The 58893-nt window shown below is 49.5% G+C and overlaps 3 protein-coding genes and 1 long non-coding RNA gene across 7 annotated transcripts; 2 read left to right on the top strand and 2 right to left on the bottom strand.

The window, feature by feature from the left end:
• The first annotated feature begins 26147 nt into the window (after positions 1-26147).
• On the top strand, positions 26148-27724 carry n6amt1 (N-6 adenine-specific DNA methyltransferase 1). Of its 2 annotated transcripts, none has more exons than XM_067260405.1 (7): positions 26148-26190; positions 26359-26486; positions 26571-26657; positions 26767-26857; positions 26938-27021; positions 27109-27250; positions 27346-27724. In XM_067260405.1, exons 1-7 carry the CDS (start codon positions 26149-26151, stop codon positions 27447-27449), a joined length of 678 nt encoding a protein of 225 aa, XP_067116506.1. In that variant the 5' UTR covers position 26148; the 3' UTR covers positions 27450-27724. The 2 variants fall into 2 exon arrangements, with proteins under 2 accessions (XP_067116506.1, XP_067116507.1); XM_067260406.1 differs by having other exon boundaries at positions 26165-26190; positions 26332-26486.
• gart (phosphoribosylglycinamide formyltransferase) lies at positions 27484-37074 on the bottom strand. 2 transcript variants are annotated; one of them, XM_067260404.1, is made up of 23 exons: positions 36998-37074; positions 35652-35801; positions 35459-35554; positions 35141-35315; positions 34768-34879; positions 34247-34315; positions 33804-33929; positions 33577-33664; positions 33335-33420; positions 33090-33258; positions 32543-32774; positions 31964-32058; positions 31473-31582; positions 30971-31169; positions 30621-30872; positions 30302-30454; positions 29992-30195; positions 29622-29780; positions 29333-29463; positions 29075-29216; positions 28854-28969; positions 28411-28461; positions 27484-27585 (listed from the first exon to the last, which is right to left on the bottom strand). In XM_067260404.1, the coding sequence occupies exons 2-23, from the start codon at positions 35794-35796 to the stop codon at positions 27541-27543; spliced, it is 2955 nt and encodes a 984-aa protein (XP_067116505.1). In that variant the 5' UTR covers positions 35797-35801; positions 36998-37074; the 3' UTR covers positions 27484-27540. The 2 variants fall into 2 exon arrangements, with proteins under 2 accessions (XP_067116505.1, XP_067116504.1); XM_067260403.1 differs by lacking the exon at positions 27484-27585 and having other exon boundaries at positions 27727-28461.
• A 270-nt stretch (positions 37075-37344) lies between these two features.
• On the bottom strand, positions 37345-39544 carry LOC136966292 (uncharacterized). 2 transcript variants are annotated; one of them, XM_067260763.1, is made up of 5 exons: positions 39395-39544; positions 38878-39205; positions 38433-38699; positions 38192-38344; positions 37345-38011 (listed from the first exon to the last, which is right to left on the bottom strand). In XM_067260763.1, exons 2-5 carry the CDS (start codon positions 39170-39172, stop codon positions 37845-37847), a joined length of 882 nt encoding a protein of 293 aa, XP_067116864.1. In that variant the 5' UTR covers positions 39173-39205; positions 39395-39544; the 3' UTR covers positions 37345-37844. The 2 variants fall into 2 exon arrangements, with proteins under 2 accessions (XP_067116864.1, XP_067116865.1); XM_067260764.1 differs by having other exon boundaries at positions 38878-39121.
• Positions 39545-39967: 423 nt separating this feature from the next.
• Positions 39968-41910, top strand: LOC136966296 (uncharacterized). The gene is made up of 4 exons (XR_010879371.1): positions 39968-40170; positions 40363-40677; positions 41072-41205; positions 41558-41910. It is a non-coding gene; the product is annotated as an uncharacterized lncRNA (long non-coding RNA).
• The last annotated feature ends 16983 nt before the right edge of the window (positions 41911-58893 follow it).

Raw genomic sequence — 58893 nt, 5'->3', positions numbered from 1 at the left:
ATGTTCCTCACATCAAAACGTGTTCATTGGCTTAGCCTGGTATCTGCTCAAGGGTCTTGGTCAATCAGTAAAGGTCGAGGTCGCTCTCCATCCCTTCCTCTCAGACGACCACTCGCATCCCGCGCGGCCGTTCCAGATGCAGAGGGTTAGGCCCCTCAAAAGGTCAGACGCTCACGCCTAAAGCGACCCCGAGCGACCACACCACTTCTGAGCCCCCACCTGAAGCCGAGTCGAGCAGCGCCCGGCCGAGCAACACCTGTTCCCCAGGAGAGGCCCTGCGACGACAACAACAACAAGCCCTCTCATCTGGGTCCCACCCCGCTTCCTCTGGGAGCGTGTTGCTCCACGCCGCCGCTGGAGAGAAGCCCGCTCCCGCTCTGTAATCAGGGGCTCTCCTCCCCGCAGACAGCTGTGCAACCAGGTGAGACGAGAGGCTTTCATCTTAATGACAAACCTGGCTGGCCCAGCCGCTGTCAGCAGGTCTAAAGGGCTTAGAAGCGACTGCAACGGGGATTAGGAATGGGATTGGGAAAGGCAATAGGTTTTCCATAAGTTCCCGCCGTATTATGTAACTGGAACAACTGTGACAAGGCTCAAGGTGAGGATGGTGCCCTCTAGGATCTTGTGCTGCCTTCCCGGTTTGTGTAACTTCCCAATTGAAAGGCTCCTTGGAATCTTGACTGCATCAGCACAGTTCGGTTGAGGTGTTTTTGCAGGGCTGAACCAGGTGCAGTTTTGGGGGGGGAAACACTGTGGTGTCCCCAATCTGACATGGAAAAACACACATTCTTGAATATCAATATACTGCCAAAAGCATCCTGGTATCTCCTAATTCATCTCTCCTAATTCAGCTGTCACCAAATCCACCTCACTCGAACAGATCGGCACATTTGGACCACCATTGACACAGGACAAATAAACAGCCGTATGTGTGTCAAACATTGGATAGCCAGCCAGATGGTCCAGCACAGCATGTTTGGAGACCAGTTAAGTTCCACGTCGGAGTAAGGGCTTTTGAGGTTTCCAATGGAAGCATTTCAGGAGTTTATGAAGCGCTTTGATTTGAAACAAACATTGATTATTGATGTAGAGTAGAGGGTATTCCATAGCTGGGTTTAAATCATTCTGACCTTTGGCCTTTGTCGGAAGGAGATTCACTTGAAAGGGTCTCGCAAAAGAGCGTCTGAGGTTCTGTGAAGCCGAGACTCAACCGTCAAACGGTAGCCGCTCTTGTTTCTGTTCTCTGTAGCACGCGTGTCTTTGCGTCTGAGACAGCTTGAATGGTGACCCCCCTCTGCAATCAGACCGAACCCCAGTCTTCCTATCTTGACATTCTCCATGTCTCAACCCAGTTCCCCTCGCTCTCCTTCCCCTCCTCCCCCCTCCCCCCTAGCCCCCCCCCTCTCTCCCTGACCATTTCTCGGAAGAGGCTCGGGGGGGGGGGTGGGGGGGGGGTATGTGGACAGAGCATAGGCCTCTCCTCTCCTCTTTTCCTTCCACTTCGTTCGCCCCTTTTCTCCCTCTCCTCTCTCCTTCTGCATTCTTCAAGCCCCATGCCTGGCCAGCAGAAAAGGCAAACATCACTGCTGGGCTCTGATGTAAGAACCCAACCTTTACCTCCGAACCTCTGACCTTCGGTCTGCTCTCATTAACTTCCCCCTACTTGAACCTCGACCCAACGTCAATCTCAAGAGCTTGGTGGACCGATCTGCAGTTTGGATTGAAATATTCCATCTAATCCGTGCCTCCATTTCTGAAGCATGCCCTAAATATTTCAACTAGGGGCATGTGTATTCTAATCTGCTGTACAATATTCTAAGTCAGGCCTCCATTGGATTGCAAAGGATCGTTAATATGTTACCATATTTCGATCAGAAAAACTTCCCTCATGTGTTTGTTGAAGTTTGGTGCGGGTGAGATTCTCCACATACTGCAAGATATATTACAGATCCAAATTTGGGACAAACCTTCCATGATTCAATATCACAAAGGTACACGAAGATAGCCCCTAGATTTCGCTCGACACACGGTCTTGTGTCTGGCGTGGAGGAGCGAGGAGACGCAGCTATGCACGTCAGCGGGGGCTGGCCCTGGCCGGCTCCTAGACAGGCTGCGAGGCGTCCAGGAGCCAGCGTTTTCCAGTGACCATGCCTCGGGCTGCCTTCTCCTACCTGCTGCCAAATGACTCTCCGTCGGAGTCCAAGAGGAAGAGCGCAGATAAACACTGAAACCATGTTCACCTGCTGACGGACACACTGGAAAAATTGTTGACGGACGTCCAACGAGACCGCCACGCGACGAGATGTATGGGCTGCTCACGGTCGAGTGCTCAGGGAACCTGGAAAGGAAAGTCACGCTTGGTATGCGATATCTGTTGGCTGTAGGAAAATGATGATCTGGCAACAACAACAAAAAACTCCCAATAAAGATTTCTATATTCATTTGAGGTTTACAGAATAAACATCAAAAACTGTAACAAACCATAAATGATGTGGAGTGCTTCAGCGGGAGACTAATCGGAGCATTTGAATGTTTACTTTGATGAGGATTATGCCTGATTTGATTCATTTGGATTCTCTGAATATTCCATCAAGCTGCTCGGATCTGGCTTTGACAGACTAGTCAGAGCCTGGTCTGGCCTGCTCTGCTCTGCTCTGCTAGCAGGAGAAGGCTGCATGTCTGCTCCTGTAACCTGAAACCTACAGGCCTTGTTAGGTGAGGCCGACATCCAACACCAGAGAGACTCACAGTCCCATGCTGCCCCCTAGAGGGGCGTTCACGACGTCCCCCCGACCTGCCACTGTCCTCAGAAGGTCCTCATGACCCTCCAATCGAGGAGAAAATCTCTCTAATGTCTGCATCTCATAAAGTCGAGGAAGCCCATCAAAGCACCGAACATCAAACCGTTTACAGCTCCCAAACTTTCGCACTGAACTTTATAGTTTGGGGTTCTGGGGACCAGCCATGCTGCACTAACAATGTGGGTGAGGAAATCACAGCTCTGTGTTGCATGTGGACCACTTTGGGGCTGGAAGAACCGCGACAAAGCGACCACCAGACGATGGTTAGCTACTGAGACGGACTAATTAAACAAGCTCGGCAACATATGCAACATCACGTCCCAGTCCCTGACATATGGACATGTGCTCAGAGTTGGGCTGAAACACTGAGAGCTCATTTCAACTTGGATAGCATGACACCGTCTGTGAAGTCTATCACTGTTAGGAAGACCGGGGACTTTTTTCGTCTTTGTCATGTGACCTATAACTTGATTGTGTATGGCTGCGTCCCTCACAGAAAGTGATTCACAGCTTGTTACGTTTTCTTTTTTTTTATTCTAAATTTTTGGACAGTAAATAAGATTATGGCCTACACCGTGATATTTTACAGATCCACTGGATAACCAGACACATACAAGCCATGTATGCAATTGATAGGTTTGCATAACTCTGAAAGGTGACAATACAATGCCATACTTATGCTACCAACTTCTGTCATTCACAATTCTGTGTATTACTACTTATGTCAATCTTTTTCAATGCATCCACTTTTTAGAAGACCAGGGGTGGACAATATTAAGGGATTTCGAGAGATAATAGGTAACATGTGGCTTTGAACTCTTCTCACTGGGCAAGGCCAGACATGCCCGCAGTAACCCAGGTCTGAGTGTGTGTGCATATTACCCCAGGCTGGCTGGATTGGGTAGGTTGGTGTGCACAGACTTCTGGGAAACTGCAACAGGTGGTGACTTGGGTCAACAGCGCCACAAAGAGATAGACTCAGTCTATAGGATGTGGGTCAGCAAACTTGAAAAGTCAAGCTTAATTTTGAGGTTGAGTTGAGGTTAATGGTGGGGTAAACATTAGCTAAAGGACGGTTTTGGGATTAAGCTGTTAGGGTTTTTCTAGACTGGGTCAATCATGCTGCAATTTAACAACAACTTGACCATAGCTCATGACAAATACCCGGTTAGTAAATAATTCAAGGTCACACAAGGGTCACTTTCACACAAATCAAGATCTATCCCGTTCTCTAATACAATTGCGTATCTTGAATATAGCATTGTGTTAGTAACCACGTGTTAGCATGAAAGACACAATGGAAATCCTTTCCCAAATCTTCTAAACAGTAGCTTCATGGTAAAGTACTTGCTGATACTAAGCCATGTGTGTCTCCTGGTCAAGCCGTGGGCGTCTGTGGGATGACAAACTCCACAAAAGCCCTCAAACCTTTCTGCGTGTCATTTTCACTGAAGGACTTTCTTTGTCAGGGTCAGGCCAGTCAATGAACACTTCAGCCACAGCTATAAATCTACCACTGGCTCTACCGGAACACTGGCTGATGTCTAAAGGAGAGTACAAGATCTTCTTTCTCAGTGTTTAATATTAGTTTGAATCCCTTTAGTTGGCACCAGGGTGACCACTAGTCCTCCTGGTGTTGACACAAAGGCAATTTTAACACTTTCTGGCAAAATTGTCCAAACAAAACAAAAGCTTACAGTGGTATGTATGTTCCCGACATGTGCATTAGTCATCAAGGTCATTTAATGTAATATAAAATGGATCAATTCAACCGGTGACTATAATCAGCCCAGTAACCTACATTCCTCCATGTAGGTTTGTGTTCTGTTAGAATCATAAGACAGTGGAAACAGGACGGAGATGAAGGTCTCTTCTGGACCCGATGCCGCCCACCTTCTGATGAATTTACAACTGCACAATCCCCCCTCCTCCTTGTTACAGTCCATCCCCCTCAGGACACACACACACACACTAACTAGCACACGTGCACACCCACACTAGCACGCAAGCATACGTACAGGGCTTGTGAACGTGTTGATCAGGTGGAACTGGGCACGAAAGAGTGGGATACGATATATGAGAGTGTGTGTGTGTGTGTGTGTGTGAGTCAGGCTCTCCAGAGAGCATGGACATCATGCTGAGTCAGGGGGCCCTACGTGGATCTGACTTCCTTCCTCCAGGAAACCCTGGCCGCCCCCTCTCCCCCTGACGAGCCCAGCAGACCTGAGCGACAAGAGACTGCAACGGGAGCCTCCTCGGCGAGCTCCGTGGTGGGGCTCACCCATACATGTCCACCACAGGGGTTGCGCTGTGGTCAGCTCTCCAACAGGAACCTGCCACCGGATCCTGAGGGCGACTGGGTTGAGGAATAAGTTCCTTTGGGGTCGATACAGCGTACACGGGGCAGAGTTGGCCCTACGACAACAGAGTTTTCCGAAATTAGCTCGACGCTAACGTCTTGTTAGCTTTTCTCTGACTGATCAAGGAGGCTCTGTTCCTCTTCCTTTCCACCCAGACAGGAGCTCGTCTGTGGGGCCACAGACACCTCAAACAGGCAGGTGGTTGATGGATGTCACTAATGGCGTCCATTGCTGTGGCAACATGCCAGCTGACCCACTTTTTTTGGGCTCAGCTGTGTTTTAGCTTGGCTGTGCATCACCCACCAATGTCAACAAAGCCGCAGGCGTGACGCAACCGTGTTTGGGTCTCGGTGGCCAAAGTACAGTCCAGGAATAACACACACTTCTCCGTGTGACTCGGGGGCTACGTTAATCACCTCGCTTTAGGGCCTGTGTGTGTACAGTACAGGACATGTGTGTGTGTTTGTGTGTGTGTGTGCGCGCGTGTGGCAATAAAGCTCGCATCTTGCAGAGAAAGAGATCTGGTCCCACAAAGAACGTTCTGCACTACTTGAATCTCAAAGCCCATGTGATGTGGAAGAAAAAAAAGGTGTCTTCTCGTCGGTGGTGTGAAGTTCACCTCACACAATCCTCGACTTAATTGTGTGTTGAGTTAAACAACCACTTACCATGCATCAGAGTCTGTACCGTTTGGCTTGAGTAAGCCACTAACGGAACGGACCAGATGAACTCCACGCTCCGACTTGGAAGAGAACGGAACATATTTTGTCGAGTCATTCGAGGCACGCCGAATCACGGCCCAGCCAATCTGCTCTGGCCTTGTGATTTTCTGTTCGTGTCAACTTCTACAGAACTGCTCACTGATGAAGATGGATTTATCTGCCTGCCAGGGCAGGGTTGAGACTGGATGATGAACTGGCTGAATCCCGTGTCGGACAAACTCTCCAAGAGCTGTGTGTTTGTGTGTGTGTGTGTGTGTTTGAAAAGCCAACTTGTCAATCTTACTTTGAATGATGAAGCCTATTTTGCTGTTGGAGGGAGCTCCCACTTTTACACACACATCTGTTTTTCAGGCCAGCTAGGAATGGTTAACCTCATCGTGCAGCGAGAGTGTGTGTGTGTGTATGTGTGCATGCAGCAGTTTAGTCTGCTGAGTGACCTGGAGACCCATGCAGGCTTTTCACCTACTGACCAGTGGCCCAGTCAATCTCTCCCTGACCCTGACCCAGACAGATCCAGGTCGCAGCCTGACCCCTTAGCGCACTGAGGCGAGAGATCTATAGACTCCTCAAACCCCCCCCCCCCCCCCCCCTCCACCACCACCACCACCACCTAAAAAAAACAAATAAACCTTGCCCACGCCTCCCCAGGGGTCGCCCTGACCTCTCTCTTTCCCTCTGTCTCAACCTCTATATTCACTCCTCCATCATGTCTCTATCTTAGAATCTCAGTAAGACTATCCCTCTACCCTCTTGTTTAAGGTCACAGCAGTTCGAAATGGAGATTGGAGACTCTGGCGATCCTCATAACCCAATCGGCTGTGTACATCTGTGTGTTTTCACCCGCTGGAAAGTGTTCGCTGCGTAACGAAGGGACACTTTATTACGCTGTCGAGATGACGCCGCAAAGAATGAAACCCATTTACTCAAGCGATCTGCATGACACTAAAATGACCGCATTGTTGTGCGTATGAAGCATGCTTCCAACAGGTCCAGGAAACACATGCGACACAAAGGTCAGGGGTGACCTTATCTTCGGCGCTGACACAGGACTCTCGTATTCCGCTGTACTTCGGGACAGGTCACAGAGAGAATGGGAGATCAAGGCAGTTCTTCAGCAGGTTAATTTCCTCAACTAACCAAATCTCCAGATCAAAAAGATCGTCTTTCAGCAAGAGCTCAGCTCAGCCCTCCAGACCAGCATGGACAACATACTGGCCCTTGGGGATTGCTTTGAAGCTCAAGAACCCTTGGTAGAAGTTGTCTCAGAAGCATTATATGGTCACTCTGAAGGGGGAAATGATTAGAGAGATTAGGAAATCTACTGTGCTCATGTTCTCGTTTTAATGAAAGACTGGCAACAGCAATATCCGACTGACCTGCGAGTTCAGGAAAGACTGTTGTTAGATCACCCAAACAGCCACCCTCACCAAGGTGATGTGCTGAATCACTCTGCGGTGCCGCACTATCCTGCCGACAAATCTGCCATTGTGATGCATTTCCTGTCTGTTCCTACCCAAGGTTTCACTTCCTGTATCCCTCCCTCCACACACCCTTTCCTCATCAAGGCTCACGGGCGTGCTGGGAATAGTCAGGCATCGACAACACCTGCCACATCACATCTGCAAGGCTTTTTACGGCCTTTACCCTCCCAGGTAGCTAAAATCATTTACGTTCTTACATGGAAAACAAATGATGAAAATATACGCCTTAGTCACCCAGCCCTGTGTAGGAAGTCTTCTTATGAGATATCATCAACATCATGCAATCAGAGAAGTAATAGTTGTTAAGTTGTTCTCACATGATTTTTTTATGACATCCTCACACACATCAGATTTCCTTCCTCGCCACGACGTCAATTGGGGGAAGTACCAAGGAACAGCTGATGTCATCACAGCTTCACCCCAACGACTGTGGGAAGCGTAGTCAGGAAGTGAGGCTCTGAAGAGACGGCAGTCCACACAAGCCCCGTGTCCCACGCGTTTGAACATGGATCAGAGCACTTCTCACCGGGGGTGTTGAAGGCCCGTCTAGCCTCTGAATCAGTTCTGGCTAGCAGCAGCAGGAGAACTGTGAGTTTACACAGAGGTCAGATCCCCTTAGGGCCAGACTTCACTCCAGCAGATCAAAGCTGTCAGTGTGCGTGTCAGAGGCTTGGAAACAGAAAGAGACCTCCTCCACAGCCAGCTATATTTACATTTACATTTAGTCATTTAGCAGACACTCTTATCCAGAGCGACTTACAGTAAGTACAGGGACATTCCCCTGAGGCAAGTAGGGTGAAGTGCCTTGCCCAAGGACACAACGTCATTTGGCACGGCTGGGAATCGAACTGGCAACCTTCTGATTACTAGCCCGACTCCCTCACCGCTCAGCCATCTGACTCCCTATAGCTATATTCTAGATATTGTATTCCAGCCTGGGATGAATACAACTTTTGGGAAGGGAGTGTGCATTAACTGGTTTGAATTTACTATCTAAATGTTGGATTGTCACTTTCAAAACGAAATGATCACACACTAAACTATCGTAAAAACATTTGTGGTTATGTTTAAACTGCTGTTTAATCTCAAAATAACCTGTAGCCAAGCTTTTATTCAGAGAGCTGTCAGGTTATTCACACTTGATAAGGAAAACAGCACTGAGCAGTTTCAAAGACTGAGAGCGTGGCCCCAGCTTGCTCCATGACCCACTCACAGACAGTTTCCCAATCCTGCTAAGTACAACTTCTGTGTTGGACTCTGCATGAACAAGAAGCATGTTACCTGATGTTGGTTCCTCTTGTAAATCGAGATAATGGACCACAGCTAGGGAGACGTGGAGATTACCCAAATAGTCTCCACATGTGGCTTAACAGCACCATAACTAAACAATGGGGCTATGAAAGCTAACCCCAGTTAGGCTCCATTGTGACAAGACCAAGTTTCATGATATGAGATATTGCTGCCCTCGGATTCAACCTGTGATCAGGAAAACACGGGTGACTTTAACGACAACGAAACTAAACACCCAGTCCACAACCATCGATTCAAGGAACTCTGAGAAGGGTAGACAGTCATGAAGCGTTAAATAGATGCTCTCTTTCTGGTCGGGTCCACCCCTCCTCTGCTGCCCTGACGCTGGGGCACAGAAGCAGGCCTCTTCAGCCTAGGCCCGGGTGTTGACAGACCCACACGTCAGCTGTGTGCGTCCTGGCAGGGTGCACAGCCAGAGTTACTGTACTCCCCCGGACCTGTTTGAGGACAGCCGGCAGCCAGCACCCTACTGGAAACGCTCGCGCCGTCCAGTAAGTGATGTCGAAGCAGCGCCCGGTGGGAGAAGGACCACAACAAGTTCATCTTTTCCGGAAGGAACGCTTTCATCGGGGAACACTGTCGCAGAGAGCCGAGAAGAAATGGAAAAGAAATTGTCCGCCTACATGGTACTGTTAGATTTGATATTGAACCTTGTACATGTCCCATCTGAGGGCTCTGGTAGCAGAATACAAACAGAGCGATGGTGGGGATGGGGTTTCGGGGTCTCAGGAGGGACGTAACTCAAGGCTCCCACAGCGACAGGGATTACAATCAGCCCGACCTTGACAGTTAATTCAACTGTGATCACGGTCAATGTGACGCTGCCTTCTCACAGAGTGAAATACATTCATGGCCCTGCCCCAGAGCCCCTCTCCAGAGGCCTGCTGCTGCTGAGGCCTGCTGGTCCAGAGCCTGCTGGTCCAGAGCCCTGCTGCTCCAGAGCCCTGCTGGTCCAGTGCCCTGCTGATCCAGAGCCCTGCTGGTCCACAGCCCTGCTGGTCCAGAGCCCTGCTGATCCAGAGCCCTGCTGGTCCAGAGCCCTGCTGGTCCTAAGCCCTGCTGGTCCAGAGTCATGCTCGCTGGTACACTGCGGTTCTGGCTGGGTTGAGGAGTTCTGGCACAGGAAGGGACCGTTGACAAGGAGGAGGAAGAGGTGGTATTCAGAGAAAGACAGAGAGAGAGAGAGAGAGAGAGAGAGAGAGAGAGAGAGAGAGAGAGAGAGAGAGAGAGAGGAGGAAAGGTCTCTTCCCTCAGGTTTCCGACGAGAGGAGCAGCTGTCGGAGGACTTCATCCACCCCCCACCCCATGACCCCCTCTGTCCACCCCCCCACCCCACCCTCTTCCCTTCCCGTCATTTCAGGATGACTTGATCAAAATGCGTCAGGTTGTTCCCTGGAAGCGCGCCGAGCCAAAAAACGCTGTCGTGCCCCCACCCCCCCCCGCCCCCACTGAAGAGCCCTCTTACCTTCCTGGCTCCCATCTCCCTGCAACCCACTCACCTGCCACAGGGGGCCCCACCTCCTAACTGCTTCCTGACCCGTTTGGACGAAAGGCGGCGCGTAAAGACACAGAGATGGAGGCTGTGTGTGTGTGTACTCATAGGGCTGGAGGAGGAAGTGGAGGAGAGGATAGGGAGGGGGGTTATATTTTGGCATCGGAGCCAAAGCCTTTTCCTTCCTGCGGCTTTATGGTCTACTTACCGGTAGCTGTCTTTCATCTGTCCGGGGTAGGGCCCTCCGACAGATCAGCGGCAGAGATTTGGGGTCGGGGGTTGGGGGTTGGGGGGTAGGATGGGTGTGTGCGTGCGTGTGTGTGTATGGGTGGGGGGGGGGGGGTCTCTGGTCTCTGAAAGAAGTCCCGAGCTAGACCGGATGGCCCTGGGTGCGTTCATGACTCTGGGCATTTTGAACACCCCTGAGTGGCCTATTAAGGCCCCAGAGCTGGGCGGATCCCTGCCCTACATGCCGGACTACTGTCCCAGTCCTCTGCAGAAGGTGTGTGACACACTTCCTCAATGGTAATTTTGTCCCAATTTCATTTCATGACATTGGGAGACAAACTGGACATACATTTGACAACAGAGCAAACATTATAAAAGGTCATGTGACATCAGACCTCTACATTACATCTAATAGTACATCCAAGATGAACGTTTCACTCTGAAGAACAGGGGATGGGTACAGGACAGGTCGGTTGTAGTGTTTAAACTACAGCAGCTTTAAACCCCTTCACTGTACGCCATTTTGGATGAAAGGGTCTGCTAAATAAAATGAACAAATTATTTGAGCAAAGAAATCATGAAATGTTCACTATAAAAAGAAAATACATTTAAACCCCGAAAAAAGACACGTTCATTAACACCCAACCCCTGAGCTAGGAACAAGACCCCCAAGCTACAGTTCAGCCCACAGACAGACACCTCAGAAGCAGCACAGTGAGACTGTGTGAGAGAGAGAAACAGCAGGAAGTCTCTCTCCAAGCACCAGCCTGTGTTGACACGTCGTAGACTAAGACACGGGTCAGTCCTAAGAGACGACCCAGCCATGGTCCATCATCTGCTTTGTATTTTCCATAGAGCGATCAAAACAGGGTGTGCATGTGTGTGTGTGTGTGTGGAGGGTTTGCACGTGCTCAGAGTAGCACCTTGCCTTGCAGTCAGGGAGGAAAGAGGCCCCCAGATAAACAGACCTGGCTGTTGAGGAGACAGAGGAGGAGGAGGAGGTGGACGGGATGGCAGGGGAGAGGGGGGTTAGGGTGATTTATTTGGATCTTTATGGAGCTATTGGACATACAGGCCGAATCCATGCTGGGTCTGGCTGGTTGTTGTGTTGGAGACAGAGGGTGTCAGCTCGGGTGGGGAGGTCCCAGAAGAGAGGGGTGGGGAATGGTGAATGGTGAGGGGAGGGAGGGTGGGAGGAAAGGGGAGGGAGGGGAGGGAGGGGGGGTAGGGTATCACACACATGATGGATGAAGCAGGAGTCCTACTTTCACCTAGAAAGGAGCACAGGTCCCAGCAGACAGAGGGAGGAGAAGGTGGAAAATAGTGGCTAAACTACAGCTAACGTTACGGGGAATATGTCCGTCAAATAATACACGGGCAAAATTCATACTTGGACCTTTGCGTCAGAGCAGGCCAGGGATCTCTCACAGAGATAGATAGGAATACCTCCAGTTGAGGAGAGAGCAAGGAACTGAACACATCCTCCTAACAGGGCTATGAGACAGAAAGAAAGAAAGAGAGAGACACATACAGAGAGAGAGAGAGAGAGAGAGACGGAAAGTGAAAGAAAGAGCAACAGAAAGAGAGAAATTCAGTGACGGAGAGACAAAGGTGAAAAAGGAGATGGAATGTAGAGAAGGAAAAGAGAGAGAGGCAAAAGTAGAAAGAGAGACAAAGGTCCCAGGGCTCTGCGCCGTGCTTTGAATATCACACTGAAAACGTGGTGAACAACACACTTGGTACCATGGCTCCATGTGCGGCTACGGAGCGTGTGTGAGCAGAGGCTGGATCAGCCACGACTCAAGATGTTTTTGACTTTCACGCACATTCATTGACCTGAAAGTAATCTGGCAGAGATAACAGTCCCGCTTGCTTATTAACTTCAGTGTCTGACCAGATTTGGAACCCTGTCAAGCGAGAGTTGGTTACTACAAGATTTGACCACTCTGGCATGAAGTTCACATACCTATAAAGGCTCTACTGCCCGGCTAAAAATATTTAACAACTTCATATGGCAGTTGCCCTGTCTGTGTGGAATTATGTGGTCATTTCACAAGCAATACCCAACCTGGTATTTCAAAGTATGTCATAAAAATTGATCTGTAAAGAAAGCCGATCTGTTATTTAGATGTGCAAATGTTTTCAGGGGATTGTGTTGCAGTCCTTAATCACCCCCTTTTAAAAACAATCATATTGGGTAAAAAATTCCCCTCCCTCAGCTCAGCCAGGAAAGTTTCTCCTGAGCTGAAACAGCCGCCTGGTTTTCACAGTGCAGCGAGGGGCTAATTGGCTTAGCAGAAGGCCCTTATCCACGGTGACTTACGATGCTAACGGCTTTAGCGCCCGTCTGGGGAGTGACAGGTTCATTTTCCTGACCACCCTGGGAAAATGACCGGGCAAAAACAACCTGTAAAATCCAAATGCGCGTGGCTGTATGTGTGTGGTTGGTGTGAGTGGGCTCTGTGATGTGTGTGCACGTGTTGCTACAGTGTGTTGTGTGCTGTGGATGGAGGAGTGTATAGGTGGGAGATGACAGGTAAGACGTCGGGCCTGATTCAGACTTGAAAATCCCCTCTCTCTGCCTGATTAACAGTTCCTCGAAATGTCCAGCAGAAAACAGAACCAGACAGTGACTCAAAGGCTGTAAAATAGACAGACTTCTACCTAACACAAGGGTGGGTGAGGCCTAATCCAAACCAAAAAAATCCCTAAATTCTCGCAAAGAGTAAAACACTGCCAATCAGGGATGATGTACTTCCCGAATAGGAACATATGAGTGTGTGTGTGTGTGTGTAGTTACATCAACATCTTCCAGGTGAGCTGACCGCACATTGGGCTCTCCAAGTGACACAGAAGAAGGGGAAGTGAGAGGGAGTCCCGAGGATCGCCCCCGCGGAAACACCGGCCAAGCGGTGAAACGAATACGGCCACGCCAACGTGCGGTGACCTGAGGGCCGACGAGCGCTGCGGTCTCGCGAGGATGGGGGGACGTGAGGAGACGAGGGCAGGGAACACGCGGGCTGCGCAGGGGCACTCTGGACTCTGGCCCCGCCATGTTCGCAGTTCGGGGACGGGGTGGCGGAGGTCTGTGGGTGAGGTGGGGGTGGGGGGAGGGGGAGGGTTGCAGCGGTTTTTAATCCTCAAAGAAGCCCCGTCTGAGGCGTGGCCCCTAGTCGGCCCTAGCACTCGCAGAGAGAGAGAGAGAGAGAGAGAGAGAGAGAGAGAGAGAGAGAGAGAGAGAGAGAGAGAGAGAGAGAGAGAGAGAGAGAGAGAGAGAGAGAGAGAGAGAGAGAGAGAGAGAGAGAGAGAGAGAGAGAGAGAGAGAGAGAGAGAGAGAGAGAGAGAAAAAAACTAGGTCAGGAATTCTATTATGTTTAATTATGTTTTGGGAAAGTGAGAGGGCTCTGGTTCCACTGGCCATGTGCTCCTGGTTAGCCAGTGTGGGGTCCCTGGTGCGCCCGTGCATCAGGATACAGCCCAGTCCAGCCTCCTCTCCACTCTCTGACCCCCCCCACGCTACACACTATGCACACAAACATGCACATTACAGCAGACTTGGAACATTTAGGTCTTTGCTTCAAATGTTTACCTACACATGTACTGTGGCAACAGGCAAGAATGCATATCTGAGATCACACAGCATGATAGCTATGCTTATTAATGCAAGTTTTTTTTTTTTATTATCAGATAATCTAATGAGTGCATGTAACAACGAGATATACTCAACATTTCACGGAAGAATGTCCGCTGTTTCAGTTCCAGCTCAAACCGATGACTGGTGTCGTGGGAGTGGATGTTGTAATGATACGGAGTATTGTGATTGATGTTTGGGTAGTTGGATGGTTGAAGTTCTCGCCTCCCAAGTGGAGCCAGACTAAATGACCCTTGTAACCTCGAGAACCTCTTCACTAGAACCCTCGAACCCCCCCTCCGTACCCACAGCCTTCCCCTCAGACAGACACCGAGCACTCCAACTAGTCCTGTGAGGGCGGTTCACAGGAGTGATGGTCAACGCTACGAAAGGGGGGAGGAAACAACTGTCAAACAACAGCTTGACATGGATGAAAGGGGACTGCACCATTTGACTCATAGCTGTTTTCAAATGGTCTTATTTTCGAAAAAGTCCATTTTTTTCTTCCTGTTACCCTTGAAAACGTTTCCATTTTTGCTTCACTGTGCGTTTCCTGGGGCAGGGGTGTTTACCGGACTTGGGGAAAATCCCTGTCACAGTTCAGTTCCCTCACACGCCGTCATGTTACCACCACATTTTATCTGTGGACGTCAGACGAGTCAAACATAGGGTCGAGTTTCAGCAACACATTGCGCCATCTTGCCCCGGGTGAGCCAAGTGCCTTGCTGAATTCAAAAGTAAACAATAAATCTTGTGAAAAGCACATAGAAAGGGGTCTGAACATCTGTAACTGCAAACCCTGCCTCATCCGCTGCAGGCAGGTCTGAACCGATACGTGTGTGTGTGGGGGTGTAGGTTTTTGCAGAGGGTCACTCGCGGCAGTTGCGGTGGCAGGCGTTGGCATGGCGCGTGCTGGCGGCGGCCCTGTGTTTATGGGCTGTCTCTGCGGCGTGTTCCCCAGTCATGCCAGTTCCAGACCACAGGCTGAGGCACCAGGCCCCATGGCGCGGTGAGATATCAGTGCCATCACTTCTGGAGCTCACTGGTGCTCCTGCTCAACCAGCCACAGAACCGCCCCTCTCCGCTGTTATGAAAAGGCAACACACGCACGCGCACACCATAGATAGACAAACACACACATGGTATTACACACACGCACGCAGACATACTTTCAGATGCCCGCACGCACGATATCAGACACCTAAACAGTTCACACGCACGCCCTATCAGACACACAAACACACACTATCAGCTATACTATCAGACGCCCACACGCACACTATCAGACACACAAACCGTTCACACATACACACACACACACGCACACACTCAGACAGTGATTGAAACTCCCAGCAGCTATTCCAGGAAGAGATGTGTGGGAATGACTGGCTCAGTATCGCTATGAGACGGGGGTTAGTGCTGTATTAATAAAACTAACCTGCATTCATATAACCTGGCCAAACCATCCACACTGTGTCCAAGGTCTGGCAAAGATCTGCCCAAATTCTCCAGGGCTGACTGGAATAACACTGTGGCATTGGGATTTAGACATCCTTTAGACATCCTCACAGGGAAAAAAGCAACTTGGTCACACAAGAGTAGACGTGACCACAGAAGGGGAAGACAGCATTTCTGTTCTCATCCAACAAGGATCCAGCTACTGTTCAAACGCAACAAAGAGTATTTTAAGAGACAGCTAAATCATTGAAACGTACAGTGTATACAGATTGTTTACAGTACTGTTTACAGATCGTTTTTTTATGTCGGTTGGATGTAAACATAGTTGGTATGTACACATACAGATAGTTGTTCCTCTTAGTTTAAGTTATTCTTAGTTGTTAGGTTATTTTATTATTCAGGATTATTCAATTCTTCATTTGGATATAGTTGATAAGAATGGTAGCTCCCAAAAGATTATTACTTATGTATCACAGGGAGTTGATCACTAGAGGAGCCACAGAGAAACTGTCCAGAGGACCAGGACCAAAGAACTGAAATGTGCCAGTCATGTCCCTACAAAGGGCAAAGAAACTTGAGACTTTAATAGCCTGAAACTTGCAACGACTGACTTCTTGACATGAAACGTCGTTTCTATGGAGACTTTGAGTTGAGTTTGGGGCCGCAAAAAAAGCGGCCTAGTTCCTCCACTTTCCCTGACTGACAGCTTCTAATGAATTAGGTCAGACTCATCTTAGAGCCGTGAGGCGCATAATATTTAAGGGAACTCTTTGACCCGGTCGCATCTACCTCGGTTCAGATCTCAGCTCCTTGGTGCGTGGGTGGACCTGTGTGGTGGAAGAATGCAACGCTAAGCCCGGAGATCAGCCCAGTAAGCTAACATGCTAAAATGATTTGGAGGGTAAATACAGCAGCCACCAGATTATCCAAGTCAAATCCGATCCCAGGGCTCTGAGGTGACCTCATCCAAGATATCCTGCAGCGAAACTCCAAAGTATTGATCCAACGTCGGGATTAGGAGTCTCAAGTGCCACGGGTGAGAAGGTTGGAATGAAAGCAAATATGAGAAGGAGGGCAGGGGGAGCCGGGGAGATCACCTGGACTTGGCCTGGGGCCATCTCTGGAGCGGAGACGTAGGTGTCCAGATGGTCCTCAGTGCAGTACATCTGGATCACGTCTGCTAGTGGTTATCACACACACGTGCACACACAGTATACCCCCTCCTATAACCGTACATAGCAGATATTTCCAGTTTCCGAAAAATGTCCGCCTCAGCGTTTTACAATTGTTTTCATACCGTGGCCTTGTTTTTTTTTTTTTCTTCTTTCTCTAAAACGTGACCAGATTTCCCTGACAAGCTGAGAGGCTTCCCCACGGGAAGGGGGAAAATAAACCCAGACGAGACCACCCCCCCCACCCTCCTCCGCCCCCCTTATCTTCCTCCTTTCACAGCCATCCATCCAGTGTGGAGGTGAGGCACATTAGCACAGCCCCAGTGACCTAACTCTCCTCGTCCTCCACTTCTCTCTCTCTCTCCCTCTCTCCCTCTCTCCCTCTCCCCCTACCTCTCCCTCCCTCCCTCCCTCCCTCCCTCCCTCTCCCTTCTCCACTTCTCTCCCTCTCCCTCTCCCTCCCTCCCTCTCTATCTCTCTCTCCCCCCCTCTCTCTCTTTCTCGCCCTCCCTCTCTCGATCTCCCCCTACCTCTCTCTCTCTCCCTCCCTCCCTCCCTCTCTTTTTCCTTTCTCCTCTTCTCTCCGTTTCCAGTCGTGGCAGTGTGTGGCTGCTGCCTCACACCTGACCCACCTGGCGGAGGATCAACAGTGTGGTTACAACAGGATAAGCACACATTACCCCAACCCTCCACAAGCCCTTTCCTCTGTGAAACCCCCTGTGCTATGCAGGGACCAGTGGCTCCCAGGCCCACCAAGTATGGGGTCTGGGGAGGGGGAGTCAGTCTTAGCTTGATCCTATGGAGGCTGGAAGTGTGTATTTGGAGCAGGATCCTTGTGCGGTCAACGTGTGGCCAGGAATGGTCAGTGGTCATGGGAGGACTAGTGTGTGGTCAGGGATGGTCAGTGGTCATGGGAGGGCCAGTGTGTGGTCAGGGATGGTCACTGGTCATGGGAGGGCCAGCGTGTGGTCAGGGATGGTCAGTGGTCATGGGAGGGCCAGCGTGTGGTCAGGGATGGTCAGTGGTCATGGGAGGGCCAGCGTGTGGTCAGGGATGGTCAGTGGTCATGGGAGGGCTAGTGTGTGATCACTGATCATGGGATGGTCTCTGTGTGGTCAGGCATGGCCAGTGGTCATGGGAGGGCCAGTGTGGTCAGGGATGGTTAGTGTGTGATCACTGATCATAAGGATCATCACTAGATCACAAGGCTGGGCATCATGTTTAGATGGTTCAGTATCTAAAGCCAACGTCATGACACATTTGCTCTGGGTCCATCAGAACAGAGGGCTGTCGATTCGAAACAACTGGGCATCGAAACTGTAAACTCGAATCACGCATCACCTACATTTTCAATCTCCGATAGATCTAGAACCGCTGTGCTGTGGGCCTATCTATTCAACAGATGTCCCTGGGTTGTAGATCCATCTCTGCATCAGACCATTTTTGAGGTCTGAGCATGTCTTGCGCAGCTTCAGAGTTTTGGGCGCAAACTATCATTCTAAGTTCTGTGACAAGCTTCTGGAGGCTCCAAGGCCTTTCGGATCCAGAGAACTCATGAGACAACGCTTCCTGTAAAACCCACAGCTAGACCAGCCAGACCGCCCCCCGACATGAGACAGACCTACAGACAGGACACCCCTTCCCACAAACACACACACACACGCACAAAGCGCTCTACCACTGACAGACGGACAGACAAAGCCACACTCCCCACCCGCTCAAGCAAAACACACTCCTGTCAGCATGTGAAATTGTGTGGAATGGAGCAAGCCCAGGAAGAGAAGAGGTGGTGGAGAGACTCAGTCTCCAAGCCCAGGAAATCACTCCCAACCCTACGCCGCCACATCGCACGATCCCAACCCTTCGGGAAGGCAAATAGGTACTCTTAAAAAAAAAGAAATCCTCTTACCCTTGCCGACAAAATGATCACTTTGGCCTCGTTTCAAAGCCCTCACACCGGCCCAGCCTCACAATTGGCTCATTGTGGTTTTTTTCGTCGGCTCTGGAAGGCCTGGCTCCAGCTCCCCAGAGTGGGACAGAGGCCTAATTGCAGTGGGATTGTGGAACCACGGCGTGCTTTCAGACTAGAGAGTCATTGATCATCGCGGGACATACACACACAAACACAAGCAGGGCACGTGCAACCAGGCAATACCATTATATGCACATTCATAAAGTGGGCGCACGCACGCACCCACACACACCACACACACACACACAAGCACGTGCACCCAGACACTCAAAGAAGCCTGAGGTTCGTCAGGTGACAATCTCATCAATCATGACATCCATCTGAGGTCTGGCACCGACCCTTTTCGAGAAAATCTTCAAAATGTCCCATATCCACCGACCTTGCAGTTGTATGCAAATAGTGGAAAAAGACCTGCCTACTGTGTGTGTGTGTGTGTGTATGTGTGTGTGTGTGTACAGTAGAAGGTGATGGAGAGGAGTGTGTGACAGTGTGTGAATGGGCTCTTTATACTGGGAGAGCCAGTGCTATTCTGGGCACTGGGGTGGTCACACTGGAGTCACAGAGCAGCACCAAAGGCCTCCCTCTCTCTCCCGCAGTTCCCGCCCGACGGCTCGCCCGTGTTTGCTTTGGTCGGGCGACGTTGTCACACAGCGGGGGGGGGGGGGGGAGCTGCTGACCCGGCTCGTTCGGGGGTGGAAAGTCACCGGCGTGTTCCTCCCCCTGAGAGGCCAGCCAGAAATAGACGATCCCCGCTGCCAATGGCCTGATGCGGTACGTCAGAGGAACAGGACAGGTAGCCAGGGCTCTGAGGCGGCCAGTGTGCATTCACGCTCCAGAGAAAAAGGCAGGCCGGCCCATCGGACATTTTTATCCGGTGAAAGAAATGGCTGTGGAGGAGGGCGCATGTTCATTAAGCGGACTAAGTTTGGCGGCGCAAATGTACCCACGCGTTTTGTGTGGGGGAATCAGATTAGCGAGCTGTGAGAACTGGCAAGTCTTTGCGCAAGACGACACAGGCAACCTTCTGCATCCCTGCTAGCTTTTTGCCCACTGGAGCTCACTGGAGCTGGGGTCGGTGGCTGTGCTGGGGGAAGTTGGGGGGGGAGGCAGGGGAGGGCGGGGGGGAGGGAGGAGGAGTCCTCACTCCTTTTCCTCAGGATTTTTTTTACGAGATGTAGCTAAGCTGTGGTAGAGTGCAGCTTTCTGCTTTAGCGCCCTGCTCCTCGTTCATTGGGGCCACATTTGGCCTGCACATGTTGTGCCCCGGGAGTCTCGCTATAGGTCCCGGACCAGGCTGGAACCCAAATCAACACGACCACAGACCACAACAACACGCCACAGAGGAAAAGCCTTACTCGGCAAAACACGCCGTAAAACCTGCCTCAAGTTGCTTCATCCAATAAAATGCATCTCCTGTGTGTACGTGTGTGTGTGTGTTTCGACATGCAGTATTTGGTGATTTAAACCTTTGGCCACCTCAGCTAATTCTCTATATTTGAGCTCTGTCCTGGCTCATCGCCGTTGTAGGTAGACTTGATTATGGTTGATCTTTAAGAGTACACAGTGCTTTTTATTGGACCATCCCATGACAATAACATTTTATGTCCCATTGGCAATACCACGCTGTATTCAGCCTATATACCATTAGAGCCTTTTTGGATGTGTGCATGTGTTTTAGGCACCATTTCCCCTCCGTTTCCTTTCCTTAGCCCTAAATTACCCTTGTGAGTCAGTTTTTTAATTGAGCTTTTGCCATAATGACTTCCACAAAACAAAAAAAACCCTGTCTAACACGTGTGTGAAACCTTCACTGTATGGCGTGATTACAGTGACTCATGGAGACTACTCGTGCACATGTACTCCATTTGCGACATCCCCTCCACAACTTCTAAATCGTTTATGGGGCAAGACATTTCTTAACACGAAACATCACTTGAACATGTCTTTCCTTGAGCTTATCACATCTTTAATTGCGCACCAAAGCAATCGCAATTTAGGTATTGACCTAAAAAGTCAGAAAAGGAATGTAAAATTCACTCATCTACAGCATAAAGAGAGAAACCAGCATATTTAATGCTGTGGAGAAAAATCCTGGTAAAGATCACAATAATATGAATATTATCATCAATTTCCCTATGGGATTGATAGTCTTATCTTATTAATCACAATAATAGGAAGTATTTGAGTCTTCATTGTGGTCATTGGCAGACATGTGTCGAGTGTCCAACCTGTTGTCTGCTTCCTGTCTAAGGAGGATCCTGTTCTTGGAGACTAATGCTGGGAGTCAGTTGGCTGAGCGGTGAGGGAGTCGGGCTAGTAATCCGAAGGTTGCCAGTTCGATTCCCGGTCATGCCAACTGACGTTGTGTCCTTGGGCAAGGCACTTCACCCTGCTTGCCTCGGGGGAATGTCCCTGTACTTACTGTAAGTCGCTCTGGATAAGAGTGTCTGCTAAATGACTAAATGTAAATGTAAATGTTACCAGCGGTCATTAAAGCTGAGCGAAGTCTACACACAAACCATGTCAGGAACTCCTAACCAGACTTACAATAGACTGACTTCACAAAGGAGGAAAGAGAGAAAGACAGAGAGAGAGAGATAGAGAGAGAGAGAAAGGGAGAGAGAAAGGTAGAGAGCAAGATAGAAAGAGTCTTGAAGAGGGTAAGGGTTCGAATAATTGAAATAGCATTCATAAATGTGCTTCGTCAGAGTCTAAAAGCCAATTAGTTTTTTTGGTAGGGTCCTGGAGCGGGCTCTGGCAGCAGGGGAAGGAGGAGAGGGTGCAGGGAACAGAACGATCCGACCTGATTCAGCAGTGCATCAGGGCACAGCACATTCTCAACCCCAGCGGAACCACTTCTGACCTCTATGGGAACATTGGAGTGTGGCTCCACCCTCCCTCTTGATCATGTGTGGTCACGGTAGCCTTTACTGAGGATACAGGCTACAGTACATCTGTCAGACACACTGGGGAACTGGGAATCTAAGCTCCTTGGGCCTGGGCCTGCCTGTTGTGGCCCCTGGGCCAGAACCTGGACTGGATTAAGGAAGACCTGAGGGAGGAGTGGGGGTGTGAGGTGATAATGGAGAAAAGACCTGCTGTGGGTGACCTACTACCTCTGGGCTACCTTGTAGACACACACACTCTCTCTCTCTCACACACACACACACACCACACACATATTTCGCTGTCTGGGGAGGGTCAGAGTTCTAAATGCCATTTTGGTTGCTTGGATTTGGTTAAGCTGCTGCATTATGGGGTTGGGAAAAGGCCAGGGCCTTGGGAGAGACCCCCCCCCCCATCCCCCCCCCCCCCCCCCCCCACACAGACACACTCTCACCCCACCACCCCAACCCTGTCTCCCTGACCCAGCACACTTCCCCAGGGAGAGTCTCTCCCCAACCACTAATGCAAAAAACACTGTCTAAAACACATAGAACAAATCCCACTCCGTGACAGGAACTGTGTTTACGTTGTGTGACACTGCAAGACCATTGCTGGGCCTGTCACTGACACCCTATCTATAAAAAAAACAGCTTGTGAAAAAACAGCTTGTGAAAAAAACTGCGACACATAATGGGTTCATAAACTCGTTGCTCACGTCATTGCCTTGTGGACCCCTTAATCTAATGATTTCATGAATGAATGGATGAATTGGTTCTGGTGCGCTTATACTATATCCTGACTTCCAGCAACAAATCAGTCATGATAGCCTAAGGTCCTCATGTGTGGGTCTGTTGGGCCCCCTGGGCCAGAAGCTGGGCTGGATTATGGAAGGCCTGAGGGAAGTGTGGAGGTGTGAGGTGATAATGGAGAAAAGACCTGCTGCGGGTGACCTACTACCTCTGGCTAGGGTGCAGACACACACACACACACATACACACACTCACGTGAGGCCAACGTGAGGCCTTCATGTGAGCCTGAGAATTACCTTCAAACAAGCCCGAGGGCCTACTCCTACACATGAGTAGGAGTGAAACTTGTTTTCATGAGTTCTCGTTTTGTTTTTTTTGGACCCTTTGTTGAATGTAGGCCAAATCCTATTTATTGAATGTAGGCCAAATCTGCTGTTTATGTGAACACACCCCCCCCCCCCGTCCCCGTCCCCGTCCCCCCCGTCCCACCCTTCCCTTCTCCGCCCGCTCTCTCTCTGGGGCTCTCAGTGTGCCTCCTCATTTCTCTCTCCCCCCCACCCTCTTTTCTCCTGCTCTCCCTGTGCTTCCACTTTCTCCTCTCTTCCCCTCCTCATCCCTCGCTTCTCTCTTTCACATCTTCAGTATAATGCAAGACTGACTTTAACAAGCTGCAGCTGTTCTTCCCAGTATGTGCAAAATACAGGTCCCGTGCTAGCTTACCGACACATACACACACATACACACACACACACATACACACACTTAACTGGCCTCGTGCGTGGCAGGCACGCAGCTCTTTTATGCTAGCAGTGTGTCCAAAGGGGTGATAAATATCGTAGTTGAACACTCAAATCTGTTTGATCACCTCACTCAAGCCTTATTTCCTCCTATCTCGCTCTTGTCCTCACTCCCTCTCTTGACAGTGTTTTGACTGGTGCAAAGTAAAGAAAAGGGGGCTGGAGGGGGTGATAAATCCTGATTCTGTCCTATAAATCTTGATATCTCTCGCATCCATTCCTGAATACATCACATTTTCGCTTTTCTGCTGTGCTCGGATCATGGGGATGGAGCCACTATGGTAGTCAGATGGCCATAATTGTCGGCAATACAAACCATCTCTCTGTCGAGGGCGAAGCGGGCGTTCTATCAGAAAAAAAGCGCTTGTACCCTTTCCTCCTGCCAGGTCAGTCCGTTTGTGGTGCGATCCGGAAAAAAAGGCCTGTGCAACCATAAACTAAAAAAAGCAAGTGCGAGAAAATGATTGGAATATTTCCGATGCGGCACTCACAAACACGGCGAACCTTTCAGCGGCCTGTCCTCTTGACGTGGCAACGACTTATATGAGGAGAGCGCCGCGTATTGCGTGCATAGGAACCAACCTGTCCAGGAACCGTCACGGGGTCGCGTGGGCTGACATGAGCTCCCCAAGTCACCCCAGTACCTCAGCAGAGCACCAGTCATGTGTGTAAGAGCCCTATAGAGAATGGGGAGCTAAATTGCTATTTCCACAACAACTTGTACCTCCATTCCACCATAAATGTGAGGCTCTTATGCGACACAGGTTGTGGACCAGGAGTCATCTGTGTCTTCTGTTCCATTAATGCAGATAACCCTCCAGGCGGTTGGAAAATCCCCCAAATGAACCCATCCCCTTCCTGACCAGCCTAAACTACATGCCATTTCGAGAAGTCCTTCGAGTGGTCGAACAATGTCATCGACTGAGCAAGAGCTGCATACTTGCACCATCTAAACAGCTTGTCCCAAAGTCACAAAACCTTCAGTTCAGAGAGAGAGGCGAGAACTGAACGTGCCGTTACGTCACATGTCACAGCAGACTGTCCTCAACAACAAAGCCTATGACTGCCGCGAGATACCCTCTTGGTTCCTTGGCTGAGAGTAGAAGGAGCAGAACAGTGCCAGTTGTCTAAATCCTGCTAATCTTCACTCATAAAGGTGTCAGTCAGCGGCCTGGTCTCCAGGCTTCAGACTGTGCAGAAGGATGGTGGAGAGGAGGGGGAAAAGGAACGGAACATTCAGGAAAAGTCTGCAGGCTTAAGGCTTATTTTCACCCATCTACTCAGACATTCTATACAGTAGTAATCCAGTCAGTAAATAACTTGTTTATTTATCAGCATGCTGTTGTGCTCAAATGTCACACTGCATTGGGAATGGGACAGTATATCAACCCATTCTGACTAAAGAGTGGTGGGATTTCATCGGATTAAAAGAAAAAGCATGACAAAGTACTTCTATCACTTTAGGATCATTCATTTACTGTGTCGGTAAAATACGTATATGAACCATAGAGAAATATAACAATATACAATGGGCAGAATGGCCAAATACCTCCCCTACAAACATGGCTGCATTTTGTACACTCCATTTATGTTACTTTGGCTCTTCTGTAGAATATATGTAATATATCATAGGCCAGTACAATGTGTCATTGTAATGGCCTACCTTTGTTACTTGACAAGGTAGGTAGACCATGTGGCCTTACAGTTCTGGCATTCATATGACACATATACAGTACATAATACACAGAGGCTACAGAAAGGGTAAGATACTGTGAAAGGTGCTCACAGTAGATGGGTTTTCTATAGATGAATGCTGCCCCCAAGTGGCAGTTGATACACAGGCTGAGACTCTCGCCCAATAACAGCATCATCAATATTTACACATTGATGAAGTCCCAAGAAAAAGCATTAAAAGCTGCAATTAAAGTTTAATACAAATTTGTGTTGTCTGTATTTGAGGTATGCCAGTTTATGAGTGATGCCCAAGCCTTGTTAGGAAGCAAAATAGTCAACCAAACGGGCAGCAAACAAACCAATGAAACATGACACGAGATACATTTTACGATTGAGGTTTAATTGGGTGTCACAGTAAGGCGCTGTGGAGACGTAAGCATCACAACACTGTCTACTGGTCTACGCCTGGGCAGAATGTCTGCTGTTTTTAAACTTGGCCAAAGAAAAGCCTTCTCCACAGATTCTGATCTAGGGGTGCGTGGTCCCATAAATCCTAAACTGTTTTGGGGACCCGGGAGTCTCAAAATTAAAAACAAGTTTGTTTGCCTTATCTCTCGGTGCGTGCAAAATAAATGGTTTTACTGCCATGTTTTTATGGGTCCCTGTCTTGTCTATAATTCAGACATTGTTAAAATGTAAAACCGCGAATTCTGGGTTATGACAGAGGCCACCAAGTCACAGTGCAGATTGAGGGGACAGGGACACAGATTGAGGGGACAGGGACACAGATTGAGGGGACAGGGACACAGATTGAGGGGACAGGGACACAGATTGAGGGGACAGGGACACAGATTGAGGGAACAAGGACACAGATTGAGGGGACAGGGACACAGATTGAGGGGACAGGGACACAGATTGAGAGGACAGGGACCAAGATTGAGAGGACAGGGACACAGATTTAGGGGACAGGGACACAGATTGAGGGGACAGGGACACAGATTGAGGGGACAGGGACACCGCAACTGGGTCAGTGTCATACAACTGTACTGACTGTCATTTTACCATGTCCTCCTTTGCACTGTAACTGTTTCAATGTTGTGTGCTTGCTGGGGTTTCACTCGAAAATGCTCTCTGGTCACATTGGAAGATTCAAGAAACAGTTTTTTTAGCTGCTCCAGCTGCAGGATTAGATAATTGTCAATTAGATATGATTTAGATGTTTAAGGAAAATAAACAGTAATTTAGGGTAGAACTAGGTCTATTAGATATTGTAGGTGTGAGACCAATGTTGAGTTCTTCCTGGGTAATTGGGGTCTGTACTGAAACGATCATATTTATTTTTGAGAACTTGAACTACAAATCCCACAAAACATCTCGCAGCAACGTGACGCGGAAGTGCAATTTACACATCCCCATGTGCTTGTATGGTTTTTGTCAACAGACCTGCCAGTCTGCTGTAGGTATTTGTCTTATGTGTATGAACCTTACGTCAAGTTGTTGCATTTTCGTTACAGATAGTGGAATAACTAGAAGTATTAATGTTTGCATATCTTCCTACGGCTACAAGATTATCACATAACGTGTCTTCATGTTACAGCCGCTGTGTGTATGGGTTCCGTTCCAGATGTATCCGACACCCCTATATTCTCATGCGGGACGAGGTCCCTTCATCGACGTCTACGAGCCAGCAGAGGATTCATTTCTGCTCATTGATGCTTTGGAGCAAGACGCTGAGAAGCTGAAACAGATGAGGTGAGACCCACCCTTGCAAAATGTCTTACTCATGAACAAAATCAGACATCAAAAGCTAATTCATTTTAACTGTATGTCTCAAAGCCCCACTGTTTGTCTGGAGGTAGGCAGCGGCTCTGGGGTGGTGTCTGCCTTCCTGGCATCGGTAGTTGGACCTGCGTCTCTATACATGTAAGTTATGTGTGCGCATGTCTAGAAGTAACGAGTAGCTTGGACTTTGTACAACGAATCTTTTATTATGGGTTTAACATTAAGTGACCAATTTGTCTATTGTGGACAGTTGTACTGATGTGAACCCTGCAGCAGCCCAGTGCACCATGGAAACCTCCCTCTGTAACAAAGTCTGTCTACAGCCTGTAATCACTGATTTGGTAAGACTGTCTCTCCCTCTCTCACACTCACCGAGTACAAACTCACAGATGCACCTTGACATCAAGTGCATCTCTTCCAGGTGGACACTCTCTTGCCCAGGCTGAGTGGAAAAGTTGACGTTCTATTGTTCAACCCTCCCTATGTAGTTACCCCCCCGGAGGAGGTAGGCCGACTACCGGGTCACACAGTGCAGTTTTGACACAGAGTGCTTTTATAGAAAATCTGTTTGATGATGCCATGCGTGTTGCAGGTTGGCAGCCGGGGCATTGAGGCTGCCTGGGCTGGTGGTGAGCGGGGCAGGGAGGTCATGGACAGGGTTTTCCCCCTCGTTCCTCAGCTTCTATCTAAAAAGGGTCTATTTTACCTGGTCACTGTGGCAGAGAATAACCCAGGTACGTTTTACTTGAAGAGATTCATACAGCGCGATTCCATCGTCTGGCTCTCATTGTCGAGTGGTTGTAGTCACAACTGCCCTCTCTGCCCCTAGAGGAAATCATCAGTGTGCTGGCAGAGGCTGGCCTGCAGGGGGCGTCCTGTCTGTCTAGAAGAGCTGGGAGAGAGAGCCTCTCTGTGCTACGCTTCCATACGTGACCTTGGCCTTGGGCTCCACCCCCACTCCTTCAAACCGAGCCGCAACAGGATAAGTGTGGCGGGCTGGACCACTGAATGTTGTGTTCAGAATTTAGAAGTCTGTCAATGTGGCCGTGACTCCCAAGGTTATCTTGCACTGCCATGGGTTACAAAAAAAACATGCTCTGATCAAACAGATTTACTGTGCTTAATCTCTTTTCCACGTTTTTTTTGTTGTTGAGTAATGCCCTTGTGAGAATGAAATCTTTTATATTAAACAAAAATTGACTATTGAATTCAACAGTGCAAGTTTTAATGCAAGGACACAAAAGTCACATTTCCACATAACTATTTAGTGTTACAGTGTAAACAGGCAGAGACCCAATCCATGATAACAAAACATTACAACTACAATGTTATTCTTACTAGCATAGCAAAATCGCAGTTGCAACTGGAATTCATCGATTTGTACGACAATTTGTATGACATTTTATAACAATGGTCCAAATGGGATTTGTGTATATATATGAGGGAAAACAGCTTGAAGAAAATAATCATGTTTGGTCCCAGGTAGGCTGACTAACAGCTTTGGAATTGCAAAACTGTTGAAGCCACCTTGTAAACACTGACAGGTACAGCATCGTTATTGTTGTGTTCATCGTTTTTGAGGCAGCCTCGGCACAACTACATACAAGCAAAACATTCTGTCACATTCTAAATCCATTTGCATGCTGTGCAGATTCATCTTGGAACTGGTTGGACCAGAACCACTGGTTCTAATGGCTCAGCTGGTATTCAGGCCAGTGGTCTGGAGGGAGGGGAGGCGGGTTCTGGTCTAGCCCAGAGGGGCCGTGCTCCAGGCGATGCGGCCGTCCTCCCCCAGCCTCACCGCCCCTCCAGCCACCAGCTCCAGGGCTGCAGGGAAGGCCCGGTGCTCCGCCTCCCGGATGCGGTCTGATAGGCTCTCCTCGGTGTCACTCACCAGGACGGGCACCGCCTCCTGCACGATGATGGCCCCAGCGTCGACCTCCTCCTGCACAGAGAGAAGTGGGAAATTTAAGAATAAGAACTGATAGTGTTTCGAGGACTTGGTCATAGGGGTGTAGGGGCCATGTTGGGTGAAAAATGGGTATTCTGTATCAAATTGTCAGTCCCAATAGGGTACAACTAAATGATGACCCATAGGTTGTTATGCAAAGACAAGACAACAGAAAGGCTTAACACTTAAAAGTGGGGCTTTGGGCAACATTTGTTTTGGCTGTCCTGTCAAATCTGATAATGCAGTTTGGGCTCCACGCCCTGGATTGCCAAGGTAGACTAACATTGTTGCCCATCCACACTATAAATTAGTAAGGCTAGAATACCACAGGGTTTCTATGGAGATATCTAGTTGATGTTTACATGTCTGATGCGGTCCGTACTTACAGCCACAAAGTGGACGGTGCAGCCAGTGACCCGCGCCCCGGCCTGCAAAGCCTGCTTCTGAGCATTCACCCCCTTGAACGAGGGCAGCAGGGAGGGGTGGATGTTCAGCAGTTTACCTGCATGAAAAAAAGAGACACAATACAAAACACACACAACTATAACATATCTGCAGTTTATGTGGGAGAAACGTGGTGAGGAAGGCCCGCTTCGAACAGTCTCACCGTTCCATTTCTTGACGAAGGTTCCCGTGAGGATCCTCATGAAGCCGGCCAGACACACCACCTCCGCCCCAAACTCCTCCAGCACGCGCTCGATGGTGCCGTCGAACTCCGCCCGGCTGCCGTACAGCTTATGATCCACCACCTGACCCGCGGCACAAACCAAACGTTGAGCCCCCAAACCAGGCCGTGGAGGAGACACCGAGGTGTCTGGCCTGGATGGGTGAAGCCCAGGCAGCATCCAGGAGGAGAGACACCTACCCGGGTTTGGATGCCGGCCAGAGAGGCCCTCTTTAGACCCAGGACCCCGGGCCTGTTGGAGATGACCACCACGATCTCAGCCGAGCTGGAAGGACGCCTGGCCTGCTCCATCAGGGCCTGCAGGTTGGTGCCTGGTAGCCAGGCGGACACACAACTCGGGGTGAGAACACTCGCTGGCCCAACCCATCACTGCACTGGCTAGGACGCGGCTGGACGCAGACACGTCAACACGAGCCGACGGAATCAACGTAGAATCAAAACGAGGAGAAACACACACACGTCCACAGACCTGTGCCGGAGATGAGGACTCCTACTCTGGTCCTCCTGCGGGTGGCGCCGCTGTCGCCGTGGGCCGCCCCGTTCTGCCGCCCCCCCAGGTCTCCGCAGGGCTGGGCTCCGGGCACGCGCAGGCTGGGGGCCAGGTTTCGAACCACCACCGCGTCCGCTCCTTCACACGGGGACAAGAAACACCCCGACACCAGTTCACATGCAGCTCTACCTACACCAGGCTGAGGAGATGAGCGCTTATTTGAAGCGAAAACAACCCCCAAATCTTAGACGATTCAAAACTAGTCTTTGAACAGTGGCTGTGCTCTTGTAATGGCTGAATGTTGCTGAAAGTGTTGAAGGTCCAGAGCCCTCCGTGTTCCTGGTCTCACCGGGCTGCTTGTGGGAGAGAGAGCCCACGATCCAGGCCTCCTCCTGGGCCTGCAGCTGGCGCAGGACCCTCTGGGCGTCTGGGGGGGACACCACCAGCACGGCACCCAGGCCACAGTTGAAGGTGCGGCCCATCTCCTCCTCGCTCAGACCCCCCTCCTTGTGGAGCCAGGAGAACACGGGGGGGATGTTCCAGCGAGACGCATCTGAACAGAACACACACACAGTAAATATATAAATTGTGGATGACAGTTCTATTGTGGTGAAGGAGAACCATCTCAACCCACACACGTGTGTGTGTGTGTTCCTCACCGAGGTCGACGGCCAGGCCCTGAGGCAGGACTCGGGGGATGTTCTCCAGCAGCCCGCCCCCAGTGATGTGGGCGTAGGCCTTGACAACCCCGCTGCGCAGGATTGGCAGGAGCAGCCGGCTGTAGATCTTAGTGGGCGTGAGGAGCACGTCGCCTGTCAATCAACACAAGACGACCAATCAGAGGAGAGGGATCGGTTTGGGATCAACGATCAATCATCTACAGGAATTACAGCAACTCAGTAGACTAATAATAACAAACCATTGATCTTCCTTTAACTATAACCAAGCAGGAGGTCATGAAATCCCCTGGTTCCTCACCCATGGTCTCTCCGGCCCTCCCAAAGGGAGCAGGGGAGCGGTAGTCCAAGCCGGCCCGCTCCAGGACCTTGCGGACCAGGCTGAAGCCGTTGCTGTGCACCCCGGAGGAGGCCACCCCCACCAGCAGGTCCCCCTCGCAGACGTCCCCCAGCCTGGGCAGCAGGGAGGCCCGCTCCACGGCGCCCACGCAGAACCCTGCCAGGTCGTACTCCCCCGGGCCGTACACGCCCGGCATCTCTGCCGTCTCTCCGCCTGGACACACGCAATCAATTCGGTCAGATGTTGGCACACGCCCACAGCGACACGGCCAGTTCTCACCCCATGTGTCAGGAGCAGTGCCCTCCCCTCACCCAGCAGGGCACAGCCCGCCACCTCGCAGCCCTTGGCGATGCCTTCGATCACGGAGGAGGCCACGCCCACGTCCAGGCGCCCGCAGGAGAAGTAGTCCAGGAAGAAGAGCGGCTCGGCCCCCTGGGCCAGCACGTCGTTCACACACATGGCCACCAGGTCCTGGCCCAGGGTGCCGTGTTGCTCGCACGCCTGGGCGATCTACGAGGGGGGGGGGGGAGAGAGAGAGAGAGGACGCGCGGAGCCACGTGACTTCCTCCCCTCACCAGTTCGTCCTCCTCTCACTTATCTATCCTGCCATCTATGCATCTATCCGTCTATATACCTATGCACCTTTGTACAGTATCTATCCTTCTATGTATGCATGTGTGCTAATCTATCCTTCTATATATCTATCCATCCTTTCATCTCTCTCCATCTGTCCATCTTTCACACGTCAAGATGTTAGGACTTGTCTCTGGATGTAAACTGCAGTCATGGCAGGTCCAGGTATGTTCTCCTCACCTTGAGCTTGGTCCCCACTCCGTCCGTCCCGGACACCAGGATGGGGTCAGAGAAGCCTGCCGCCTTCAGGTCAAACAGCCCCGCAAAGCCCCCCAGCTCAGCGTTGCACCCTGGTGGAGAGGAGGAGAAACCGCAACGTCTGAGCACCCGGGAATTCAATGATATTCATTTCAGCTATTTCTATTTGCCCACAGACTGTAAATACTGTAGGTGCACATATTCTTACTAGGCGTCAATGTTTTTGTGTGTCTACAGAAATAGAATCAAGACTTCCTCTGTTCCTAGTCTCCAGTAGTTTCTATGGACATTTGAAAAGGTCTGCCTCTACAATAAATCTTCAGCCAGTAACCCAATTACCTTGAAACCAAGATAAGTGGACAAGACAAATAACCCAATTTTGCACTCCCCAACCGAGCAATTTCGCTGACTGTCCACTAGAGAGGAATGATTCAGCTAAATAGACAAAGATGTCTTCCCACACAGGAAGTTACCTGAGCGAGAGGTGGCCTTGGCCATGGGCTTGATCAGGTCCACTAGCCGGTTGCCCGCGGCAATGTCCACTCCGCTGTCCTTATAGGTCAGTCCTCTGGTGGAGACAGCACAGGTCAAAGGTCAACAACTGCCAATCAGTACCTTAGTGTTGATATGAGCAGACCAGTTATCTTGGATTACCTTGGAATATAAGCATTCAACAAAAAAGAATATTCCCTATGCACTCACAAATATGTTCACTCCATGTCCATGTATGAACAATATTTTGGTGGCGGGCTCAATACTTCCATCAAGACAATGGTAAAGCAGGAATATATGAACATTTTCTTTCTTACAAAACTCATTGCTAAACAGTTTTAGACCGTCACTACTGGATTGAGACACCACAAAGCACATGAATGTCCTACAGACCTAGTGACAAACTAACGTTGACCTTGGGTTTTCCTTCATCTTTAAAGCGTACTTGGAAAATGATAAGCATAGCCAGCTGATTCGAGGCAGGCTCTCAGTAACACGGTGTCGAGTGCTTCCATGTGTCCCTCTGTGTTCAGCCAGCGTTCACACACACACACACACACCTGTGTGGGGCCAGGTGGCCGATGGCTCTGTGGCCGATGTCACGGCGATAGACGGCGCCGGCGAACCCCACGGCAGCCACGCCCTGATTGGCCGCGTGCAGGGCCGTCTCCAGGGACGACCTCACGGCGGTGACCGTCAGGACGCGGCCCCCGCTGGACACCAGGAGGCCGTGCCGGAGGGCCGTGCCGGCGTGGAACAGCTGCACCCCCAGCTCCTCCACCTGAGACAGGCCTGGGACACACACAGACAGCCGTATGGGAGGACGACAGGCTCATAAAGCACAGGCTTTTATCCAAAGCGACGTACAAACAGCGCATTTAATCGGCGGGGGCGTGTGGGACTCAAACCCATGACACGGTGTCCACCCTGCGCAGCATTGCAGGATGGAACCGGACTTCTTCGGGCTGAGAATGATACGATGTAGAGCGCGCAACCCCTTTTCACAGGGAGCCGCCCGGGAAAGCAGTGGGCTCAACGCCCCTTATTGGCTAGCAGCTCGCTAGCAGCCTGGGTGAGGGTTAGCGACGGAGGTTTGTCAGCCCATACCAGTGATCTCAACGCCCGTCTTGTAGGAGCCCGGGTACCCGGCGCTGGCCATGACCACGGTGACCGCAGAGCTGTCCTCCTGCCAGACGGGGGCGCTGGAGGCCAGCCGGCCCTGCAGGGTGCTCTGGAGCACCTCGTACAGGTCGCTCTTCAACAGCGGCATCAGGACCTGCCACGACACGGAATGGGAGTCTTAGGACCTTCGGGTACAAGAACACATACACACACACACACAGTTCACGGACCTGACATTCGGGGTCTCCAAAGCGACAGTTGTACTCCAGAACCTTTGGGCCCTGCTTGGTCAGCATCAGACCTGCGTACAGCACACCTGAGAGAGAAAGAGAGAGAGAGCACCAGACAAGGCATCCATGAAGTACAGAGACGAGAGAGAGGAAGGAGCAGCTGTATCACCTCATCTGTGTGTCTGACCATGTGTGTGTGTGTGGGGGTAGTGGGTGGGGGGGGTCTGTTCGCCCTCACTTACCCACATAGGGGGCGCCCTCCTCCTTCATCCCGTCCACAGTCCTCTGCAGGACAGCCTCCCTGATCTCCTGCAGCATCTCCTTAGACACCTGGATGAGGAAGGGGCAGACAGACCCAAACACACAGCCTGCGTTTACCGGGACGTGAGCCAGCGGCCCCGTCACTGGGGGAAGGGATCCGGGGAGGAGGAATACAGAATGGTGCGTGTGTGTGTGTGTGTGTGTATACCTGAGGGGTGGGGCAGTAGGCCCCCATGCCCCCTGTGTTTGGCCCCTGGTCTCCGTCCTGCAGTCGCTTGTGGTCCTGGGCCGGGGGCATGGGTGACACGGTGGTCCCGTCGCTGAAGCACAGGCACTGCAGGAGTCGATCACGTCAACAAATAAGCCCTCTGTGACGCAGCGCGTTAAAACGGCAAATACAAAATAGGTGTGATTTGTTTTGATCCTCGGAACGTCCCCGCGTTCTGAGCTGAAAGGGATCGTTCGGACGGCCCTCGCTAGCAGCCGATGAGAGGTAAAGATGTAATTTGTAGAAATAAGGAATATTTCCTTCCTGCAAGTGCACTTGACAGGAAAGGGGAGGTGAGAGGGAAGAAAGAGGGGGATTAGAGAGAGAGAGAGAGAGAGAGAGAGAGAGAGAGTGAACGGTCGAGAGAATGTAGAATGACTCACAGACACTTCCTCCCCCTCCAGAAGCTCCTCCACCACCACCGTTTCCCCAGCCGCGCCAAAGGCTTTATCCTGCCAAAGAGAACACACACACACGCACACACGCACGCTATCTTCAAACTGGAGATTGATTTGTTGAGTCGGGGAGCTGACAAGTGCTCTCTCTCTCCCAAATTCCCCACGGAGCGACTTTCCCCGAGCTGAACGTGTTCCTTATGAAGCCGACGTGTGACGAGCAGTCAGATGTCATTCTGGTGACAGTCCGCTTTGGAGGAGACAAACGGGAGTCTTCGGAACAGTTTAGGGGCACAGAGGTGGACACGAGCCCATTTCAGACCCTCTCCCAAAATGACAAACGAGGGGGGAGAAGTGACTCTGTGCGCCAGTGAGAGATAGCCATCCTATCTTCCATCTCCTCTAAATGAATACAGTAAGGGGAGAGCATGAGAGAGTTACAGTTCCTGTCGAAAAGAGAGATGGAGGGGGAGAGTGAGAGCGAGAGATGGAGATGGAGAGGTCCGTACCTTCATGATTTCCAGCACGGCTTGGCAGGCCTCGTCCTGGTCCCGGGCCACGATGACCCCCTTCCCTGCAGCCAGGCCACTGGCCTTCACAACCAGAGCTGGGAAGGTGGCCCTGGGGCACAGGACAGGAGGGGTCAAAGTGCATGGTTGGCAGCAGTTTGAATAACATAGTATTATGAGTTCCATAATAACATAATAATCCATAATATTATTGAAATCATTTTTAGGAAGAGGGAAAATGGGCAGAAGCATTCTCAAAACCTTTGAACTGCAAAACAAAACACCATTTTTTTTCTCTCAACCACCACAATAAAAGTCCTCTACCCCCAAAGCTTTTCACATGGAAGCCCCAGCCCCCCACTGTGGTACTGACTGGCGGATGTAGCTGCATGCCTCCTGGGCGTCTGTGAAGGCGCTCCAGCGGGCTGTGGGGATGTTGTGGCGGTCCATGAAGGCCTTGGAGAAACTCTTACTGGCCTCTAGCTGGGCAGCCCGCGCAGAGGGGCCGAAACAAGGAACCCCTGCAGCCACCAAGTCATCCACCACACCTGAGGGAGGGAACAGGGAGAGAAATACAAGCAGATAGGTTTACCATAAATCAAATTACTGTTGGCTCAGCAACTGTTTTTTCCAACTTGAATAAGACCACTGAGTAATGCGAATAGAAAGACGGAGAAAAACAAGCACCAACCTGCAGCCAAGGGCACCTCGGGTCCGACCACTACCAAGCCAACATTATGATCCTTACAGAACTGGGCCAGAATGGAGTGGTTGCTCACAGACACCTCTGGAGTATGAGATGGATGCAACGAGAGAGAGAGAGAGTCATGCAACTATTCTGTGTTCATGTAAATCAGTGGGTCCTTATGAGAGTGCTTACTCACCCGAGTTGGAGATCTTCCCACTGCTGGCGGTGCCTGCATTCCCCGGAGCCACCAGCACCTGCTGGATGTGTGGCGACTGAGCCAGTTTCCACGCCAGGGCATGCTCCCGCCCACCGCTGCCTATCACCAACACCCGCTCCGCCATGGCAACTGTGTGAGGGTCAGGAGGAGGCACCACTAAGACGCACACTACCCCGACAACACATCTCACACGGACAAGGCCCTCCAGGCCCCAAAGTAATAGAGACGGGATGAAATTGCTTTTAAATTACTTGAATTTATTATTCATAAGGAAGCAATTTAATTGCATGGAAAATGTGACCTACACCGTTTCCACAGTGGTGCGGGGAGTCTGCTTAGTTGTGAAGAATTGGTGACCTTTACCAGAGCCACCGAGCCCAGCCTGCACTTAAATTAGGCCTATCTGGTCATATAAATGTCACATTAGGGACCTATCCACCCATAAAAAAAAACATGGTCGCCAATTAGTTGTCATTGTTGCAAGCCCAATATAGTGGTCTTAGTTAAAGGTGTTTCATTAGCATAAAACAATTTTGAAGTACCAGTGCCATGTATTAACATGTATGGGAGACAAGGAGAGAATGTGTCTGGGGGACTGTCTGATTGATTTGACCAGATGTAGAAAGACTGACTTTATCGGCTTTTCCCCTAGAACACCAAAAAGAAGATAGGTGTAAAAACTGGATTAGTGGCTATCTATGATTAATGACTAAAAAGTCAAGCTGCTTCAGCAGAATCGCTCTGGCTCATCAATACAAAAGAATAAACAAACGCACATCGATAATGCGGGGGAATGCATCTGAAGAACGATACGCGTGGTTTCTAATTACCAGAACTTTGCTGTGATTAGAATCACTCACTAGACATGTGACGGGATAAGGAAACCCAATTCGGACTAAACCTTAACATTTTAACAGTCACGCTGGATTATGTATAAACTAAAAGCCGCGGTTTATTGAGCAGTGATGATTTATTATGAAGCTACATAGCTAACTGGCTAAATTAATTAGTCAACTGTTGCTCTGCGAGCTGTCAGTAGTCAGATGGTTAAAAGTCGAATTTGGGGAAATGTTCACGGAGACAACTACACAAAGAAACGTGGTTGCGACTTTAAGATGCGGGAATGGTTAGCTAAGGATAACCCATGATAACATCGTTACTTATGGAGAAAGTGTTATCATTCTCATGCACACAACATGAATCGAACTTCACTTGAGGCTAGCCAACTTGATGCACGCTCGATAGCTACAACCTTCTGAACTGATATTCTTGGGGAAATGCAGTTGCTAAAAAAACAAAACTTCATACAAGTATTCCAAACTTACCTGTGGCTGTGAATGTAACAAAATGAAGTAACAAAGTTGAGTGTTGTCAGGGCCTGGACAGATGTTTACTTCATCCACAGCTGGGGGAGACTGTAGTATCTATCTTCACAAGATCCCTGGTCTCAACTCACAAAACCACGTGGAACTCATCTGAATTAGGGCACCTCGATTCGTGTCGTCGGGCTGCCCGAATACTTTGCGCCACATATCTCATCTTCCTAGTTTGCCAAATTATGAACTCATGCATGCCGTTCCCAATGACCCATAACTAATGCAAATACTTAATGAGATGTTAGATAACATTACCCGTTAGATTTATGAAATTGTAATGAAAGTGTAGCCAAGAACAATTTTATGTTGGTGTTTTACTGGACTTTTCATTGAAATACTAATTTAAAAAGGTTTATGAAAGCACATGTGGTATTTTATTTAAACCCATAAAACAATGTATTTCATTAAAAACCACATAAAAGGTGTTTCTACAACAGACCACTCATCTTGAGAACTGATAATCGTACTCTGGTTACGGTGTATACAGTACCTACAGTATTACAGCTAGTTGATCATCATTGCAACGATGCCATCATCATTTAGCTTAATATGACAACAGTCAGAAACCACAGTAGCGCAGGCTGCACCACAAGGATGATTGGAAACATGGCCTGCTTGAAGACAAATGCTTTAAAACAGACCACACACAAACAGCTGTGTCTAATCTTCAAACTGTACCAGAGGTTCTGGGAGTGTTCCTAATCGGGATGGGGGCTTGAACACAGAACCGTCCAATAGGCTATTCTATTGTCAAGGGGGGCGGAGTTTGGTGGTTTTAGGTGAAATGGCTTTCCAGTCACAACAAAGGGAGATCAGGGGTGTGGAGAAGCTCCTGTCCCAGGGCAGAACTTCGGAGGGCGAACAACGTGACCCCTGAGCTGTACGCTGCAGGGATGCTGACGTGGGTCATCCTGGGCTGAGCGTCACAGTGGTCTTCCTCACAGGTCATCTGCTTCACCTGGCCTACGGTGGAGGGAAATGTGGCACGTGACAATGCACTTGTACACACAAAAGGCCCGGTGACCGTGTCTGTTTGACTGTGAGATGTACTGTAACGTTAAACACACACACGCACAAACACGCCCAAGGCTACACAGCACAATCTGTACCAATAGAAGCGCCTGCCGCCGCACACAATCTCACCCTCCACGTCCATTGTTCTCCAGCGTGGGTCACACTGGCCTTCTGATATGCTGGACAGGAGAGTGTCGGCTGTTAATCTCTGCATGACGTCCTCCCGACGAATCAGCAACACCGATTCACTGCAGAGTCGCTGATGCACCTCCCTCTCACTCACTAACAGAGAACACGGAAGCGGGCTTCAAGCGAAGGAAAACGTCAGTGAGTAACGACAGAGCGACGACCTGTATGGACCTGGACTCACCCACATCTAATGGATTGGTCATGTAGACGGCATTGGGTCCAACCCCAAATATGAGCTGGTGATGCCAGGCATCTGGGATCTCTTCCCCCTCAGGCACGGCCTTCTGCATGTTCATGGTGGCCACAGGGACAGCTCCCCTGCGGATCCACTGTGCCAGCCAGGGCACAAGCCTCACGTGCCTGCGAGGGTGGAGGTGGTAGAACCTACCCATGACACGGCCTCCGCTGGCTTGCTCTGCCCCATCGATCAGCTGGGAATGCGTAGCCCCTGGGACGGATGTAGAGAAAACATGGATGCGTATACGGCCTACACTAAAGTCTGATTTGAATGCACTAACACACAGGCACACACACACACCTCCTCCTGTGTCAATTCAATATCCAAAGTGTGTGAGTGAGTTTGTAGTGTGTGTGTGTGTGCACAGAGAAGTTGATAGAGGCAGTACCCGCTTGGCTCCTGGAGTGCAGGTAGTCTGGCAGCGGGGCCTCGTTCCTCCTCAGACACGTCCTCACACACTGGTCAGCTGTCTCAGGCACCACAGTGCAGCCCAGGGCCTGTAGCACATCTACAACAGCAGTGGCTCCACATGCAGACACTCCAATCTGCAGGGTCTGCCTCTGAACAGCCTCCTGGACTGACCACAACATGGCCCCCATCTCCTCGTTGCACTCCTCATGTCTACCTGGACACTGGGACACAACAGCGTCTCCACACTCTTTACGAGCTAGCGCGTCTTCCATTTACTGGCAGGTCAAACCCAGTCATGTAGAGAACTGAGACAGTTGGCAAAACAGGCACACTTTAAGTTCGTAATCAAAAGGGTTATGGCAGATATTTGCTACAGTGAGACCTGTGAGGGTGCATGTCGGTCTGGCTATTTACTATGAGAGTAATTCAGACGGGCGGTGGGCCGGGGAGATAAAAGGTCACGTTTGTTATTAGCATGGCGTACTGACACTCACCGTGAATACTTGCACGCATTAACGTGCTAGTTTATTTGCTTTCTTCAATTCGTCCAATGTTCTACATGTTAACACAGTTGCGACACTGTTGGAAACATGAAAATATACTTATTTATAGCTTGCAGTGAACGAAGAGACGATAATTCCGGTTGTAATGCACACCATCTTCGATTGGACGAGGGGAATTGGCTCTGCAGCCAATAGAAACACAACGTACACAGCATTTAAAGTGGTAGTTACAGCAAAATTATCTACCAAGTTTCTTTGATAAGCCTAAAAACATTGAGATTTTTCAACACCTCTCTGTAAAAGTGAAAGACAGATGAAAGATATACGAAAAACACTCGAAAATGTTTTGTGATGAGAAGTATAATTTTACATATCCATTACAGTGATCAATATCCCAGATTTTATTTTATTTTTTTGTAATAAATATATGATCAGAACTGACAATGTGAACTGAACGTTTTACGACCAATCGTACAGCGTGACGATTAAGCAACACTAAAATGAAAGTTACACCGCAGAATGTTGCAGTTGAGCAGGATATTGCCGATTGTCAATTTGAAGAAAACGTTTTCTCTTCCAACACGATGGTCACATACAGCTAGTTTCCGGTGGAGTCGACATATTTATTGTTTTGTTTTACCAGGCATGATTTTTTAGTGTAGAAATTCCATTCACTTTAATGTGTTTTTTTTACTTTGCAACTCTCATGAATTTCAAAAGCACTGTCTTTTGGACAAGCCTGATGTGTCTCTGTCTGTCTCCAGCTGGTAAGTCCTTAACTTGATTATGAAAGCTAAACTTGATATATAACTCGAATATAATCGGTTTTATCTTGACCGTCTGTCCACACAAGGGTGTTGAACGCTTTCAGGGGAAACATGACTAGATTTCTGTAGACTAGGTTTTAGTCCTTGGAATACATTTATTTCATTTAATCTGATTTTAATGTACACCTACAGAATGTCATACCATAACTATGACTGCCAACGTCGGTGATTCCGTGCTCTTCAATGTGTCCTGCTCTCCAAGTGAACAACCAAATATCTGTGTATGGCAGAGGGATGATAAAGTTGTCTGTAACTTCGACTCCAAAAATGTTTCTCCTGATGTCCATTACAAGGACAGGACTCAGATGTTTCAGGAAAAGGATACGCAGAATTGCTCCTTGGTCATAATTAACATATCGCTGTCAGATGAAGGAACATATAAATTATTTTACAAACGTACTGAAGCAGACTTCCTGACCACCTCTGAATTCGTTCTCAATGTTCCTGGTGAGTTTTGATGAAAAGCTTCTCTCTTGACAACACCCTAGTCAAATAAATAATGATGAGTAACCATTAACCCTCGTGCTGCCTTCGGGTCACATGACCCAAAGGTTCATAACGAACCATCGTTGTGTTTACCCAATTTTACCCAATACAAAAACAACTAAAAATTATTTTCTTTTAACCTTCGCAATGTGGGGGGTCTGAGACAGCCCAACGGTTAAAAGAAAATGCTTAACTTTGTTTTTGTATGCGGTAAAGTTGACGCAATACGACGGTGGGTCACAATGACTGATGGCTCAGAATGACCCGAAGATAACAAGGGACCACGTTTGATTAGGATTTGATGGGAACATTAATAATCACAGTACTGTATGTGTTTTTGTATCCTCATTTCAAGTCACCAGTAATCAGAAGACGCTTCCTCCTGAAGCAGCGCCCATCATTGGTCCTGCTGTTGGTGCCATGGCCACTCTGCTAGGATTGGCCATGGTATTACTGTTAGCACGAAAGAGGTGTCACCACCAGCAAATGGTAAAGGCATATTTTACAAAAATTCTAATAATATGATAGGGTTCATTTATCTCTGTTACAGTACAGTACTGTCCACCAGTGAGTTAAATCGAATCATCGAATCAGATCTAATGTTAATGTAGAAATAATTGTGGGTTGATAGCATAAAGATAAACAACAGTGTTTATCTTCAGTTCCATATCCTTCGTATGATTCATGCAACCTTTCTTCTGTGATAGAGTACATGTAGTGTCCTGTCTGCTATCTCCCCAAGTAGGAGATAGTGGTCATTAAAGCTTATATCAGGTTTGCTCTCCTGTTCTGAGTAGTGCTGCTCTTTGTTGTTTATTTGAATGAACCGGTCTTGGAGCAGATGCGGGTCTTGCAGCCCGTGCCACTCCAACCAACCGACCAGAACGAAGACAACATGTCTGGTCTTCACGTCTAGATCCTGAAACACATCTGCACAAACACATGCACGCACACACACACACCTGCAAGAGCGCACACAAACACAGTAACAAATACTGATCTTCATGAATGATGTGAAATCCCTGAGAAATCATCTCTTTTATAGCTTAACTGTCATAATTCAATATACATGGGGATGTTCATTTCTCTTTTATATACATTGGATTTCCAAACTGTGATTTATTTCAATCTTTACTCTATTACTGTAACCCCCAAAAGGGTTTAAAATACATAATAAATCCTATGTTTTATATCATTACGATTCATGAGTTACTTATTTATCCATGAACAGTACTTGAATTACTGATAGTGTAACCTCTATTTGATAAGTCCTCAAGTAATTAGAAAGTCTACACTATACAGTTGGGTGTATATCTGGGAGCAGTCATAGATTCACAGTAGTTTCAGAATGGTGTTGGGTAATACTGTTGTTTCCATCTGCTCCATAAAAACCGGTATTGTGTCAACGGTTTTTCCACTTTAAATACCTTTGACATGTGTCAAAGGTATGTCACACGACACCAACATGTTTCCAGACTCAAGGCAAGTTAAAACCTGAGGGGATTTCCTTGAAAAGTGCAATTTCTTGTTATGGGGGGAACTATTCATCCTGCAGAGGTCAGTATCGCTCCACCCAAAACCACTAAGATGCCATATCTTCATTGTTAAAGCTGTAAAAAAAAAAGATATCCATATGGTCCCCAAACCCCCACCACACTCATACAGTCCTGGTCTACACATCTTAGCCATGCTGGTAGGGAGACCCGTGCTGTCTACAGAAAAGCATCATGGATAAAGTAGTCCCACATTAGTGTGCAGACCAGTGCCTGATCCCTACCCTACGCAGCTCCACCCCTACAGGCTTGCGTCATTCCTCTCCCAGGGTGTATCAGTGTCCTCCGAAGTGCGACAAGGAGGCCTGCATTCTGACAGAGGCCACGGATGACTTTGCTAAGCACACTGCCAACACATGCCTGTCAGACAGGTTGAAGGGGGGGGGGGGAACCTGACACCTGTGTGATCTCCAGGATCAGAAGAGGGACCAGGAGGAGACTGTCTGTCTGACAAACCTCGCCTCCTTGTCGGGGCGCTAACCGCCGAGTTCATGTGTGAGCGTTTTAATGGAAGCACAGCTAAGGGGAGTGTCAGCCATACCTTCATGTATTGAGTGTCAGACGGAAGCCATTTTGGTTTGAACCTATCCAGTCCCCACAGATCGAACTCTCGGATTAGTAAGTAATGAGTGTAAATGGTGTATTCAGAGATCAGGATGTCCTGAAAGCGGGATGATTCCACAGTATAGGTTCATTAGAAGACCTTGCCTCAGCTGAAAAGGAGGCACGGTCGGCCACATTTGTCTTCACATAGTCCCCCTTGCCTTGTATGCAAAGAATAAATCTGACAATCCCGTAGCCCCCATGGACATCAATTTTGAATAATGGCGGAGTCTATTTAAACACTATCTGCATGACCTCTCGGTGTGCAGCTGCTCAGCAGGGAGTGGCAGGATTAACCACTGCCTCTGAGGTAAGCTGACTCATAATAAATCGAGGAACACTTTTTTCAAATGCCCATAACGACGCATTAGTATTGAGATGAAGAGGTACCCCTTTGTCGTCTGGCGACTCTGAGTCAGAGAGGCACACGCGTCCAAAGCACGCCTGGGGGAATTCAACACGCACGCGGGTTGTTCCCACGACCCCCCCCCCCCCCCCCCGCCGCAACCCCTCCTTCTCCTCCCTCCATCTCAGTGTGTGCCGGTGGTATAAACATTCTCATTCACAATCATAGGCTCCCAGAAACGGCCTGGTGATGATAAGGCATTTCATGCACCGCCCTCGATGATCTGGGTTTTGAAAGGCATTGAGTGATTCTACTGGGAGAGAAAGGCTGAGGGATTTGGGAGCTCTCTAAAAGGGGTACAGATGATGGGAAGGAAGAAATCGGGTCCTCTGCAGTACTTACCGTGCCTCCACACAGCTGGAGCCTGAAAGCCGCAGTAGTCTGCCCTCTGCAGTGACTAGATCTTTGAATGTCCTCTTTAAGTTAGGGTATTTAATTGCATTTAATGCAATCCGCATTAGGGTATTTAAAGGGAATCCAAAAATGGCCTACTGATGCCCAACCACTCTGCATCCTCATAATCTGCATTTCACATGAATCCAACTCAGTACCGTGAGTGACCTAAAAGTTGTGTTTCAATTCAGTTCCTGACCATTCTTCTCTCTCTCATGTAATTACCAGTCTCTCAATGGGTTATTGAGTCAACAAAAAACCATTAAACAGCTCAAACAAATAAGCAACTATGGATTTTTTCTCCAATGATATCTCTTTATCATGTATGTGACACTTAGTCCTCACTTCATTTTTCTCACATCAGCAAATCCAAATGGCCTCCTTTCAGTCTACATATACACTAAAGTTTAATGCTTTAAGTGCTATCAGACAGTTTAATGAGCTCATACAGAGTTTATCTGACATGTTTATATGTTTACCATTACAGACCAAGGTTTACAGGACACCCTGTGTGTTTAACACCGAAACATCATCAAATAAAAACAATATACTGTATATAAGAAGAGTTACTCTGATGAAATGTACAGTAAGTGGGAAAAAAAACGTATATCTACATATTTCTATTGACTCTGATGCTGAAAGCATTTACGGCTGACAGATTTTGATCAAGCAGCACTTACAAAATACGAAAATGTGTATTTATTGAAGAAACAAAAATTCTTCACCCTATGGTAACTAACAGATCTCAAATTGATTGTTTCCACCTAACACTGCTATAAAAGTAGTCACTGCTGTAAATAGCCCATTGCAATTTTGCCTAAAATATAGAATTGGCATCTGGATTCAGCCTCCATGTGTGCACGTAGTCAGAGTGAATGTGAGTAAATGAGAGTCCTGGAGATAGACGGCCATTTCAAACACCTGCATCAGCCAGGCACCCGTGCATTAGCTCATGATACCCACAGCAGTAGCTGTCACCACAGATGACTGCCTCCCGGTTTTGACACCAAATGCCATTTTCCTTCGCTACATTTCCCGGCTCCTGCCGCACAACACCGCTGTGCCAATTTAGCCGTCAACCTCTGACATTTAGCAGATTTTCTGCAACCCTGGTTCCCCCACCCCCCACACACACACTCTAACTGCGTGGCACAGAGGGGAGATCAAACCCTGGGTGTTTGAAACAGAGCGTTGCATGTGAGTGGATGGGACGGCCCTCTGTTTGGGGAGGGCCACGAGGGGTTAGTCACTCTGCTGTAAGACACTGGAGACACAGAGGAAACAGAACAGGAAGGATGTGGGTGAAAGTTCTCGTTGTGGCCCTGGCTGACTGCTTGTGCGCGTGTGTATAAACGGAAGCACTTCAAATTGTGAAATTCTTCTGATTTGGTGTCCATAAATGGAACCTCACTGATTGTTTTCTACCTGATGATTGACTCGACCTTCAACTCTGATTGGTACATGCTCCTTGGTAAACAGGAAGTAGGTCGATGTTGTAGTGTCACCATGATCTATTTGTCATTGTGTCTTTTCAATGACTTTCTTGTTGAGTGTTTATTGTTTTGGAATCAGAGTGATTGGACCTCAAAGACAGTCTCTGTCACAGGATGATAGTGTGTGTGTGTGTGTGTGTGTTATGTGTGTCTTCAGAGTCCATCTCCACATCTCAAACTCATTTCTATGCTAATGGCCCAAAGTGCTTCCGGAAATCTAGCATAGTCCACGAGGCTGAGATGCTGACTTGAGCTGTCACAGTTTTCCATCTCAGAGTGGAGCGTGTTGGCTGGATCTTTCCGCGAGGATGCAGGGTTATAGGTAAACTGTCCATGTGATGCATTTTGCTGCAGGGCAGTGAAGGAGCTTCAGACTGAGGGCAATGCTTCTCGCTGGTACAGGTATGACAAACGGCTTGGGGGAAGAGTCACCCCTCGTGGGGGAGTGGATGCCAGAGTAATGGAGGGCCTGGAGGAAATGTTCCTCTCGGCTAATGGTGCAGAACCCTGTGCGTCCATTTGTCTCAGGACCATGCTGAGAACCTGAAGGATCCTTGAGGAAAGAAGGAATACGGTGTCCGGTTGTAGCAATGATTCTAACCAGCGCCGGTGGAACAGCCTCCATCATGTAGTGCCTTGGGTCACGTCCTGGAGGTTGATGGTGCTCGCTGCTGATGCTTTGCTGCAGCAAAGAAAAAGGGGATTGTGTTTGATAAACTATTGTGGTTTCGGGGGGAACGAACACAGTCTCATTCCCACACACACAAGCGCTCAAACACAGTGAGATGTTGCGTTGGCAACGTTGATTTCCTTCATATTTTCGTGGATAGCTGCTTAAATGAAGAGCGCGAGTGTGATCTTGCCCACAGCAGTATCCGTATACCTTCATGCATACATTCGCTTTGATCAACAGATTGAGAAAACCACAGTTCCCCGACTGCGGAGAAGTCAACCTCAAACCTCCAGTGAAATCCTCTGTACAAGCAGATTTATTGCAGCCCATGTTATCTAGCCAACAAAGACAGGAGCGAATTAAGGCCCAGATAGGTACTTACGTAAGTGATTCAGACACCACGGGCTGTCATATTTTGATCTGTGAGAGACAAATGAAGGGGAAAACCAAGCTTCATGTTCGATGGCAGAATGTGTTAGGCAGCTGATAAAAACAACATTTACACTACCTTTCATGTTGCTGAGGGAATACAAGAAAACGCTCAGAGTTTCCATGTTTGGCTTTCCGAACGATCTGGTTGGAGGTTGTGAGAGAGACCAAAGAGGAAGAGACAGAATCCGTCAGCTGTGGGGTGTTTCATTTCCCATTGAACCGGCTCCAGGAAAAGCAACTCTTGACTTTATAGAATCCATACCTGCCATTCAAAGGGGATCTCAGAAGGTTGGCCATGTGACAGCCATCACGTGGACTCTCAAGTGACCTCACCTCATTACCTCGCGTTACACTGTCTAAGCCACCAATGTCTTTCGAAAAACGAAATCTGTGATTTACTTCCTGACTGTCGAATTCCGAAAGTGAGAGAGACAGGGAAAGAGAAAGAGCGAGAGAGAGAGCCAGTAATGGAGGCCGAGAGACGGAGAGAGACAGGGAGAGAGAGAGACAGGGAGAGAGACAGACAGGGAGAGAGAGGGAGAGCCGCTGGAGAGGGATGAAGGAGGGGGATAAGGGGGATGAGACTTCCCGGTTTTCCCTCAGCGCGAGGTCACATTTTTAATTAGCTTCGAGAGGATCGAGACCACATCCCTCGCCGTGTGTAAATTGTTTTATTTGGAACCTCAGCAGGAACCTCCCCTCTCTCCTTCTCCCATTTTTTTCCCACAGATACAAAGCAAGCCGACTGTACAATGGAGACCTGGGGGCCAGGGTCGTCTGGGGTGATGGGGGTGGGGGGTGTGTGAGAAGCGTTCATGCAGCAGTGCTTGGGGTACAAGGCTGGGCACTGGCCATGTTTCAGATTAAGCACCATTATTATTAATCCTGAAGCGGCTAATAGAATGAATAAGGCGCCTGATGCCAGGGGACTGTGTGTGTGGAAACAGGACACCGCAAAGGGGGAAACTATCTGGCTGGTTTCCAAAGGATGCGATCCTGAAGAAAGGATTGTAATGGAGTCTAAACTGATGAGAACAAAGGGTACTCCAGGAGATGTTAAACTCCAGACTTCTGAACACAGCTCTATACAGTAATGACGCCTGGCGACTACAGATATCATGGCTTACTTTACAGGCAGCGCAACTAATCTGCTCTTTTCTAATAACTACACAAACACTTCTGGAGTTGAGATGAAAATGACAATATTTTGCGTAAAAGAAATAAGAAACAGGCCCCGTAACGTGGCTCATTCGAACCTCTCGCTTGGCGAAGCGTTCAGGATTTAACAAGAACCCCATGGATTGTCTCGATGTGAGGCACTCCACAGCGGTTGTTGCCAGCCGCACGCTCACTAGACAGCTCTTTGGCCTAGCCGCCGTGTGGTACCGCCGCAGAAAAGGCAGCTCAGGAGCCAGGCGCGCTCTGGGTAATTGAAGACTCAGCTGGAGAGCGCTATAGTCATTTGCCCTCGCGCGGAGCCCAGAGAGGTTGTTGACTTCGCGGCAGTCCCGACGCGAGGCGGCCCACGCTCCATAACCAGCTGGGGTCTGGCGGGAGAGAGGGGGGAGAGGGAGAGCGGGGAGAGCGGCTGCCGCTGTGACCTGTGACTCATGGCGTTACCACCAGGGGACGGTATGAAAACATACGGCTAAGAGAGATTGGCTGGGAGACAACGCTGAATGAGTCCGCCCATCGGGAGAGGGGGCGAACAAACTCTATTACAGCTGAGCACAGATTGAAATGGAAGGGGAGCACAGAGGTGGGTGCTTTAGGATGAGGGATAAGGGGCTTATGTGATATGGACTGGGGTGATAGGGATTGCAACCGTGAACAGGGTAGAAGGCCTGGAACGAGGCATGGAGGAGTAGAGAGAGGGAGAGAGAGAGAGAGAGACGGGGAAAGAGAGAGAGGGGGGAGGGGGGAAGGGGGGTCGTAGACCACAAGGAGAGACCTGAACCCAACTCACACTGCTTTCAAACGTGCCTGTGTTGTCAACGTCTGGGAGCGTGGCGTCATGAAGCCATTACCCAGGTAGCGTGTTAGCTCCTGTGGTGAGACACATTGGGTCCCGCTGATCCCGTGTGCCTCCATCAACGTTATCTTCACCCTCTGTTCGTTTTAAATCCCTTCCCCCATTAAGCCCCCACAAAGCCCCCCCCCCCCCCCCCCCCCCCCTCCACGGCAACAGATGGCAGGACTTCCATTACATTCTAATGTGCCATAAATGAAAGATGATCAAATAAAGCTATGCTTAATATTCTCAAGGTAATCACGTTATGCTATCGTTTTCACAACGCTCAGTCCTTTTCATTTCCTCATGTTCCCAGTTTCGTATTTTATCATATTATACATGCAGAGAAAATTGCCTTTCAAAAAGCCTTTTGGCTCCGTGTTCAAAATTGAGCGAGAAAGAGAGAGAGAGATGGCCAAAAAAAATCTTGACAGGAAATTTGCATTTATACTTTAATCATTTTCTTGTCTGATAAAGATACAGTTGAATAATGAGGTATCTATTGATAGACAGATATAGGAGCCTTCTGTAGGTAAAGGTTGGCGCCGCACTATGAAGATGATTTAAATAGACTCCAACTCAGGAGACTGTGGAAGTACAGTTATCACAGTACCTCTAAATAGGCTGCATGAAAAAGGTATAACTGCCTAGCCAACTACTTATGTGATGTCCCACACACTGCCACCAATTCGGATTACACACACATTTAATAGTCACCACAAATGGACAAACAGAAGTGGACCCAATCCCTATGCAAAGCATTGTATTCTCAACATCGAGTGAGGTGTTCTTGAAAGTGCTATGGTGTGTTTTGTGGAGTTGGGTTTATATTGCCGGTGTCTGCACCTGCCATTGTGTTTGTGATTCTTCTGTCCTCCACTTGATTTGAATGCCAGTTGGGGTGTTCCAACCCGTTTGGTCTCTTGCCAAGTCATTATTGTAAATGAGAGTAACCTGCCTAGGAAAATCAAGGTAAAAATATCCCTCAGGTCATCTGTCTTGTAATGGATCCTGGAGGAAACGTCAGGGGAAGGCAGCGAGAGAAAACGGATTCCGACTCCTGGAGAGGATTTGTTGTTTACCCCTCTCATGATGTTATTATCAATATGAGAAATTATATTTTCTTCGGCTATTTGTTTATGTCCTGCAGAAGCAGATCAGCTTTCCTGTCTGTCTGATGGACGTGGAGGAGCTGAATCCATGCATCACTCCGGACAGCTGGCCATCTTGTTTGGAAATAAAACTCCTTATTATTGATTTTGGCTCAGGCTGTACATCCGTCTATGATCAATCTCCAATTGACTTTTTTTCCCTTCCATTCACATGAGCCCTTTGATTATATGTTCTCGCTAGTGCCAAGCTGTCCCAGAGTAGCTTTGTCACCTGTAGGGTATAGCAGGGAGCATGTGAGCATCCAGTTTGATAGTAATGGGCTGGGCTAGCACTGTGTTAATCTGAGATTGTGTGTGTGTGTGTGTGTGAATGCACAGTATGCCTACACACATCAATAACACATTCTCTCAAGGATACCAATCCATGTTCGTAACATTAGAAGCTTTGTTGTTCAATCAACTTTTCTAACTTTCGACACTGTCTTGTTCAAAGCTAGTGGTAATTACTTCCCCTGCGTTCCCTGCTCTGGAGTTCAGTCTCTTGTGACGCAAGTGCTTTCCAAATGCCAAGGGCACGCGGACACACACATGAAGGGAAGGAGAGAGAGAGAAAGAGAGAGAGAGAGACGCAGAAGATTCTTCCCACTCCCCTCTACCCCCGCTGAGGGTAAAGAACACAAGAGATTTCCATCTCTCTCTCTCTCTCTCTCTCTCTCTCTCTCTCTCTCTCTCTCTCTCTCTCTCTCTCTCTCTCTCTCTCTCTCTCTCTCTCTCTCTCTCTCTCTCTCTCTCTCTCCCTAAGCCTTTGTACCCCAAAACATTTCAAAACAAATGGGTTTGAGTGATTAACCTTGTCCAGTGTTTGGTCCCAACGATGCAACGGCATTATCTCTCTACTGCTGCTTATGAATGCAGCCCTTTTTTAACACAGCAGGAATGAATGAAATTTCTATGATGATGATGTATGGAGCGTTCTGGGTCTGGACAGATGGGGAATGCAATTACGGATGTTGCGGGGCACCGAAAATACTCGCCACAAAAGGAGGGTTCAAGAAACCATGACAACGTCATCAGTCATGCAAGATGATAGCCAGGAAGAATGAAATTTGTATTCCTCAGGTTGTTATTTACTTACCTACTATGTTATGGCTTAGCTTTTGAATATCCCAATGGGTAATCTACATTTGAAGATTCATCAAAAGTAATAGATATTTAAATAATAGATTTCTCTGTGGAAAGCATTCCTTAAAATGATATACTGCCGCCCCTTTGACATGTCAGGCTTCTATAATACACATTTTGTCACCTTGCTACAAATAGCCTTTACAAGTCCAACTCTGGGTTTGTTTCTGTGTGTCCTTTATCCTGGGCTGGGGTGAAAGCAGCAGGGCGGCGTTAGGTGAGAACTCACCGCTGGGCTGGGAGCCAAGGATGGACAGAGGGGAGCTCGGGGTGTGGTGGTGGGGGGGGGAGGGGGTGTGTGTGTGGGAAAGATAGAGACAGAAGGGTTGAACGAGACAAGCGAGAAGAATCAGCAGGGCGATGCAGCTGGAGGGGCCTAGAGGATCATGGGAAGGTGAAATCACTCCAGGTCACAGGAAGGGCTCGAGTCCGACACAGACGGGAGGGGGGATAAGGAGGACGAGACAGGGCCGGTTTTTCTCACCCGCCCGTCTCCTTACCCCCTTTTGACCTGCTCTCTCCTCCTCCATCCGTCTTCACTTCTCTCCCCACCAGACAATTTGTCAATCTGCCTGCTCTTTATTTGAACCTTCCCTTTCGCGTTTGGCCCCTCTGCTTCCTGTGAACCGGCAAGACTGAGGAGGTGTGAGTGGAGAGGCGAGAGCTGAGAAGGAGAGTGGGACGGGTCACCATGGGGGTGTTGGGTTGTTTTGGGGACACCAGACACCTCAGTGTGTTCGTCCTTCATCCTGCAAAAATAGCCGACCGGAAGAATTCCGAAACTGTGACCCAGACGGAGAGTTCTAGACCAAAAACACGTTTAATGGAGCTCTTCAATTGAAAAGAATAAGTCCGGGACTGGTTTTGGACAGATAGTTTTGAATATATTGAGCTGGATGTGTGACACCATGAGTCATCACAAAGCATGACTAAAGAGAAATCAATGGAAGCTGCCCAATAAGGCTCATTGCTCAGGTAGAGTAATGGAGCGCAGATAGGCCCGGCGTCATTCCCTCTGTAACCGCCAATGCGCAGGATGACGAATGGAGAGCTGAGTTACTTTGTTGCCGTCGTTTTGTCTTCATGATCTTCAGCACTTGGCGACAGCAACAAACAAAAAAGGCCCTGTAGAATGCAACTGCAACCCAACGCAGGCCGTCTCTCCGAACCCCTATTCCACGCTCAAATACCCACACACCTGGAACGCACACGGGAAACAGATTCCCTCACCATTTCCCCGCCGAAGGAAATGTCATAGGTGAGAAGAGATGGGGAACAGCGATGCGCTCACACGCAGACACACTCAGCTGTGTTCCCCCGCCTCCACGTTCCACAGGCTCCTCTCGTCTGCCTGGAGAGGCCGACACGTGAAGAGGTGATTTGTGAGTCTCACCTTGTGAGGCTGGGAAGAGGGAGGGGAGGGCTGGGGGGACATGGGGGAGTGAGAGAGAGAGACAGAGAGAGAGAGAGAGAGAGAGAGAGAGAGAGAGAGAGAGCGTCATTTTTTGAAAGAGACCAAGGTGAGGGGAAGATCATGTGAGAAAAGTCGTTGGTATTCCCATCACATTAGCCCTCTCATGATCACTCAGCCCCTTGACGGGGTCATTTATCATTTGTTTATATATATATCCTGTGTACTTTACATATATCTTTCATATTTCTACGTGTATATATATGGCAAAAATACCACGTGTGTAGTGTACGAATCACAGGGCGCTTGCATGAGCGCGTGTGTGAGGGACTTGGGTGGGCTGAATCCTCGCCGCCCACCCCCCTACCTTTACCCCTTCCCCCCCCCCCCCCCCCACCAACAACAAGAGCAAGAAAGGTCATTCATCTGTCAGGATACAGATTCAATACTTCAACCTTTCAAGCTCATCTCAATCCTCCGTGTCTCCCTTCAGGGCTACACAATGCCTCTCTGGGTGGGTCGCCCATTCCTACAGAGAAAATCTATACCTCCTGACATTGACCACGGACAGCCTTAATCACCGCAAACAATCCAGATGGCGAAATGATGCAGCCTGGAACGGAACTAGCCCGATGCTACCAAGTAGCCAAACACAGATTGTTTGTTTATCATGATGATCGGTGATGAGATTTTTGGAGATCAGACTCAGTGTTTTTTAGATGATGACGTGTTGACGGTCTGGTTTAGTTGATGTGCCGTTAAACCCTCACGGCGCTTCCTCCTCTCAGACTGCCTCGTCTCGTGTTTGCTGTGAAATGAAGACGGATTTCCAAGCAGTTGTTCACACACAGTATTGCGTAGCTAGACGTCAAGGCGAGACTGTTCAGCACCATGGACAGCGACCGCCAACCCGTCTCTGCACTAGTGTATCCGTTGGTGCTCTGCTCGGAACATGGTCCGACTTAACACATCAAACAAGAGCGGAAAAAAACAACGCGGGCGCAATTTGACGGCGTGTCGCTGTCGTGATCAACACCAACAAGGTCCACGGTGCTTGTCTTCGCCTCGGGAGAATTCCAAGAACAGAGCGAAGTTTTGAAGGTCCCGTGTCTGTCTAAGTTGAGAAAGTGACACGAGTGCATGGGAGGCCATGCGCACAGGGTCGGAACACTTTGATCAGGATGTGGAACGTACACTTTGAAGAGAAAGGTCGCTGGAAAACAGGAAGGGGAGAGACAGCGCGCGCTCCAAAAGAATCAACAATATCAACACCAACGTAGACCTTCTGGCATGAAAGAAAATGTCATTGTGCAGACGCCGTTTGAAACGAGCTCGCAACCAACACGCACGCGGGGCACACACACTTGCGCGTATGAACACACACAGACGCATTCCCGCACGCACATTCCCGCACGCACACACACGCCCCCACACAAACAAACAAACAAACGAGCACAGACATACTCTCACACACACATACGCACACACAAACACATAAACCCCCACACACACACACACAAACACAGACCCGCACGAACAGAGATACGGAAATAGAGAGAGGGTAGAATGCCCATCATCCCTGGGGATGGGCAGAAATGAGATGTAACAGATTGGATAACTAGCCCTGGATCTGTGCTGTCACCTGCAGAGGAATGCAGACACACTCCGGGGTGATGAGCTCAGCTCTGACAGTCGCCTGCCATCCCAGGGGACAGAGTTGTGGGGGGGGGGGGGGGGAGGGGAGACATCCCCAAATGACACTTTCACTTCACCCAACACCCCTGTTTGCCTGACGGGCCAGTACCAGACGTGTGTTGTTTATTCCCATCTTCCCAGCCCACTGTCACACATGCTTAGGAACCAAAGAGCCTCTCCTCCATTTACGGCCGCACCCCCTTATATTTCCATAACAGAGGGGGACGATAGGGCCGGCCCACTCGCTCCTAGCACTCTCATCACGCTCACCGGCATCCCACTGACATGACAGTGGGAGGAGAACTGGTGGGCAGGCAGGCAGGCAGGCAGGCAGGCTTGTGGGGAGTGAAGTCTGCTTCCGCAGTCGTCAGGGGCGATGGGAAGCAGAAAAGGGGGTGGGTCCCCCCCCCCCGGGGTGGGTTGTAATAAAAGAACCCGTCAGACTCTCTGTGTGTTTACATCAGTGCTGCCTCCTCCACTACAGGAGAGAGGAGGAGGAGAGGGGGAGCGGGCGGGGGGGGGGGGGGGCACGGGGGGACGGAAGGGATGTGAACTAAAAGGTTTTGAAAGCGAGGAAGGGAGGGAGAGGGAGAGGAGGAGTACGAGAGTGGGCGAGAGAGGGAGAGAGAAAGATCGCTAGAGACGGAGAGAGAGGAGAGAGAGATTGATCCATAAGCAGAGAGAGAGAGAGAGAGAGAGAGAGAGAGAGAGAGAGAGAGAGAGAGAGAGAGAGAGAGAGCAAGGGATCCCCGAGAAAGACGGGGCGGAGAGGGGCGCCAAGATGGAGTATTGCAACAGAGTCGAAGTGAGAGAGGGGAAGAGAATGTTTGACGGTGAAAAGAATTAAAAAGATTAGGGAGTCGGGGAGCGGGCGGGCGGGGCGGCAAAGAGAGAGAAACCGAGAGGCAGAGACGTGGAGAGAGAAAGAGACAAGTAGACGGAGTCACAGAGAGAAAGGGGGCGATGGAGAGAACGGGGGGGAGAGAGAGAAACAGAGAGAGAGAGAGAGAGAAAGAGAGAGAGAGAGCGCTCCCTCGGGACGTGGGCCAGCTCATCCTAACAATGCGAGTGCAAAAGCACGACTGATTAGTATGGGGAGGGGTAAGGACGAGACGGAGCATCCGGCCGCTCCTCGCTGACTTCTGTCGGAGGCTGAGCTCCGCTCCCTGCAGGAGACCTCTCTTCAACTGATGCAGAGGGAAATTAACTCAACCACCTGCTGCACGGAAACCAATTGGCTCTTACTCCCCTTCAATCCAGTCATGACAAATGACTGGATATGGAGAACGGGGACTTAAACCCGAAACATTAGCTCAATTACTATGGATCGTCTTGTGCTTGCCATATACATATTTCTATGCTAGAAATAGCGTTGTGACTCTAGTTTTTTTTTTATGAGTGTAAATTCACAACATGTACTGTACATCCTTAGTAAACATGTTTAATTTAGGGAGTTGTTTGGCTAATGAGTTAGGGTTGAGAGGTTTCCGTGCCGCGCGTGTGTGTGTATCAGCGTAAGGGGGGGGGATTGGCGTGAGCTCGTTAGTGCTCGTGTGTGTGTGTGTGCATGCAGAGTTCACGTTTGTGTGCCCGCGTGTGTCCGTACGTGCTCTCACACGCGGGCTTGTGTGTGCGTGCCTCTGCGACCCTGTGTGTGTGTGTGTGTGTGTGTAAGCCATATTTGTCTAGCAAAAATATTTCCACTGAGCAGGACTGTACCTTACTGTCTCAGAAGGTACCATGGATGTGGACTCATCCATCTTTTCGGAGCGCGGCCTGTATCTAACCCTCCGCTATGATGGATGAGGAAGGCTAAGGTGCTCCGAGGAACAGAACCAGCGCAGCTCAACAGTAACCAGGCAGGATGGAAAACATGCGCAGCTCACTGAAACACGGACCAGATAAGTTATCCCCCAACTTAGTCCAAAACAATCCCAAAAGCTGTCGCTTTTGGTTTGCCGATGCCCAAAGCGTGGCCCGTCCTCTCCACCGGGGGTCCCGATGAAACAAAACAAACGCTCCGATGACAATATGATCAAAAACCATGGACGGCGAGTCTAGGACGCGCTTGCTCGCAGCCAATGGGAAAGGCAGCCATGTGTCATTTCTGTGGAGAATCACATCACAATAGACAAAGGCTGACTGAACTCAGAGAGCCCCTGCCTATGGGCTTTCCTGCTCAGAGAGATGGACCCTACTGGGTCTCCCTCCCTGCCTCCATGCCCACAACCCACCCTGGAGGACATCTGACCTGATCCTACCTGTCCTCATGGGTTGTGTGTTCCAGAAGGATTTCTCATATCGGGCTTGGGTTTCTTTACCTGTTCTCTTCAGATTAGATGGTTCTGGAAGGCAGGGACACAAACTGATGCAGTGTTATACATTTGCAATCACTAAGGATTCAGGATGTATTGTAAATATTGGAGCGTCTTGGTGTGTTGTTCCATTTTTCTCTGTCGCTCCTCTGCAATGAGGACATTTGTCCGTTTGGTTTAAAAGCGCTACAAGGTATCTGTTGGGTACACAGATCTCAGGTCAATGTTGCGTGGCAGCCTTAAAACCTAACACCTACTGACTGCTCTGATCTGGATTCCAGCGCAGGAAAAATAATCTCCTTCGCCTCTTTCCCGACCTCGTTCACGCCTTACCTGTTTTCCTCTCTCCGCGTCTCCCCCCCTCCCTCTTCATCTCAACCGATCCCCCTTCCCTTCTCAATCCCCCCTCCCCCCCCCCCCCCCCCATCCATCTTGCTGCCTCCTGTTCCCTCCCGCCAGCCCACACGCCTCGTCCTTGACCCCGCTGACAGACGGCGTTCCGCCCGGTGCGCGCTCGCGAAAATTACAGGAGCCCGATTCAGAGGAGCAGCACGGCACGTCGACTCTGTGTCAAAACCCTATTAACCCCCCCCGCCCCTCCTGGTGAGGGACGACCACACACTGACCCAGAGACCCGCTCCCTCCTGAAGGGAATCCGGCTCCACCGCACACACGCATCAGGCCCGGTCGGTCGGACCGTCACACACACACATGCACGCGCACGGTGGGTTAAGACCGTCACACACACACACCTGGCCGGGTTAGGTCCGACCCTCGCGTATCCAATGATCCCTGGGAATAAACGCTTGTCGTGGACAGCGGTTGGGGCCGAGACCGGCCTTCGCGATCCAACGAGTGTCTCGTGGCATTGGGCGTTTGCGAGCGATTTGTTTCAAGAGAGAGAGGGATGAAAAGTAAGTCGTAACACGACGCACGAGCTGAGCTGGCAGCCTTGATTCTTTACCAAGCTGAGCGTCGGAGTGGACGCCCGCACCGGTGAAGGCTCTCTCCGCAAGGCAGGCGGAGGCCGTCGGCCACAGATGGTCCTGCCTCGAGGTTGCAGCCCTGGCAGGAGGGGCCGATGCATCCCATAACAGAAGCGTGGGATGGTCAAGGGTGAACGTGTGCAATAGCGGGGTTACCTTGAGGTGCCGAAGCGAGCGGCCTCTCCTTTCGTAGGGGAGTCAGCGAAGCCGCCAGCTCCCTTGTCCTTGTGACGGTACTTACCGGCAGACCGGCTGCCAGAGAGCTAATCAAGCCTTCAGCAGACTGGAGACACTTAGAGGCCAGAGGCTTCTGGGATTGATAGAAAAGTTCCAGTAAACCCAAGCAAACTTTGGTGAATCAACACATCACATGGCTGGTATACCGGCAAACAGAAAAGGAGCAGGAAGATGTTTAGAGCTGGCGGTGCAGAGCTTTTTCATTTCATTCCCAAATTATCTGAAAGGATCTAGTGCAGGCTAATCCACGCCCATGCCTAGCAGGGATAATACACCTTTAGACACACTCACAACAACGTTGAGAAGGAATTTGTATCAACTACTAGGTGTTGAGTGTCAAACCGTGAAAACTCACGCAGTTTACACATGGTGTAAACAGCCCTGTGCCCTTTCTTTATTGCGCAAAAAGGAGATTCGACACCTAACGATGTGTACCTCTCTCTTTACCTATCTCTCTCTCTCTCTCCTCTCTCTCTCTCTCTCTCTCTCTCTCTCTCTCTCTCTCTCTCTCTCTCTCTCTTCCTCTCTCTCTCTCTCTCTCTCTCTCTCTCTCTCTCTCTCTCTCTCTCTCTCTCTCTCTCTCTCTCTCTGTCTCTCTCCCATACCTGTCTGTCTGGCTTCCTTCTCCAACGCTCTGCAGTGTGAGGTCGCTCCAATGGCTCGTAACAACACCCCGGGCCGTACACGAGTGGACAGGAGGAAAATAAGAGTGATTTCTTTAAATCCAATATTACCACCGCGGTGGCATAGCGGTGGAAAATTACTGAATTCTCGCATGAGGGAGATCAAAGTCGGGGGGGGCCTTTTCTGCCTTTGGTGTCTGGGATTAAAGTTAGCCTCTCTCCATGGAGCACCGCTCACCCAACTACATCAAAGTGCAGTCGCCCAGACATCCGATTCATCGGAGAAAACATTCGTCAACATGCGCTCTTAACCGGCCCAGAGAGACGGCAGTGAAGGGAGAAAGAAAAGGACAGGGAAACAACCCACCAATGACAGAATGTGAAAGTGTAAACAAATGTAAAAAAAGACTTCCGACGACTGTATGTTGGCTGGAGCTCGTGTTCCAATAGCTTCTGCTGGGGCTCAGGAAGGTTCCAGCTGGCAAGCAAGGCTTCCCTGAAGACCACAGATGGATTAGGGCTGACGATGGCAGGCCAGGCTAGTGGACGTCAGAGCGACAGATGCAGTTCTGAGGCCGGGCACATACTTTTGAGGGCGGTGGATTAGTTACAGTATGCCTTTTCCCAACAGGAGGTGCTGTGTGCTAGCTGAAAAGGACAGTGTGTTCAAGTTAGAGACTGGTGTGTGTGTGCATGTTTGAAGTAGTGTGTGTGCGTGTCCATGCTTTTTATTGTGGGAACAGTTTGTCTGTTTTCAGTGGCCATTATGCGTAGGAGTTTATAGCTGCTAGCATCCACGCTTGTTAATGTAATTCAGTGTGTTTGTTTGTCTGTGTGCGTGCGTGTGTTTGAGTGTGTGTGGGGAGCCTGTTTCCCTCCACCGTATAATAATTCCTCATTAATCCACAATGGGCTGGGCAGTGTTCCCAATCCTGAGCAGGGTGGAGGTATCTGAAAAGCTTCCCCCCCCCCACGGGCAGGCCTTCGCTTGCCCACGTTACCGCCTTTCAGCTCCATGAAAGAGCCTCTCTCTGAAAGGACTGTGGCAAGCA

The sequence above is a fragment of the Osmerus mordax genome, chromosome 22 (genome assembly GCF_038355195.1).
Source record: "Osmerus mordax isolate fOsmMor3 chromosome 22, fOsmMor3.pri, whole genome shotgun sequence".
In the NCBI taxonomy this organism is placed as follows: Eukaryota; Metazoa; Chordata; class Actinopteri; order Osmeriformes; family Osmeridae; genus Osmerus; species Osmerus mordax.
Note: the sequence above shows the minus strand (reverse complement) of the source record. Positions and strands in the feature narration are given on the sequence as shown.

Excerpts from the sequence above, each read along its gene's own strand:
- n6amt1 (XM_067260405.1), top strand. The coding sequence starts at position 26,149 with ATGTGCTTGTATGGTTTTTGTCAACAGACCTGCCAGTCTGCT. Across the intron at positions 26,191-26,358 it reads AACAGACCTGCCAGTCTGCT|ATGTATCCGACACCCCTATA; the intron begins GTAGGTATTTGT and ends GTTCCGTTCCAG. Across the intron at positions 27,022-27,108 it reads TAGTTACCCCCCCGGAGGAG|GTTGGCAGCCGGGGCATTGA; the intron begins GTAGGCCGACTA and ends TGCGTGTTGCAG.
- gart (XM_067260403.1), bottom strand. The coding sequence starts at position 35,796 with ATGGCGGAGCGGGTGTTGGTGATAGGCAGCGGTGGGCGGGAGCATGCC. Across the intron at positions 30,873-30,970 it reads GGCGGGCTGTGCCCTGCTGG|GCGGAGAGACGGCAGAGATG; the intron begins GTGAGGGGAGGG and ends GCGTGTGTCCAG. Across the intron at positions 29,781-29,991 it reads TCTCTCCCACAAGCAGCCCG|GAGCGGACGCGGTGGTGGTT; the intron begins GTGAGACCAGGA and ends CCCCGTGTGAAG.
- LOC136966292 (XM_067260763.1), bottom strand. The coding sequence starts at position 39,172 with ATGGAAGACGCGCTAGCTCGTAAAGAGTGTGGAGACGCTGTTGTGTCC. Across the intron at positions 38,700-38,877 it reads GCACTCCAGGAGCCAAGCGG|GGGCTACGCATTCCCAGCTG; the intron begins GTACTGCCTCTA and ends CATCCGTCCCAG. Across the intron at positions 38,012-38,191 it reads GAGAACAATGGACGTGGAGG|GCCAGGTGAAGCAGATGACC; the intron begins GTGAGATTGTGT and ends CCTCCACCGTAG.